At 46.0% G+C, this 72,089-nt stretch overlaps 1 pseudogene and 3 gene segments (V, D, J or C); all 4 read left to right on the top strand.

Moving 5' to 3' along the window:
- LOC129399824 (immunoglobulin heavy variable 4-59-like) overlaps positions 1-2,418 on the top strand; it is a 5,529-nt gene extending 3,111 nt beyond the window's left edge. The window contains 3 exon segments of the V gene segment in view: positions 700-769; positions 850-1,157; positions 2,383-2,418. Of these exon segments, the coding sequence occupies positions 703-769; positions 850-1,157; positions 2,383-2,418 (411 nt within the window).
- A 21,393-nt stretch (positions 2,419-23,811) lies between these two features.
- LOC129400123 (immunoglobulin heavy variable 4-38-2-like) lies at positions 23,812-26,458 on the top strand (the record flags this gene model as incomplete). The annotated part of the segment is given in 3 exon segments: positions 23,812-23,878; positions 23,959-24,268; positions 26,410-26,458. Coding segments are annotated over 3 exon segments (426 nt in total), but the record flags the coding sequence as incomplete, so codon positions are not given.
- A 24,320-nt stretch (positions 26,459-50,778) lies between these two features.
- On the top strand, positions 50,779-51,218 carry LOC129400024 (immunoglobulin heavy variable 1-3-like). The segment is given in 2 exon segments: positions 50,779-50,824; positions 50,902-51,218. Coding segments are annotated over 2 exon segments (363 nt in total).
- A 3,842-nt stretch (positions 51,219-55,060) lies between these two features.
- LOC101553581 (U6 snRNA-associated Sm-like protein LSm6) lies at positions 55,061-55,302 on the top strand (annotated as a pseudogene).
- Positions 55,303-72,089: the final 16,787 nt, after the last annotated feature.

Here is a 72,089-nt window from a genome sequence, read left to right as displayed (position 1 = left end):
CAGCAGGATCAAGTGCTGTTACCAGGCCAAGAACACCAGACTGGTCACCTGAAAGAAGCTCTTCTTGTTAAATATGAACCCATCATCAGTGAGCAGACACATTCTAACAACTACCCTGAATAAATAGTTAAGGTTAAATCTGCTCCAGGAGAAAGAATTTTCATCCAAGATAATTGTGAGAAGAAACGACTATAATATTTGATTGACTTTGGGTTGAACCAAGCTCTCTCAGAATTAACTTAAACAATAAACCTGGCTACCACCATATTTCTAACACAAATACTTGACAGACAGTTGGAAAACAGGAGGAACCACACAGGGACACGGAGGGGCAGGGTCCTGTCTACAGGGTAGAGGCCCTGAGGGGAGCTACGTTTGGTCATCAGGAACCTGAGACAAAGGGACTCTCCTCCCCAGATGCCGTTTCCCCTCAGCAATTCCTGTTTCCTGAGAGCTCCTCAGCATGTTTCCTGTGCTGGTGGAAGAGGCCCGGCTCTGACAGGGCCCCAGGAACAGGCCTGAGTGCTCTGAACACAGTCAGCACCTCCTCCCAGGGAGCCCACACACCAGCCTCCCCCAGGTCCCCGCCTTTCTCTACAGAGGCTCCCCCATGCAAATCTGCACTAGGGACCCAGGGTTAAAAGCACGTTCACACTCACCCCAACTCGGGCTCCCTCTCCCCCTGACACGGTGTCTGAGATCATGGACCTCGTGGGCAGGAACGTGCACCAGCACTGGTTCCTCCTCTTTCTGGTGGCAGCTCCCGGATGTGAGTATCCCCTGGACAGAGGCTCCAAGGTGGGCATGGGGCCTCTGAGCCCGTGACTCACTGTGGGACTCTGTCCCCAGGTGTTCTGTCCCAGGTACAGGTGCAGGATTCTGGACCAAGCCTGGTGACGCCCTCACAGACGCTGTCCCTCACCTGCTCGGTTTCTGGATTCTCTCTAATGAGCTATGATGTAAGCTGGGTCCGCCTGGCCCCTGGAAAGGGGCTGGAATGGATTGGTATTATATATGCTAGTGGAAACACAAAGTATAACCCGAGTCTTCAGTCTCGAGTCAGCATCACCAGGGACACCTCCAAGAACCAAGTTTACCTAAAACTGAGCAACTCAGTAACTGAGGACACAGCCTTGTATTACTGTGCAAGAGGCATAGTGAGGGCAAGTCCTTGTGAGCCCAGACACAAACCTGCTGAGGGAGACAGGGGAGCTGCAGGGGTGCGTGTGACCACCAGGGGGCGAGCTGTTACAGACACTCGGGGCAGGGGGAGAGGGGCTTTAAGGGCTCACTTTTTCCTTTTTTGTTGAAATATATAATGAATATTACATTATCCACATATATAAGTTTTAGTCATTACACTGTCTTCTAGTTCAAAATTGTTTATTCTCTGTCTCATTGTCTACTGGGGACTCATGTGTTGCTATGTAAGATGTTTGATTTTTCTTAATTTTTTGAAAGAACAATTATTTTATTTTATTTTTTATTTTTTATTAATTCACCGTGAGATACAGTAACAAAAATTTCATGTTTTCACTTCGATTTTACATTTATCCCACACCCATAGCTTCACCAGTGCACATTTCCCACCACCAAATTCCCCATTGTTACCCCCCTCTTTCTATACCTCCCCCTGCTTGTGAGGCAGACATTTGCAAGGTATCTTTCTCTGCTTTAGTTACCTTCGATGTTTTGAGACCAGTCCTACCTCCCCTGCTATCTGCCAAAAATGCAATTGCTATACAACGTGGTGAATTGATTGTTATGGATATAATATAATGTCGTATGGCCTCTCCTGCTTTAGGAATTCTAAGACTTTACTAATTAGGGTCTAAAGAAATTGCTGCCGCAGGTTGCTCGTGTCCGAGATTCCTGTGTGTATCTCTGGATCGTGGCCACGTGGGAGCTGGTGCTTCTTGCCGGCTTCTAGAAAATGGAGACTTCTGGAGCTCTTAGAGGGCAGGCGGTGAGTCAGCACCTGCCCCTGTCTGGAGCGGCCCAGTGGAGAATGCCTATTGCAAAGTCCTGGGACATCTCTGCTGTAAGTTGCTCGGGTCGGAGTTTTCTTTGCGTGTCCTGATTTTCCTTCTTAAAAAATACTTTCAAACAAATGAGAGATTTCCGTCTTTTATTTTTGTTATTTTAACTGAGGAAATAGTCTAAGAACTGATGCTTATGGGTCCCAAAGTCCCTGCGCTTCTCCCAGCACAAAATCCCCACAGACCCCCACACTTTGCTGTGTCTCCTGTGCTCGGCCTCTTCTTCCCAGTCATCTGAGCCCCCACCCGACTCCTCTCGGGAACCCCAGAGTTTGGTTAGGATGCAGGGGCCGTTATCATTGGATCCTGTCCATCCTGACGCTCTGTTCTCTGTCTGCCACAGGTGAATGAGATTATCCACATTTATCCTTCTCCCTGAATTTACTTCATTTAATCTGGTACTTTTCAATTCCATTCATGTTGCAGCGATCTGTGATATTGTGTTATCCTAGAACTGCGTAGTACACACTGTGAATATACACCACAACTTATCCATGAAACTGTGATTAAGCATTAGGATTATTCTTATGTCCTGGCCAGTATATCAAATGTTGCACTGAATTATATTTACTTATATCTCCTCAAATTGATGTTTTCAGATTTGGACAATGTTGCCAAAAGTGGAATCACTGGGTTATATGGAAATTCTATTTGCACTTTTTAATAGAAATTTACTAGTGCTTTGCATAGACATTAAATGAGACAACAATCCACAAGTTAGAAACATAGCAGGTAGTCTGTTATGAAGAATTAGGATACTTTTCATGTCCCTACCATTAATGTAAGCACTACAACAAGCATATAGTCGCATATTATTCTCAAATTAATGTTTTCAGGTTTGGGTGTAGTTATCTGGGCCAAAATACTTGGTCATATAGAAGCTATTTTAATTAAGAGATTCATTTAATCACCATTAATCACAAAGTTACAAAACTATTCATACTGTGGAAACTTTGTTTTCACTTTTTTTTTTTTTTAGAAATCACCTTACTATTTTTCATTATTAGAACCAAACATTGACATTCCAAACCAACCTTGAAACCACGTTCCTTGTTAGGGACATCCCAGTCCACACTCGTTTCCAGTCTCGATATCGGCGATTCTCGATGGGCTGAGAGGATCCACCACTGTCCTTCTGATTGACATTTCCCTGACAGTCAGTGCTGATAAGCACTTTCTATGGCTACAGTCCACGGGGTTGTCGCCTCTAGGGAAGTCTCTGTACATGTCCCCATAACATCTTATGATGGGGGATTTACAGTCAGGGATTTCCTGGTTTGAGCTTTGTGAGTGCCATAATTATCTTAGATATTAGGGTAATAACTATGATGTGTGATGGGTAAACATTTCCTCCCTTTTCATCTGTAATCCTTTTACTTTAGTGTAGTTTGCCTTACCATGTAAAATCTTTAGAACTGACTAGGTTTTTATTTGTTTGTTAATTTGATTTTACTTTTAGATGTGATTTCCAATCAGAGTCAAACTTTAACTATACCTCTCTAATCAGTATGGAGAGTTCTGCCTACATTTTCCTCAATGTTCATAAGGACTTTGGCCCAATCTCCAGGCCATTAAAGAACCTTCAGTAAAATTCTGTAGATGATGTAAATCATAGATTCAGTTGCTTTTTATTCTTTATTTGTGCCCTTTTCTTGCTCTGCTTGACCATTCAAGCAACAACTTGCCAACAATTACTGTGGTAATTCTAAGGATTTCTCTCTGGGCTCCAGTTTTCATTCCAGTGTTTGATCATTTATGTACATTCCATAACAAACACTTAGTTTACCAGTGAGGCCCTGACCAGAACCAGAACCCACGCTGCTCATTCCCACCTAGCTCAGGTCCAGACCATAACATTGAGATTACATCACATTCACTAAGTTCTAGAATCTCAGCACTGGTCAGATATTGTGAGCAGAGCACAAACCCATGTCCAGATCACCCAGAACATACACCCCTAGATCCCACAAAGAACCAGGATTAATGAAAAACAGAGAAATACTATGATTTCAATGTCTGGGGACCGAATCAGGTAAACACTCAGGAACATCCGAACATTGTATGCTCTCCGTGGAAGGCCTGAGAGTAACACTTCTCTCAGTGGTCACTGAGCCTAGAAAACACTGACAGAAGACTCAAAACTCTCAATAAAGGAATGAAGGAGTCAATGAAAATATCATTTGAGGACTGGAGGTATGATACAGTGGGCAGGGTGCTGGCCTTACACATGGCCGACCAGGGTTTAATTCTGGCATCCCATGTAGTCACCAAGCCCGTGGGTATAGAGCCAGATTTAAGCACTAAACTGGATGTGGCTCCAAAAGAAAAATAAACAAAAAAGAAAAACATCATTCCAACTAAAATAGAGGTACTGAAGAACAGACTTGAAGGGGAATGGAAGAAGGCAAAAATGGAATCGAGGGCTGGGGTTTTAGCACTGTGTGTGCATTTTTTTGCTGTGCCTCATGCTGTAGTGAGCACAACCACACAAACGTCTCTCAGATTAATGCTTTGCATACAAGTACCCAACGCTCATCTTTATCTGGAAGGTAAGGCTGAAGGTCTCGTACCCGGTGAGTCACCTAAGAAATTAGTGGGGGTTATGAGTCCAGTGCCAGTTCTGGTTTGCTTTTGTGCTGTGGAAGTTGGAACTGCACCCCAGATTGTGCTGTTGGCACAGAGAGGCAGAGGGGAGAGTAACACGCACTGTGAAGACACGAAAGGGAGTAACCCGACTCCAAACACCCCGTGATTCACGATCTTCACAATTCCACATCTGAGATTTCACAAACAATCTAGAATCTTAGCACCCAGTATGGAAGGTGACTGGTTCTGTGCGTGTGCTCAGCACGGGACAAGCATTGTGGATTTCCAACAACACACACTCTAAGTCGAGCAAGTCACTTGATTCGTTGATTTCTCTCTCCCCCCAGGCCTGCATGCTGCTCCTCCTGACACACGTTTTACATGTAGACAGAAGCTTGAGCTCTGCAGGAAAGGTGCTACTAGTTACCTGTTTCGCACTCTAAGGTGCCCGTCGGTTCCATTTCTACTTTGATGAAGGTCACCACTTGTAGGATGACATTACATTGTCCTCTCCCCCCTTGCCACGAGTAGCCTGTCCCGGTTTTTCCCAGAGTTTAGGCTCACCCATCAAGGTGTTCCTGAATCTCTTCCATTTCTTTGTTTAGCTATAATCACTTCTTTATGATCTCTTCCCCAAAACAGTTAATCCGTGGCTTTCCCTTAATCTGACTCTGCTAATTTGTAAGGTCAGACCTTCCTAGGACACTGAATATTATAACATTGCCTTTCTCCCCTCTTTATGTCTTTTGAATAATTTAATTTAAAGCTATGTCTTTTTTTGTATAGACACAAGGAGACAATATTATGTTTTTGTAACTCGGGACTTAATTGGCTTCGAATATTATTCCCTCCCGGGCATCAGCTTTCTCCACTTAAGCCTCAGTTGCCCTCAGTTCCTAGCACCCTAAAAGCAGGGTCCCGACGAGGGACGGGACTGATCCAGGGAAAGTGGTGAGTTGTGTGCTACCCTGGCATCAAGATGGGCCTGGCCAAAGTGCCTAATTCTTTTTTTTTTTGCTTTTTGGGTCACACCCAGCGATGCTCAGGGATTACTCCTGGCTTTGCACTCAGGAATTACTCCTGGCGATGCTTGGGGGACCATATGGGATGCCGGGGATCGAACCCGGGTAGGCCGCGTGCAAGGCAAACGCCCTACCCGCTGTGCTATCGCTCCGGCCCCAAAGTGCCTAATTCTTAACTATAAGTGAAGAGCTTGATCATAGACAAATACTGTCATGATCCAAAAGTAATGATGAGACTAGGACCCTGCTAGGCATAGGAAAGACTGATCTGGCCTGAGCACTGTAGTCTGAGATTGAGATGACCCCAGGAGAGTAATTCCATAAGCTTTAATGCATCTCTTATTGTGTCCATACAAAATGATTAATATTATGGGTTCTTATATGTTTGCTGGCTGAGGAAAGAGAAACACACTCATGGGACTCCGCCCTTGGGTGGATCCTCCTGCTGAAAGAGAATTAAGTCCTAGGAGAAGCATCCCCTAAGGGAAAGGAACCTCAACCCTATTGATGATAACCACACCTATGTGTACAACCAAACCCCCTCATGCTGGGAAGATTTAACTAGGCTGTAAGAGTGGGTTGGGGGGCGAGATCCAGAGATCCAGAGAGAGACCGAGAGCTGGGAGAGAAGCAGAGGGAGAGAATGAAATAAACTGATCGAGCAACCATTTTGGCCTTCTTCCTTCCGTTGCCTGCCCTTGACTGACAGCACACACAGCGGTTCCAGGACACCGAACGTGGGCGGTGAGACAGCTGCCCGGAGAGCCCGCAAGTGCACACGCCCCTTGGTGAGCCTTAGTTTTTTACAACCACTGGTCTCTGACTTCCCTTCCTCCCGACCCCCTAAATCCCCTCAGCCCAGGACAGCGGTGGCTCCTCTTGGGGTTCTGACTTGGTTGGTGCCAACACTCTTCCCAGAAGCGCTGGCTTCTGAGCTCAGGCTCTGCAGTTCTGGGGTCAGGGTGGAGATGAACAAGGTCAGCGTCACCCTGGGGAGCTTCTCTGCCCTTCTTCTCACTTTACAATGCCCAGGGGGATGTCACGTCAACTGTGAGGGCCACTGGGGACAGGGGGGACAGGAGTAGGGTCAGTCCTGTCAAGTACATACCCCAAGTCAGTTCCCCGTGCCAACACCAGGGTCTCACACCCCCAGCTGCTTAAGGTGACAGCGTTTTGGAGAGACATTGGCAACTGACTTATATCAGGAAGACCCAACTTCTCCCGGGCCAAGATCTCTTGACCGTGAGTGGGATGGGACAGATGGAGTCCCTGCCCTGCCCAAGGCCCAGTGCTTGACCCACCCGCACCTGGCTCTTTCCACTGCCAGAAAATGACTCATCATCAGGATTGATCTCAGTGAGGCCAGAGAATCATCTGCACTTGAGTGTCCCTGCTCAAAGCCTGAAGTCTGCCACCACCTATGCAACTGTGCAACACACCCAAACTTCACAGGGCTGCCAGCCCAGGAGAAACAGGGAATTGGATGGGAACATTGAGTGGAAGCCCATTGGGCTCATGAGTGAAACTCTACCACAGAAGGACTGAGTGCAGCTAAGAGGTCAGGAAATCCTCAGGCTGGGATTGTAGCAGCACTTAGGAGACAGGTATTGTCAATTGTAAAGTCAATTAATTAGTGCCGGCTCAGTGATGTTGCTTGTTGGGGTGGGACCTGGGGATGTTGGTGGAGGGAAGAGCACATTGGTTCTGGGATTGGTGTTGGCATGCTGAATACCTGAAACAACTCTATTGTGAAGAAAGGAGAGATAGTGAGAGACAACGACAGAGACAGACAGAGACACAGAGAGAGATACAGAGAGAGTAAGACAGAGAAGACAAGAGTTCCGTAAGTGACCGAGTAGGAACAGGTCAGTTCAGACTGAGCTCGTGCAGGGGTCTGCAGTGACAAGGGGTGTTGGTGTACAGCATCTCACAATCTCAGGCCTGGCTAGGCTTGGATGTAAAATTGTTTTTTTGTTACTCTTACTTTTACTTTCTATGCTTCCTATTATGTAACTGACTTTGAGGCTGTTTCCATTGAATTAAGTTAATTTGCATATTCTGTCTATGTGGCTGAATATCATTGGTTAGAACATTAAGCTAAGTAATAAAAGGGGCTGAACAGGCTGCTCTGGGGCACAGCACTACACCAGAGCCAGTTTTGTGATCCTCCAAAAAGTATTTCTTTTGCGTGCAAATCTTAATGCCTCAGACTGTTTAACCAAACCTTACTGCAACAAAAGGGTTTTGGGGAAAGGGTTTGTCAGACGCCCTTCAGTCATCTCCAAAAATCCACTCCTGCCGGGACACCTGTCCACTTAAATGTCATTGAATGTTACCCACTGGTGGAGGCACCTGATGGAGCAACGAACCGACTGTGGCACTGGTGTAGGGTGACAAGAGTGGGAACAGCAGGACCTTGAGCAGGGATGCCCAAGGTATGACAGAGATGAGAGATGCACAGGTATGGACAGCAGCAGATTGACTTCAGTGGAAACATTGAGACGTGGCAGCTGTAGATATTTATTTGAAAGTTAGGAAAACTACAGGTTCTATTAAAATTTTAAAAGAAGCATATGGAATAGTTTAAATGTAGTCTGTATCAAATGTCTGCCCCGTGAGAATGCACGGGAGACCCAAATCCAAAATGCAAATATCAGAGAGCCAAAGTGATTTTTAGCTTTGTTTTCTTGCCCTCCCCTAAAGGGGACATCCCCAGCATCCTGTATAGTCCTCCCGACCACTGTCAGGAGTAATTCTTTTTAAATAATTTAATTTCATTTTTATAAATTTGTTCACAATATTTGATTACATTTAATAATCACACACCAATTCCACCACCATTTCATCTTCCTAGTACCATATTTCCATCCTGAAGCCCAACCCCTGCCCTCAAATCAGAACTAAAATCATTTATTTTGTATTGCTAGTTCTGAATAAACCACAAAAATGAGACAAAAAACGGTTCCTTAGAGGAAAGTTTGTAAAGATTGTTGTGTTTCGCCCAGAAGCCATTAAGCCCTTCTATAAGAGATGAGTAACATGATGTTATAGGTTGAGCCTTATCTGCTTTTATACATTTATAGATATGTATATATGTATGTACATATAAATATATTTAACACTGAGATCAGTTGCCTTCTACTTTAAACCCCATCAGACGAGGTGTGCTACTTTTGGTATATTGGTGGGGTACAGTGTGACATGTCCAGGGACAGACTGGCTCTTGACTGAGTCCTGTCCAAGCATGTGGAGAGCGGCCATGAGCATGGTGGCGGTTGAGTTCTGGAGGGTCTTGGCTGCTGGGGATGGATCACTTGGGGCCGAATGGGCATCACGCATCCCCTTTTCGGGTTTCCCAGAATAAAATGGCCATTGCCAGGAGTAATTCTTGAGTGCAAAGCTATGAGTTACCACCAAGCTTCACCAAGTGTGGCCCCAAACAAACAAAACTACAAAAATAAAACTCAAACAGAAATTTTTATTAACCATATACTTTGCAAACAGTTATCAGATGTAACTATGTCATAATTTAATATGGAAAGAAATGACTACCTGGAAAGAAAGTTTTATTTTGGATATTATTTTAGAAAGAGACTGATATGAAACAAATTTAAGTATGATTATAATTATAGCACAGCAGGTTGGGTGTTTGTCTTGCACCCAGCCAACCCAGGTTTGATTCCTCTGCCCCTTTCAGAGAGCCTGGCATGCTACCGAGAGTATCTCGCCCGCGTGGCAGAGCCTGGCAACCTACCCGTGGTATATTCGATATGCCAAAAACAGTAACAAGTCTCACAATGGAGACGTTACTAGTGCCTGCTCCAGGAAATTGATAAGCAATGGGATGACAGTGATACGGTGATAAATGGTGGTTATATATATTTTTTTAAACTTTTTATTAAATCACCATGTGGAAAGTTACAAAGTTCACAGGTTTATATGTCAGTTATACAATATTCAAACACCCATCCCTTCACCAGTGCCCATATTCCACCACCAGAAACCCCAGTATACCCCCCGCCCCCACCCCCTACCCCCTACTGTATAACTAATTAATTTCACTTCATTTTTTCTTTACCTTGATTACATTCCATAATTCAACAGAAAACTCACTATAGTTGTTAGAGTTTCCAAGCAAGAGAGACAGACCTACTACATTTGATAATTAGTTTTTCATTGCTGGAAATGGAGAGATATGTAGCCCCACTGCTACAAGTACATAACTCTCTCTCTCTCTCTCTCTCTCTTTTTTTCCCTTTTTCCTTTTCCCTTTTTTTTTTTCCTTTTTCCCCCTCATCCTCCTTCCAGCGCCTCATAGTATGGTGTACGCCACGCCGAGTCGACCAGCATGGGGCTTTTGCTTAGTTCACAGTCCAGAGAGCTAGCTGCTACATTAAAAACCTTCAAAATTTCAACAAAAACTTACTGTTATTATTTGGAGTTTCCCCCCAAGTCAGACCTGTTCAAAAGGAACCATTTCACATTGCTGACAATTATAAATGCCGCGTCGCGCGGTTTTGGATTTCTGTATAAAGTCCAGGGAAAATTCTGCCAGATACTGGAACCCCAGTTCCTAAAGCTGTCTCTGGTTCCCGCTGGTTCCACATCCAGCGGCTCTGCAGAGACATGGGCACCCGGGCCGAAAACCCGGCCGGCCGGAGCGGAGCCCCGGCCCTGGCGGGGGCTGGCCCTGTATCCTGCGGCTGTTTCAAGTTCAAAGCACACTTTTTTTTTTCCCTCGCGCCAAAAGTTCATACCTTCTCAACGGACCCACAAAATGTCGGACACCACGCCATCTCCCGGAGGGGAGAGAGACCAAGAAGGAAGGTTATTTCCCCCATTAGCGATTTCAACACATAACTCACTATTGTTGTTAGAGTTTCAAAACAGACTCACTATTTTTGTTGGAATTTATCCCCTAAGAATACAGCTCTATTAATAGGGAAATATTTGATAATAAGTTTTCCATTGATGAGAATGAAGAGATAAAATGTCGGCCGCGCGGTTTACAATTTCTGTATTATAGTAATTAAGTCCGCGAAGATTTAAGTTTGAAAATGAATCATTCCTCTTCCTGGAACAGCAGTAGCCAAAGTTAGTTCACAGTCTCCATACATGGGTGCAAGCACTTGCTGGAACCCCAATTCCTAAAGCTGTCTCTGGTTCCCGCTCGTTCCACATCCACCGGCTCTGCAGGGGCATGGGCGCCCGGGCCGAAAACCCGGCCGGCCGGAGCCGAGCACGGGCCCAGACTGGGGCTGGCCCTGTATCCCGCGGCTGTTTCAAGTTCAAAGCACACATTTTTTTTTTCCGCGCCACAAGTTCATACCTTCTCAACGGACCCACAAAATGTCGGACACCACGCCTTCTCCCCAAGGGGAGAGAGACCAAGAAGGAAGGTTATTTCCTCCGTTAGCCGGCGTAGGGCAAAAGCTTAGTTCACAGTCTCAATACATGGGTGCAAGCACTTGCTGGAACCCCAATTCCTAAAGCTGTCTCTGGTTCCTGCTCGTTCCACATCCAAATGGTGGTTATATTTTTAAAAAATTTTAATATAAACAATGCAAACTATTTTCATTAGCAATCTGAGTGCAAATGATTGTGATTATTTTAACTTGACGAAGAAGATTCTTAAAATAAGTGAGGACCCTTCTATGACCTGTTTCAATGTGTTTCATTACCAAGTGCTCAATCCACCAGACAGGGTGTGTGAGTTCAGTGTCCCAATGGGACAAGGAATTCCAAGGTCAGGAAGTTTCCCCTTATAACAGACTGGGTCACCTAATGCAAATCCCTCTCAGGCTCTGGGGTCAAATGCTCTCTGGGCTGTGGAGCTCACAGCTGTCTCCTCACTCAGGGCTGAGTCTCTGGGGAAGGCAGAGCTGTGCTCGAGAAGATGATTCTGTGGGGTCTTCTCCTCTGCCTGGTGGCAGCCCCCTGGGTGAGGGTCCCAGATGTGACAGGGTCTAGGGGAGGGAGTGACTGCAGGGACTGACAGTGACTGATTCTCCTGGTCCCCAGGTGTCCTGTCCCAGGCGCAGCTGCAGGAGTCGGGCCCAGGACTGGTGGCCCCCTCCCAGCCCCTCTCCCTCACCTGCTCTGTCTCCGGATTCTCCAACAAAAACAGTGGTCACTGCTGTGCATGGATCTGCCAGCTCCCAGGGAAGGGCCTGCTCTGGTTGGGGCATATATGCTGGGTTGGAAACACCTACTACAGCCCGTCTCTCATGAGCCGCGTCTCCATCACCAGAGACACGAACAAGAACCAGTTCTCCCTGCAGCTGAGCTCAGTGACCCCCGAGAACACAGCTGTGTATTACTCTGCGAGACACAGTGAGGGGAAGTCAGGGTGAGCCCAGACACAAACCTGCTGAGACAGGCTGGGCTGCAGGGGTCTCCAGGACTACCAGAGGGCGCTCAGGACTGAAAGGGGCACAGGGACCAGGAGGGGGTCAGGCCCACAAAGGGAATCCTAACAGCACAGTAACTAACCCACACTGTACTCAGAGTGACCGCGGGGTCACACAGGGGTCCCTGTCCTGCCATCACTCACTCTCAGGAAAGGTCCATTCTCAAATCTCCCGCAAGCATCTCTGTGCCAACTTCCTCCAAGATCTCACACTTCCTGCAACCCCCTGTTTCTCTCCAGCCACATGGAGGTGAAGGTCTCTGACCCTCCCCCTAGTGACCCCACACTCTCCCCTCCAGTCTGCTCCCCGGAGACTCACACTCCTATGCTCAAGGACGCCCAGAGATGGGCTCAGTCAAGTCTCCTGTCAGGGGGTGTCTGCTCACCTGAAGAACCACCTGTGACCCCTGAGTCTCCTCTTCTTCCTCACTCTGCTGTGTCCCTCTGTGCAGGGCTAAGGGAAGAGCTGCATGAGGACTCAGGAGAAGCTCCAGTTCTCACCTCTCAGCTCACTCCTGGGCACTCGCCCTGCAGGGCCTTCAGAAAGTGTCCCTATTGCTCACTAATGTCTAAGATCAGGAAGATGCTGTGGGCATCACAACTGAACTGGATAAAAGTAAAACACTGATCCTGGTAGCTAGAATGCTCATTGATTGCCAATGAAAATATCGTCTGAAAAACATACATCAATGATGATTAATTATTCACTTCCTGTGCCCTGTGAATGCTGGGAAACAGGAAATCAGGTGATCGATTCCTTCTCATTCTGCACCCTGAGACCCAGGCCCCCCAAGTTATGTCCCCCAGACAGGGGGCAGATGAGCTGAGATTCCCAGGAGGCAGAAATAACGGTTCATTGCTCCTGCATCTAATTTTAGTCTATTTGGAAGCTGAATGGCTTGCATGGTCACACTTTATAGAGACAATCTATTTTCTTGAGAAAAAAAGATGTTCAGATAATATTCAAAGACACTGAATTGAAAGACAATACAAGAAGGAGTATTTCTGTTCACAGACATTTGTCATTCAAATTTTCACAAGATGTCAAATACCCAGCCTACATTCAAGGGTATTGATCCTTAATGGGACTTGGAAATTCTACCAGCTTATCAAATACTCATAGTAATCTCCTGAGGTTTACATTGATTTTCACAAGTTAAGTTTTTCTTTCTCAGCATTTCTATCTTTTACTGTGGCCCTTTGCACTCCCTTTGCAGGACTTCCCCATGCGGCCCTTTCTCTGTAAACCAGACTTACTCTAAGGTCTCTGTGAGCTGTGATGGGACTCAGGCATGAGTGACCTCCACATGGAGGCAGGAAGGATTCCTATCTACATGGGGCTGTCTCTGAACACACCTCCCTGGGGAAACTGGTGTGAATCGGGCTGGGCTCACTTCTCAGTGCTCACACTATTTGTTCCCATTGGTCTGAGAACACACTTCTCTATTCATACTGGGAATGTCGGAATCTGAAGGACCCCCCCAGATCACAGGTGGGGCTGCAGGGCGCTTCTGACCACTAGAGGGCACAGGAGAGTCACCTCCTAAATGAATCAGCGCTACCAGGGGGCAGAGAGGGTCACCATGTCCTAGAAGCCCACACGTGCCAATATTCTGTCACAACACAGAGACACTCAGCCCCCATCACCCCACCAACTCCCATCCATGCCCAGTTCCAGCGTCTTTCCTAGGACCCTTCCCCATCGCTCTCAGAGCAGCTCCACTTTCAGTGACACCCTCACACTTCCTACCCTTTCCCTGTGTTCTGTCCTCCCTGTCCCCAACACTCACCCACCAGGCCCCCAGGACTTCAATGCCTGGCAGGTGAGTATTAATCAGTACTTTCCTGTTTGTTATTAATTTTTATAGCTTTCTCTTTATATTCAAATGTAAAATACAGAACAGCGTTTCCTCATTTTTCACCCTCTTTCTAGAAAGCTCTGTAACCTAGTTTAAAGGTCCAAGACTGAGAGTAATCAAGATGCCTTTCAGCCTGAATAAAAACCCACAATATATCCCTAGAGGGGAAGGCTATTGAGAGTGAATGTCCATCATCACACACTACAAATATGAGGAACTGGCCCAAGACAGACCACAGGAATCTATTTAGCTTTCTTAAGACTTTTAATTTTTTTATTTATTTTTTTGACTGTACTAAGGGGAATTTTATTTTATTATTTTTAAATTTTTAAAATTTATTTTATTTTATTTTATTTTTATTTAATTTTTATTATATCACCATGTGGAAAGTTACAAAGTTTTCAGGTTTATGTCTCAGTTATACAATATTCAAACACCATCCCTTCACCAGTGCCCATATTCCACCACCAAAATCCCCAGTGTACCCCCCGCCTCCGCCCCCACCCCCAACTGTATAACTGATGAATTTCACTTCATTTTCTCTTTACCTTGATTACGTTCCATATTGCAAAACAAAACTCACTATTGTTGTTGAAGTTTCCCCCAAGAAAGACAGCCCTACTAAGGAAGCATTTGATAACTGGTTTTCCATTAAAAGATTGTATGTTTTCAGTTTTTAGAAAAGGTTCAGAGTTGTCCCAGTCCCGCATCCCGGAACCGTGTTAGTAGCTGCTCAGTGTCGCCAGGGCTTCATCTGAAGAAGGTGTACCAGCTGTACCTCCTCTGTCTGGATCCCCGGTGTTGCTGGCCCAGTTTTGGGTCTGGAGCATTTCTCAGGCCACATTGCTCACCAGACTGCCTGGCCTCTTCTCTGTTGAATCTTAAGACTCTTTTTACAGGAGCCCGCATTGTAGAATAACTTATCTATCTGTCCCTGTGCAAGGAATTTGGATACAGGCACACTGGGTCGCAAGAAGGGTGGTGGTCAGACCAGATAACCAGATGCATATCACAAGACCTATATCACAAGACCCAGTACTGCCCCCAGAACTGGGAAATTCCTGATCTCTAAAACCATAGGCTAAGGAGTGATGTTCTTTTAAATGGATTGGTTAAGAAAGTTTGTAATATTACATATCTTTTGGCTCTGAAATGAGTGGGCTCTGCTGTAATGGCCGGGGAAGGCCTATATAAGATCTCCTTTGAAGAAGCTCGGGGTCTTTTGCCCAACCTGCTGGACTTGCGTGTCCGTGTAGGCAGCTGGACCCTGGCTAGCCAGTCTTACAATAAACCCTGCTTGCTGTTTGCAGTCTCTGGAGTCTCTTTTTCCTTATAGGGAGATCTCGATCCGTGCCCTAACACAAACACTTACACAAACAGGAGGCACTGCAGAGAGCATGAGGGAGTGGGTGAGGCATGGGGGAAAGAATAACTTGGGTCAAGGGGAAACACTGGGGTGAGCAGTTCATCTACTGTTTCGGGTGTGATGATCACTGCACAGGTGTTCATATATGTCAGTGCTCATGAAACATTTATGATCTATAAATCAGTATTCTCTGTAGTGCATGGCCTTTGTGGTGTTTACTGCTAATCAAATACTGACATGGTAAGAAGGAGACATGGTGTAGGGCTGATGTGCAGAGTCACATGCCATGACCTCCATACACACTAGTCTCCAACATCCTCCAGGTTTACGCAAAATTCAGAATAAATGCAACTTGTTCTCATTACAGGAAAGAAATTCTTGACAGCTGCTAGCCCATAGATTGTTTGGTTTTCTTGTTAGTTATTTGTGAGTTTTTGTCTGGTTTGGGGAGTATACTTGGCTTTTTCAGGGATTACTCCTGACTTTGCACTCGGGAGTTACTCTTGAAATTGCTCGGGGAAGCCTACAGGATACTGGAGATCAAATCTGAGTCAGCAGTGTGCAAGGCAAGTGCCCGGCACTGTGCTATCTTTCAGCCCCTGTTGGTTAGGATGTGTTGTTGTGCCACTCTGGGTAAACTGCTGGCTCTGTGCTCAGGGGTTACTCCTGGTGGGGCATGGGAAACCATATGAAGTGCAAGGAATGAACCTTGATCACCCAATGCAAGGAAAGAAGCTTACCCCTCTGCTACCTCTACATCTCTTATTACTTGGGAACGATCCTGGTGAATAGGAACAAACCTTGGGATTCTGTGAGTGTTTTAAAGACAGACTGAAGAGAGAAGGGTCAGGGGACTCACATGCTCTAGAACCGAGAGCTCCTAATGCCCAACACAGTGAGAGTTATCACTTAGAACCAGGAATCATCAGAACGACATTGTTAGGTCAGCTGCCTAACTTAGACTATGGGAGCTAAGGTTTTACACATCTGAAAGCCTTTGATATAAGGACAAACATATTTCTAAAAAATATTTGTTAGTAAATAACTGTGAGGTACAGTTACAGACTTACAAATATTCATGCTTGTGTTTCAGTCATACGCATCCCTCTACCCGTGACCATTTTCCACAAAAATCGGTCCCAGCATTCCTCCCACCACCCCCACCCCATCCCCTCCACCCTACCCCACCTCTGTGGCAGGGCATTCCCTTTTGCTCTCTCTCTCTTTTTGGGTGTTGTGGCTTGCAATAGAGGTATTAAGTGGCCATCATGTTCAGTCTATAGTCTACTTTCGGCCCACATCTCCCATCCCAAGCGAGCCCTACTAGCACCCTTTACCTGGTGATTCCTTCTCTATCTGAGCTGCCTTTTACCCCAGCATAAGAAGCCGACTTCTGCCTGTGCAACAATCCTCCTGGTACTTATCTATACTATTCTTGGGTGTTAGTCTCCCATTCTGTTACTTTATATGACACAAATGAGCGCAATCTTTCTATGCCTGTCCCTCTCTTTCTCACTCATTCACTTAACATGATACTTTCCATGTTGATCCACCTATATGCAAATTTTGTTACTTCATCTTTTCTAACAGCTGCATAGTATTCCATTGTGTATATGTACCAAAGTTTCTTTAGTCAGTCATCTGTTCTGGGTATTAGGTTTTTTCCAGATTCTGGCTGTTGTAAACAGTGCTGCAATGAACATATTAGTGCAGATGTCATTTCTACTATACTTTTTGTATCTCCGGGACATATTCCCAAAAGTGGTATTTCTGGGTCAAATGGTGTCAAATGATCAAATTCCTAATTTTTTGAGAAGCGGCCATAATTTTTTCCAACAGGCTGAACCAGTTGGCATTGCCCCAGCAGTGAAAGAGAGTCCCTTTTCCCCCACATCTGTGCCAACACCGATTGCTTTTGTTCTTTTAGATGTGGGCCAGTCTCTGTGGTGTGAGATGATATCTCATTGTTGTTTGATCTGCAACTCCCTGATGATTAGTGATGAAGAGCATTTTTCATGTGTCTTTTGGTCATTCGGATATCTTCTTTGAGAAAGTTTCTGTTCATTTCATCACCCCATTTTCTGATGGGGTTGAATGTTTTCTTCTGGTGGAATTCAACCAGTGCCTTGTAAATCCTTGATATCAACCCCTTATCAGATGGGTATTGGATAAATATTTTTTCCCATTCTGTAGATTGTCTTTGTATTCTGGTCACTGTATCTTTTGAGGCACAGAGGCTTCACAGTTTAATGTAGTCCCATTTGTTTATCTCTGTTTCCACCTGCTTGGCCAATGGTGTGTCTCCTTTAAAGATATCTTTAGGGGCTGGCGCAATAGCACAGCAGGTAGGGCATTTGCCTTGCACGCGGCCAACCCAGGTTTGATTCCCAGCATCCCATATTGTCCCTTGAGCACTGGCAGGGGTACTTCCTGAGCGCAGAGCCAGGAGTGACCCCTGTGCATAGCCGGGTGAGACCCCAAAAGAAAAGAAAAAAAAATATAAAGATATCTTTAGCTTCAGTATTGTGGATGGTTTTGCCGATCTTGTCTTCAATGTACCTGATGTATTCTGGTCTGATGTTGAGGTCTTTAATCCATTTTGATCTGACTTTTGTGCATGATGTTAGGTAGAGGTCTGAGTCCATTTTTTTTGCATGTAGCTGTCCAGTGTTGCCAACACCACTTGTTAAAGAGGCTTTCCTTGCTAGACTTCACATTTCTTGCTCTCTTATCAAAGTTTAAATAATCATATATTTGAGGGTGTGTGTCAGGATATTCAACCCTATTCCATTGGTGTGCAGCTGAGCCTTTGTTCCAGTACCTTGGTGTTTTAATTATTACCACTTTGTTTGAGGTTGGGGAAGGTGATGCCTCCCATCTTCCTTTCCCCAAGGATTGCTTTAGCTGTTTGTGTGGGCTTATTGTTCCATATGAAATTTCAGGAGTATTTGCTCCGTTTCTTTAAAGAATGTCATGGGTAACCTTATAGGGATCACATTGAATTTGTACATGCTTTGGGGACTGTTGCCATTTTGACAATATTAATTCTCCTGATCCATGAGCAGAGGATATCTTTCCATTTCCTTGTGAAGAACAAACACCTTTAACCTCAGAGATGATTCCTCTGGGAGGAACAGCAGAGACAGAGCAGACACAGGATCCTACCTTAGGTTTCCCTTGTATCAAGTCTATGCTATCTGGCCATTCTGCCTGATAGCATAGCCTGATTGTGTTTCAACTGTTGGTTGATAACTTATTTATAACTGGGAGTGATTCAGTGGATTACTTTGTGTCAATAGTGGGACCAAAATGTGTTATGAGAATATTGTATAAAGTATTTAAGCGTTTCTGGGACAAATGATGCATGAGACAGAAGTATGACTGTAGATATGACATGATAATCATCAAAAATAAGGACAAAATATCACAAATGAAATTGGTTATTATATAATAGTTGCATGACATAATCTTTCCCGTGTCACAAGGCACCCCCAGAAACTAACACTTGCTCTGGAGTCCTACACTTACTCTTTAGGTTCAAACAGAACGTTTTATGTAGAAGGAGGATATGCAAATGAGCTTCTCCCCACTATGATGAAAACAGCGCATCCCAGCCTCAGTGCCAGGAGAGGAGTCAATCAGTTCAGGAGTTCCCAGGGGCTCCATCCTCACTCACAAAGAACCAACATGGCATGTGGGCTGGGCTGGCTTCTCCTGGTGGCTGTTTTAGGAGCTAACTCATGGGCTACAGAGACACAGAGCATGGGAGAGATGGGAGAGTCAGGTTCTCTGTGTGAAGAGAGTTTCCTGACCAGGGTGTCTTTGTGTTTGCAGGGTTCCAGTGTGAGGTGCAACTGGTGGAGTCAGGGGGAGACTTGGTATAGCCCGGGTGGTCCCTGCAACTCTCTTGTTCAGCCTCTGGATTCACGTTTAGTGACTACTGGATGAGCTGGATTCGCCAGGCTCCAGAGAAGGGCCTAGAGTGGGTCTCAGAAATTAATCAAAATAGTGGTACTAAAAACTATGCTGCCTCTGTGAAGGGTCGATTCAACATCTCCAGAGACAACAGCAAGAACACACTCTATCTGCAAATGAGCAGCCTGAGGGAGGAGGACACGGCCCTGTACTCCTGTGCGAGTGACACAGTGAGAGAAAGGCCCTATGGGCCCAGACACAAACAACCTGCAGGAGGAAGCGGGGTGAACTTCAGTGGCGCAAGCCCCCAGGAGGCTCTGAGGACTCTCCCCTGAGGAAACGTTGCTCATGACGTTTGATGAATCATGTTTCTGTGATGAATCATGTTTCTGTGGAGATCAGGACCTGTCCCTCAGCTCTCACATGACCCGATGGGCACCTTGTCCTATGGTTGTGGCTCTGAGTCCTCCATGCCCACGTTGGGCAGGAAGGAGTTTTCCACACTCTCTGCCTCCTGATGGAAGTTTCCAGTGATGGTACCATGACTTCCCTGGGCCATGACAGGCACTTGATTCTCTTATAGAAACTAAATTGACCTAGTAAAACTTTTTAGCATCCTTGTGTGAAGAGTCACTTCCCCAATGTGAATCATTGGCATCCACTCAGCTGTGTGCTGGGCTCCTTCCTTCTGCTCTCAGACACACTCTCCCCCACTGCCCTCTGCCCTCTGCCCCGCGCCCTGGTAACCCACACTTGGGATTCCTGCCATCTGGGATGGGTTGACCTTTGTCCCCTCATCTACTCTCCAGATAGATATTCAAATTTTTCCATTCCCTCTGCACCCCTCAGCCATTGTAGTGGACAAACCATTCCCTGTGGCATGTGCAGCTCTAACCCTTCCTCAAAGAGAGAAGTGGCAGATCCCATGGGAACCCCCACCCACCCTGAGGGAGTCTTGGGGCCACCACAGCAGCCTAGATTAGTCCTGACACAGGCTTGCAGTGACCACAGGGAACCATGGCACTAGTCACCTCTCCTCATGGAGTCTGACACTCTCTGGGTTCCTCACACTGTGTCTCCCACAGTCATGCAGGGCTGTGACCTAAGACCTCAAACTGCTCAGTGCTCCGTAGACTTTGCTCACAGGGGGCTTCATAGTGCCTTTCAGAGTCACAGGGAGTCACAACACTTAGAGAATCTCATATCCCCACCTCATATCCCCTCCTGGGAGTCTTTTTATCCATGTTCCTTGTCTTGACCTTCTCTGAGGCCCAAATTTTCTCAAGTCAGCCCCACTGTACCTAGTGGAACTTGAAGTTGAATCCGTGGAAGAGGCCCCAGTAGGGGAATTATTTGTTGTCGCATCCTGTCCTCAACTTCACTTGTGGACCCATCCCATTTCCCCTTGTTCATCCCATCTCCTTGGCTCCCCTTGACCACGGAAGCCCCCCTACCTGGCTATTGAGCTCAGAACACGCCCCTCTGAATCCATACACTGACGCTGGCCTCTTTTAGCATTCAGTGCATGAACGGCACGGCCCCTGACTTCTTCCTGACTCCGTGCCGTGACCTCTCCCTGGGTTCCCTGCACTGAGGAAGTACCCACTCCTGCTGTCAGAGTCAATCCGTGCGATATGTGGGTTCTTCCCCTTGAGCCCCACCATCCCGATAGCTTGTTGATTTTGATATCTTGTCTCAAATACTCCCATAATAACCCTGCAAAAAAAAAACCGGGATCATTCGATACTCACCAACATGACACTGATACAGTATCTGAAGGGCACTAAAAGGAAATCTCAGACAAAACACTAAAGAAATTATAATGATGGAACAAATGGACAAGCCCCAGAGACCCACTAGGTCACTGTGCTTCTACAGACATTTCTGTATCCAGCATTTACAATTCAGAGTTGAAGTCATGCTGGAGATTAGCAGAAAAAGAGAAACCTTGGAACGCTATTGGGCAGTTTAGAGAGAAACGATGAATGAAGTCTCAGCTACAATTTCACCCTGAAAGATGGATCTAAAGTGCTGGAAACAAGTTTCTGGAAATAATATTCTTGTGGAACTCGATCATTTGTAAGATGCTCTTTGGAGTTCTTTATTCTGATCCTCAGCCTCGAGCATGAAGAGAGTCTGTGCCTCTGTCGAGAGGGAATAGGGCCCCAGCATGTGAACTCAGGAGTGGGGGATAGGTCCTTGAGGTGAAGGAAGTTTCTGGACGTGGCGTCCAGTTTTCTGCAAAGACACGCCTGAGGCTCTGATTGTCCCTGATGCGGGGAATACCCACACAGGAGCCCAGCAGACTTGCAGAGTGGGCTCTGCTCCCCAGAGGACACTCACTGTCCACACGCCGGCCCCGCTGCAGACAGGACAGGAGGACACATGGGGTAGGTCAGCCCCTGACTTCAGCTGGCCAGGGTTGTCTCCACCACAGTGTCCCCTCCTGTGACCTGTCCTCAGGTGAGGTGGACCTCATCCCACAGGACCTCTGCCCTCCTCTAAATTCTCCCCCACTCTATGCTGACCCTGAGGCCCAGGGGCTGGACTCCTGCTCACTCTCCCTGCTGAGTCTCAATTCGTCTCTAACATCCATCTCTGGTGTCTGCCCCCATGGACCTACAGACATGTGACTCTCACGTGGGAGAGTGAGGCCTCACCCCTGCTCACCCACATGCCCTGCACAGGGACTCAGTCAGGGAAGCCACCCATGGTTGCTGAGCCCAGGAGCCCTTGACAGCCCACAAGTCGTGGTACAGGGAGAACCAAGGGGGTGTCCCATGTTGTCCATGGAGAGACACAGTCAAGGACAGGGGGTCTGGTCACTCACACACCCCCTCTGCATGCTGACTCCCCCCACCTGCATCGGTCTCTCTGAAGGGTATGACAGGAACCGTGCAGATCTCTCCTAGATGCTGTGGAAACCCTGTTCACTGAAGTGAGAAATCAGTGCTGGTGACCCGGAGAGCAGGTAAAGGACCCTGTACAGTGTGAGTCTGTGCACTGAGTCCAGATCCCGAGCTAATAGACTGTGAGCTGAGGCCCCTCCACTAGCTCTGTCCTGCGTTCCTGCAGGGTTGGGATCCCTCAGCGATCACCCCATGAAGAGGGTCCTGAGGCTCAAGGCGACTGGCTGGACTCTGAGCTGTCTGCAGAATTGAGCAGAATTTAGTGCCTTTGACCAGGTCACCCACAGCAGGAACCACGGCACAAAGGCAGAAGCATCTTCCTTGTCCCAACAATAATGAGTTGCTGGAGAGGGTCCCCAGGTCACAACTGTGAAGTGGAGGAAGAGCGAGACAGCAGCATGTAAGCCAGGAGAACGATCTACTGCTATCTCTGTCCACCTCTATGACCCTGGGAGAGAATTGCTCTTCGCAGAAAGGAAAAACGCTCCTAGACCTTGCCCGAGCTTTATGGGTGTGTGTCTTTCTCACAACGAAGAATTTAATAGGAGAAAAGCAGTGAAGCAAAATGGTTCTTATTTAGAAACCCCGAGGAAGAGGAGGGAGGGACAGTAGTGAGACAGAGAGATAGAGAAAAACAGAGACAGAAAGACACAGATAAAGAAAGAGAGACAGAGAGAATAAGAGTCAGAGAGAGAGAGGAAAAGAGAGAGTCACGTGCATGTTGAACACAGGCTTTTGGAGAGGCAGAGAGAACTGAGGGTCATATCTAAGGAAGGGAGACACGGGCAGCTTGTGTGTGGGCAGCATGGGCTGACTCCATGCCCACTCACTCCCCTGTCCCCCGCAACCTATATCCATATCTCCCAACTAGCCCCGCATGTGTCTTTCATCCAGAGAAGAGACTGTGGCTTGTCATTGTCAAGAAGGCGAGGCTGGGACTTTCATGGCTATTATTTGATACTCTTTGCCTGGCTTGTGTTCACTCTGGAGCTTCTCTCTGTAGGTTTCTGCTGGCACTTATCAAAGTCTTATTAGGCCTCGGGTGGGTTTTAAGCACTTTTGAATTATGTCCCAGGTATTCATTGCCAGGGGGTTCCTTCAATATTTGCCTGAATGTCTGTTTCAGCACCATCAGTAACAATGAAAAGATCCAACTTATAACTATCTTTAAATTTCAGAGTTTCACTCACAAGGTGAGTGAAAAAATACTGGGAAATTTGAATAATATTGGATTGGTCTTGCCCTTTGTGAATTTCACTTGGACAATGACACTGTGTCTTAGATCCCAGGATTTGCATGCACAGTGGGAGAACAGGAGCTACGACACAGGGATATGGAGAGGCAGGGGCTTGTATACAGGGTAGAGGCCCTGGGGGGGCTGAGTTTGGTCATCTGGGACTTGAGACATGGGGACTCCTCTCCCCAGCTGCCATTTCCCTCTCAACAACTCCTGTTTCCTGAGAGCTCCTCAGCATATTTCCTGTGCTGGAGGAAGAGGCCCAGCCCTGACAGGGACAGAGTCTGAGTGTTCTGAGCACAGTCAGCACCTCCTCCCAGGGAGCCCACACACCAGCCTCCCCAGGGGTCCCCTCCTTTCTTTACAGAGGATCCCCCATGCAAATCTGCACTAGGGACCCAGGGTTAAAACCACGTTCACACTCACCCCAACTTGGGCTCCCTCTCCCCCTGACACAGTGTCTGAGATCATGGACCTCATGGGCAGGAACGTGCATCAGCGCTGGTTCCTCCTCTTTCTGGTGGCAGCTCCCGCATGTGAGTATCCTCTGGACAGAGGTTTCAAGGTGGGCATGGGGCTTCTGAGCCCGTGAGTCACTGTGCGTCTCTGTCCCCAGGTGTCCTGTCCCAGGTACAGCTGCAGGAGTCGGGGCCAAGCCTGGTGACGCCCTCGCAGACGCTGTCCCTCACCTGCTCGGTCTCTGGATTCTCTCTAACCAGCAATCATGTGAACTGGGTCCGCCAGTCCCCTGGAAAGGGACTGGATTGGATTGGTCTTATAGATAGTGCTGGAAACATATACTATAACCCAAGTCTTCAGTCCCGAGTCAGCATCTCCAGGGACACCTCCAAGAACCAAGTTTACCTAAAACTGAGCAACTCAGCAACTGAGGACACAGCCGTGTATTATTGTGCAAGAGGCACAGTGAGGGCAAATCCCTGTGAGCCCAGACACAAACCTGCTAAGACAGGGTGAGCTGTAGGTTTTCGTGTGACCACCAGGGGGTGCTCTGCTCCTGGCCTACAGGGCTGTGCCTAGGTGCAGCATGAGAGGGGCTGTATATGGGTCGCTTTCTTTTCTTTATTCTTCATTATGTTCACTATGCTTTTTCCCTGTTTTGGGGGAATCATTTTCTTTGTTTTTTTTTTTAATTTTTTATTAGAGAATCACTGTGAGGTACAGTTACAAACTTATGAACTTTTTTTCTTTTTTATTATAATATGTGGGTGTTCGCCTTTCACGCGGCAGACCCGAGTTCGATTCCTCCGCCACTCTCGGAGAGCCCGGTAAGCTACGAGAGTATTGAGCCGGAGCGGCAGAGCCTGGCAAGCTACCCGTGCATATTGGATATGCCAAAAACAGTAAGAATAAGTCTCTCAATGAGAGACATTACTGGTGCCCGCTTGAACAAATCTTTGAGCAACGGGATGACAGTGACAGTGACAGTGATATTATAGTATGTAAGCCAGATTTTGTAAAGCAAGTACAAACTTTTTCGTTGTTATTTCCTCTTCTAGTACAAATTTAGTTATTCCTCTTCTAGTCCCACAGTGCACTAGAGACTGTTCTATTCCTTTAGGTAAGGTGTAATTGATTTTTATTTATACAAAGATCAACCCTTCTTTCACAAAAAGGAGGAGTTTCCCCCATTACCTTCACTGTTGTACTGAGGAAATACGATGGCAATAGTCTGAGTGTTAGAGCTTGTGAGTCACAAACTCCCTGCGCTTCTCCCAGTACCAAATCCCCACAGACCCCAACTCTCTGTTGTGGCCCCTGTGCTAGGCCTCTTCTTCCCAGTGACCTGAGCCCCCAATCAACTCCTCTCAGGACCCCAGAGTGTGGCTTGGATGCAGGGCCGTTATCATTGGATCCTGTCAATCCTGACGCTCTGTTCTCTGTGTACCACAGAAGGATGAGATTGTCTGTATTTGTCCTTCTCCCTCTGACAAACTTATTTTAATCTGATATTCTCTGGTTCCATTCATGGTGCAGAAAATGTTAATGTTTTGTCTTTTCATATAACTGCACAGTATCCCGTTATGTATATACACCATCACCTCAATTTTAGGTCAACCTCGTGAGACAATTAAATTTGAGGAAAAAGTATCTAAATTCCCTCATCACATAGTGGAAATCTTCCTCATCCAGTGAAGCTGCACTTCTGTTTTGGTTACCTTCCAAAGACATCTGTTCAACATCAGAAGTGCATTGTTCAATCCTCTTCACTTAGATAACTGAAACAGTTTTATAGGCTCAATATCATGAATAATAATAATAATAATAGTAATAATAATAATAATAATAATAAAAGTTAGGTCCTGTAGGGTGGAGGTAAGTGAGAATCCATGACTGAGATCTCCAGTCCTGCTTGGATTGGGGCTGGGCCTTCACTCCCCAGGTCCCTAGTTTTCCAGTAGCTTGACAGTTACACCCACAGAATGCCCCGGCACCATGCAATCTCATCAATGGCCAAGACACAGAGACTATAAACTAAAGCTCATGGAAGAGACTGCTGCAGAATCTCCAGACCTGCACCAGGCTGTCCTTGCCAGGCACCTTCGGAGGGGGGCGGGTTGAGTCTCCCCCCCTCCCAGCCCCGCCTCAAGCAGAGCCCTGCTGCTAGCCTAAAGCCTCTAGAACCCAACAGATGCCATGTTCAAAGCCACTCTCCACACACTGGGACGACCTCTTCCAAGAGTGTACGAGCCTCACTCAAGACGGGATTGTTGGGGCTGGACTGAGCTATCAGGGCAAGCCCACATAGACTGTACTACAAACAGGAACATTTTCTGCCTTCAAAAAATAACTTCAGTATATTGAAAGGGGCAGTTTTCCTTCTCTCACAGAAGCCTGGCTGGTCTTTGACATGCAGATCTCAGGTGTTAGCCAGGCCTGACCTTTGATATTGTAAATTGTAGGCTCTGGCCCAGCCTAGTCTTTGGGATGTAAATCCAAGTGCTTTTAGCCCAAGAAAGGTTTCAGTTTTGGTTTTGTATCTTCTTTCCTGAGACCAAGATTAATGGCCTGCAGATGCAAAGAAATAATGCATATTCTACTGCCTCAATGTTCTTCCTGTAACTTCTTTTGATGCCTTTGGTGACATCACTGTAGTCACTGTATTGCGCCATTTAGAGGTACCATGATCAATAAGAGATCATGGGGCTCTCTACCTTTGTCTAAGAGTCAGAGAGAACCAGTCCCTCCATGAAATACATTTCTTCCCCGTTCCTTGTCTCAGCACCTCCGACCGCATGAACGTTTATGCAACACGGGATTAATCTCACTGGAGAGTGGACCAGCCAGAAAACCCAGTGACTGCGATCTCCAAGCCCACTCAGATCGGGAATGGGCCTCCTCCCCCCAGCTCCCCAGTTTTTCAGTAGCTTGGCAGTCACACCCACAACCGCCCCCCGACGCCATGTAATCTCATCAACAGCCAAGACCCAGATACTATAAACTAAAGCTCCTGGAAGAGAACTGCACAGAATTTCCTGAACATTATATTCTATCCATAAGAAACAAGAGGGGGATGGGTGAGAACCCTCCCCACCCCAAAGGACCCAGCCCTGACCTCCACTAACCAATTGCTGCCAGGCTCCAGGCCGCTTTCTGGACACATTATAAGACACTTCCTGTAGGATTACATAGCTTCAGGTAGTTTAGGTTTATTGGGTTGCTCCCGTCACAGTACTCCCATTCCTCTGTTTATTTGTAGCTTCTTCCTTAGTGTTCTGTTGACTTGTAAATAATGTTTTTCTCTTCTCCTTGAGTCCTTTGCATAGTTTATTCAGAGCAAGTCCTTTTTGTATAGACAAAGAAAGACATTTAATTGGCCTTGAATATTATTAATTCCCGGGCATCTGCTTTCTTGACTGTAGCCTTGGTTGTCCTCAGTTCCTAGCCTTCTAAAAGGCAGGGTCCCAACGGGGGACAAGACGGACCCAGGGCAAGCAGTAAGTTATGTGCTACCCTGGCATCGAGATGGGCCTGGCCAAAGTGCCTCATTCTTAACTGTAAGTTAAGAGTCTGATCATAGACACGTGCTGTCATGATCTTAAATTAATGACGAGACTAGGACCGTGCTAGGGATAGGAAAGACTAATCTGGCCTGAGCATCGTAGTCTGAGATTGAGATGACCCCAGGAGAGCAATTCTAAAAATTTAATGCATCTCTTGCTATGCCCATACAAACGATTAATATTATGAATGCTTATGTGTTTGTTGGACAAGGAGAAGAGAAACAGAACCATGGGATTTCATCATTGATGGGTCCTGCTGAAAGAGAGAATAGGTGTTCTGCTATTGTTATTGAACCTTTTAAGGTTGAATTGTTACATTGTAGATTCCAGGCTCTGGCCCAGCCTTGTGTTTGGGATGTAGATTTCAGGTGCTGCCTAGTTTGTAATTGACGATGTAGATTTCATGTGGCAGCCCAGCCCAGTCTTTGGTATGTAAATCTGAGTGCTTTTGAGCGCAAGGAAGGCTTCGGTTTTGGTTTTGTATCTTGAGAGAGAGAGAGAGAGAGAGAGAGAGAGAGAGAGAGAGAAAGAGAGAGAGAGAAGGAGAGACTAGAGAAGAGGAGCCGAGTAGATCCTGAGAGAGGCTTGATCATAGACAAATGCTGTCATGATCCAAAAGTAATGATGAGACTAGGACCCTGCTAGGGACAGGAAAACTGTTCTGGCCTGAGCACTGTAGTCTGAGATTGAGATGGCCCCAGGAGAGCAATTCTATAAGCTTTAATGCATCTCTTATTGTGTCCATACAAAATGATTAATATTATGAATTCTTATATGTTTGCTGGCTGAGGAGAAGAGAAACACATTCATGGGACTCTGCCCTTGGGTGGATCCTCCTGCTGAAAGAGAATTAAGTCCTAGGAGAAGCATCCCCTGAGGGAAAGGAACCTTACCCTATTGCTGACCACACCTATGTGTATGCCCCAACTCCCTCATGCTGTGGAGATTTAACTAGGCTGTAAGAGTGGGTTGGGGGCCAGATCCACAGATCGAGAGAGAGAGACCGTTAGTTCCAGTGGAAGCAGGGAGAGAGAATGAAGTAGCAGAGACAGAGAATGAAGTAGGATGGGGGAGAAAGAAGAGGAGGAGAATCAGAGGAGAATGGAGAAAGAAGTTTGGAATAAACTGCGGTGAGACCAACCAGTTTGGCCTTCTTCCTTCTATCACCTGCCCTTGACCGATGGCACACACAGCGGTTCCGGGGTACCGAACGTGGGCGGTGAGACAGAGCCGCCCAGAGAGCCCGAGAGTGCGCGTGCCCCCCTCGGCGAGCTTTAGTTTTATACAGGTACAAACTACGCAAAGAAGTTCCAGGGCCGACTCACACTCACTGCAGACAAGTCCAAGGACACAGCCTACATGGAACTGAGAAGGCTGAGCACTGAGGACACAGCCATGTATTACTGTGCGAGAGACAGTGTGACAACCACATCCTGAGTGTGTCAGAAAACTGAAGAGGAGGCAGCTGTGCTGGGTGAGGAGTTTACAGGGACGCTGATCCTCCTGACTTCCTCCTCAGAGAGTCAGGGTCTGAGACACAGAATGGGGCTCACAGGGCAAGGCTTCATTTGAGGGAAAGGCTCAGGATGTCTCTGTCCTTCAGCAACAGCCAAGAGGTAGATGCGTCTCTAGAACACCTGGAGTCACTCATATATTCTTGTTGGATTGTATGCTGGTGCTTCACAGATGCTAGTGGAAGAACCACTTGGAAGTATGTACTGGGGGCTTTGCAGGTCCATTGACTGTTTCCTCTAGAACAGTCTTTAACCCCTGTTTCCTGTATGGCTGAAGTCCTTGTGTTTCACAGGAGCTAACACATGTAGTGTGTGCTGGGACCATTACAGGTTTGAGACCATAGCTCAAGCTCCAGGAAAATTCTTGATTATTCTACATTTGGAGACAAAAGAACGTTGTCCTTTGGGAAATTTAAATAGATGGAAATCAGTTCTGAGCTTCATTTCCAATTCGCAGTATCACAAATGTGGCACTCAGCAGGACACGGAGACACAGACACCAGCTGTGGTGGAGGAGTGACCCAGGTGCATCAGGGTCTGTGCCTGTCTACCCCTCGTTTCCTGACCTCCTTTCTGTGATTTGGTCTGAAAAGACACAGAGATTCCTGGGACTAATGTGTACAACTAGAAAACATCCCAGCATCTAAGTATGCACATATTCACCTGCTGTGGGCCAGCAGGAAATCCTTTTCTCTGAGTTGGAATCCAGGTGTTGGGAGACCCCTTCTGAGAGGCTGTGGGCCTGTCCCATGTGTGTATTTGCGTCTCCATATCCCTGAACTGTAATCCAGCTACTAGACAAGTGGAGAAGGTGACACTAGGATAGTGGCCACGGGCAGAAGTCCAGGATCACTGGGGGTTCTGTAATGAGAGCATGTCCCTGTCCTGTCCCTACCCTCGCTGTGACAGGCCTCTGTGAACATGATGCAGTAGAGTAAACCCTGCGTGCCTTTCACTCTGTCCCTGCGACCCCTGACCTTGGAGGCGTCCTGCACACGCTGAGGAGATGTTTCACTCAGAGAGTGCAGAGACACCAGGGAGATGTGTGCAGAGGGGCTGATCCCCGAGCAACAGCAGCAGCCGGTTCCTGAGCAAGGTTCAGGGGACCCTGTTGGCAATGCCAGAACTCAGCGCTTCTGGTTGAGGGGAGATAGCATCTTAATTCACCCGCCGTAAAATTCCTAGGAAAAAAGGCCATTTATTGAGCCAGATTTGGAAATATTTTGAAATGTGAAATGAATAACCAAACATTTCCACTTGGTATCTGTTGGCAGAGAAAAAAGATACCCAGGAAGAAATGCATGGACACTTACCGTTAACAATGACCCTAGTCTTAAGAACCTAGAGAAAAGAGTTTGACAAAACCCAGAAATTAAAAACTAGAGAATTGGTACTTGGAAAGATAATCACATCCCCCATTAGTGTCCATGGAGTTTCCATGCGACATGATAGAGGCCACGGGATGAGTGATCACATGTGTGTTTCCCCACAGTCTTCCCAGACATCTGGGGGCAACAGAAGATGTAGTATTAGTTTTATTTATTATGCTGCCCCAAATCCCAAATTTTCCCTCTAATATACCTCCAAATTACATTAGTAGTGATGAATGAACAATTTATGAATCAGGACTGAGCTCGGAGCCCACACAATGACACCCTTGATTCCCTCCCCAAGGGGAACATTGTCCACCCACAGCACCACTGATGCTTAGACAACCCTGTTGGAATTTTGTTACAAATATGGGCACAGATCTGCTCCAACAGAGGCCAGGGAAGATCAGGAAGGCAAAGACCCTAACTGAGGGCCAGCTTTGAGAACATGTGTGCCAACACAAATCTACAACAGGCAGAGGCACCTTCACAGGGGGTCAAGTCCAGAAATGAAGCTTCCATGATGGTCCCCGATGCATTTTTCTCATCTGTGCCCACGAACAGACATCTATGTGGGTCCCTGGGTATTAAACTGATGCTTCTCACAGTGCAGTGCCTCAGTATACCCTCATTTCTTTCTTTCTACATGGTGCCAATCTCTGATGTCACCCTGGAATTCCCAACTTCTCAAGGAACAGCCACTGGCCTCGTCATCTTAAATTCTTACTTATTCCTGAACACGGAATATGTTTCCCTGGGTGATATTTTGTCAATAACACAATGCTGGTCTGGAGCAACTTAATGACTGAGTTAAGTTTCCATAACACACACAGTGGAAATCCACCTCAGTAAGAGCAGGAGAGAGACAGGACCCCCAGCCATTGGCAGAGAGGAATGCTGAGCTATGACTTCCGTGAAAGGAATCACTCTCATACTGATGCCAGGGACATCAGCTAGGACAGATTTCTGCAAAGTTGGGAAAATATTCTGGAATAATTATTGTCCTGGTATACAGGTTTCATGTTGATAACAATGGACAATTCCACCTCAATTATTCCAATGACAATTTTGAGAATGACAAAGTGATGGTTCAAAGTTAAATTCTCCTTTCCGTGATATATCAAATAAACTTATTTGTCAAAGATTATACTTTTTGTATAATCAGCTAATGTATGGCCTTGATACCTACATTCAAGGTTTTTACAGGTTCAAAATCTTATGGGAGTTGACTGAGAAAATTTTACCATGCTAGTAGAAACATTAGCAAACACATGAATTTTTTTTAGTGGATGAATTATTTAGTTTTTACTTTCATATTAAAACATTTTAAACCTACTAACTATTCATGGATTCCTGATGTCCTTCTTGTGGGTGTCCAAATTCTGTGTTAGATGCAGTTTCCTCAGGGATAGCCGTTGTCCAGGACAGTGAGTGGGGACTGGGCAGAAACGGTTTCCCGTGGAGGCCTGACTTGCACAAACCTTAGACTGTGTCTGGGACTGACCTGGACTTGGTCCTGGCAGTGCATCATATTCGCATCCCGATTATTTTCCCTGGTCACAGTGACTGTGTGTCAGGGCTTGGACCAGCTGGGGTCAATGAGGGACAGTTTATGGTAGAGTGGGAGTTGTTCCCTGTTAGGGCGCATTGGAGGCAGATGGAGGCAGTGTGGGGAGTTAGTGCAGCCCTACATGTCCCACAGAGTCCCCAGGAGGGGTCGCTCCAACTCAGGACTACACAAGGGTTCAGCCCCAGGAGCAGTGAGAGAGATGATTTCCGGGTGCTCAGAGCAGAGGTGAGCTGTGGGACCCACAGAGGAATGAAGGTGGAGACAGTGACCTGGTGGCAACCCTTCAAGGAGCTTCCAGAAATCCAGATATCCCAAGGCAATTGGTCATGGAAATAACGGAAGGAGACTGAGCAGCAGGGGGCACTCAGGTCCCCCAAACAGGCTGCAGCCCAGCAGCAGGCACAGCGGGGTAAGTGGGTGTTACCTCAGGCCCTGGGTTTCCCTGATTCAACTAAAACAAATGAAATGAGTCTTATCCCAGGGAAAGACTTTGTGCATGGCAGGCTGAGCTGTTTATAAATACCTGATATTATTGGGAAAATTAAACAACAACAACAACAAACAAAATCACTGTATCATGCCATCCCGATGTTCGTCAATTTACTCGAGTGGGCACCAGGAATATCTCTATTACACTTATTCCTGAGATTCTACCAGCCTCTCCTTACTACTCTTTCTCAATGATTGGAGGTTGTTTCAGGATCAGAGGAATGAGACCTATTGTTACTGTTTTTGGCATATTGAATATACCATGGGAAGCTTACCAGGCTCTGCCTGTGTGGGCAGGATACTCTCAGTAGCTTGCTGGGCTCTCCGAGAAGTGTGTATATATCTGTCACTGTATTTGGGATATGAATATGCCACTAAGAGCTTGCCAGGCTCTCCCATTCGGGCAATAAACTCTTGGTAGATTGTCAGGTTCTCCAAGAGGGAGAATTAGGCTATCAGGTGGCAGCACTGCAAAGCACTTCCCGGAGCTTGTTTTTATAGTCTCTGGTTGTTGGCTATTGATGGGATTACACGCGCCAGGGTGGGGTTGGGGGCAGTTTCTGGGTATGACTGTCTAGCAACTGAAAAATGGGGAATCTGGGTGGAAGGGGCCCAGTCTGATCCGAGCAGCTTTGGAGATCTAGGCCCTGGGTCCAGCACACATGGGTTCCTCTGCCAGTTACTTCATGCATGAGGCTTATCCAAACATGTGGAGAGTGGCCCTGAGCATGGTTGTGGCTGGGTTGCAGAGGTCTTCAACAGTGATACAACAAACAAGATAATGACAATAATTCAAAGACAATTTCTAATATATGCTTGGGACTCTATAACCTTAGAGTTTGGTGATCAGATTAATTTATTTATTAAAATGATTTCCAATGTGGGGAATTCTAACGCTCAAACACGGGTCATGGAGGTATCCAACCTCTACTTAAACCCTAGGTCGGGACTCATGGTTTCTGTGCTCATCAGAGGTGGGTCACCTGAAGGGAGTGGTCTGTAGGGACTGTCCCTCTGGGTAGGAGCTCTGTCTACACAGAGTTCAGGGACAGGGCAGGGGTCAGGCTCACAAATAAGCACCATCATGGACTTGGACACTCCTCACACAGTGAACACTGGACCCTGAGTCATCCGCCTGATCTCTCTCAGATTGGGACAGGCCTTCAGCTCTAAGTGATTCCTCCTCATGAATATCAAAATCAACCAAGATATACAGAGTTAATACGGACAAATGTGTTCTCTGAGAACAGGTTACAAAAAGTATATCCCTCCTACATAACCCCAGAGAACCCTCCCACACAAACCTCTACTTGAGCCCTCACCTAGGATGGGGCCTATGTAATTGTCTCCCACTGAAAATGGCTCTCAGTGAAGGTCTCCTCTCCTTGGATGAGAACACCAGGGCCAGTCAGGGGAAGTCCATGCCCGTTTCCTCTCACAGGTGGGCAGCCCCAGGTACAGCAGGTGCCCAGTGGGCTGAGGGATGATTCTGCGACATCTGAGCAGGTCTCTGAGGCATCCTGGTCCCCCTTCGCCAGCGTCTCTATGTGCGGTGTGGACTCAGCCCAGACACGGTTTTGGGGGTATGGGACAGACCCTCCCTAATGACGGGGTCCTCGGTCAGCACAGGAGTGGCCGGGGAGCGTCCCGCTGACTGTGGACACGTCTCAGCACAGCTCACATGGCGCTGAGCGTCTGGTGTCTCGGGACTGGCTGTGAGTCACGGGACAGGGACTCCTACATGCGCTGGACACCCGAGGGAGAGGCCGGGACAGTGGCCGCCGGATGCCACCGAGGACAGTCCTGTTGTGTCGGAGGGACGTGGGGTAGGGGTGACCATTAAGGAGAAGGATCCGGAGTGACAGGGGCCCGCGGGGAGCACCTTGGGATGAGCCTGATCCAGAGGCGGATCCGGGTCCTGCAGCAGACAAGCGGGAAAAGGCTACGGGCAGCGCTGCCCACGCGGCGTCAGCGTGGACACAGGGAGCCCCGGGATATGCCTGAGCAGACACCGGGTCCGGCTGACCCGTCCAGAGCTGCCCCTGACTCAGGCTTTCTGGGGCCACTGGGTCCAGAGAGGGATGGTCTGGAGGAGTGGAGAGGCGTTTGTGGGTGGGGCTGCTCTGATCTTTGCCCCCTGACCCTGAAACAGCTCCTGAGAGATGGCAGCGGGGAGTGGAGGTTCCAGAACCGTTTAGCACTCCTGCAAGAGGTACCTTCTGCTCCCTCCCTTCTACCCTCCCTCTCCTATGTCTATCTCCCTCCCCCTCTTTCATCTCTCCCTCTCTCTCTTTCTCTCCCTCTCACTCTCTCCATCTCTCTCCCTCCGTCTCTCTCACTCGTTCTCTCCCTCCTCTCTCCCCCTCTGCCTCTCCCCATCTCTCCCTCTCTAACCCTTTCTCTTTCTTTATCTCCCCCGTCTCCCTCTCTCTCTCGCTTTCCCTCTGTCTTTCCCTCCCTCTTTATCGCTCGCTGTCTCTCCCTCTCTCTCCATCTCTCCCTCACTCTCTCTCTCTCCATCTCTCTCGTCCCTTTTTCCTTCCCTTGCTCCTCTCCCTTGGCCACTGGAACTTCTCTGAGGGACCAGGGTGTGGATGCTGAGCACGGGGGCTCAGCTGAGCACCATCTACCCCCTGTGTTTTCTTCCTTTCCTGCGCCCCTTGGGATATAGATTTTCTATGTTTCCTCTGCTCCCTTCTGCCTGCAGGAGTTGTTCTGCTTTGCTGTGGCTTTCTGGAAGGCATCAGAGCAGGGCCTTGGCCAGCACCTCTTATAACTGTCTGCCCTCCTGGATCAGGCCCCTTGTTCTCAGAACAAGGAGATAGTGTCTATGGTTTCTGCAAATGTCTCCCTGCTCTACTTTCTGTCACCCTCTCTCTACTGGCCTCGCCCCAGATGGATGGGCTGAGCAGAATGGGAACTCTCACTTCAGACAGGAAGAGGGGTGTGAGGTGCAGGAGATGTGGCACAGAGTTAAAACCCCTCGACTTCTGTGCGCCCACAGAGTGACCTGAGCATTGTGTGGTGACATCCCCCTGCTCCCCAACCAGCTCCCTATTGTGACGGTGGGTGAGGGCAGATAAGTGAGGTGCAGACCCAGGATCTCATCACTCCTCTTCTGACTGTCCCAGCATGGGCTGGCTCTGTCCTTCGTCAGCCTGGCCAGCCCTAATTCCCCATTTAGGCTCAGAGGCAGGGCCAATACTGGGGCATGGGTGGATATTCTCCATGGCTGTGTCCACCCTGCCAGGGGGCAGGAGGCTTGACTGCCTCTTCTGAGTAGACACACAGGTGTGAACCAGTCAAAATTCTGGGGTATCCCAGGCCTGATCAATAATTGGGAGAGTCTGGGCCCTAGCAGGGAGCTGAGCAAGGGGCTACATGAGGTGGGGAGAGAGTGGTGCGGGTGCACGAGCCCCTTTCCAGGCAGCCCCTCAGCTTCTTTCCTGTGTTCTCTGTCTTGAGGTCCCAGTAATGTACATAATTCTCCCTCTTCCTCTGCTGTCATGTCAGTTTCTTAAATAAATATTTGTGGAAGCACTGCACAAATTTAATGCGGTCCTTATCGGGTACCAATGACATTTTTCAAATAAATAGACAAGACACTCCTGAAATTCATATGGTACAATAAACCCCCACGAATAGCCAAAGTAATCCTTGGGAAAAAGAAGATGAGTGGCGTCACCTTCCCCAACTTCAAACTCTACTACAAAGCCGTAGTAATTAAAACAGCATGGCATTGGAATAAAAACAAACTTGCAGACCTATAGAACAGAGTTGAATATTCTGTCACAGATCCCCAAATATATGGACACTTAATCTTTGGCTAAGGAGCAAGAAATGTGAAGAAATGAGAAGGCAGATGGAATAGAGAAGGGATCACTAAGAAAATGATGGCTGGAGGAACCAGTTGGGATGGTAGATGTATGGTGAAAGTAGACAACAGATCAAATATGATGACCTCTCTGTATCTATGTTGAAAGCCATAATGGCCAAAGGTAGAGAGAGATTATGGGGAATATTTTCTGCTATGGAGTCAGGGTGAGGGTGGGAAAAAAGGAATATGCAGGGGATATTGATGGTGGGGAATGTGCACTGGTGGAGGGATGGGTGATGATCATTGTGAGATTGTAACCCAAACATAAAGGCTTGTAACTATTTCATGGTGATTCAATAAAATTTTTTTTCATCTGGACTTTATCGATCTAATAAAATTACATTAAGAATTGAAATGAATTACACATTATTGTGCTCATGTTTCCCCCATACAAAGTTCGAGAACCCATCCCTTCACCAGTGCCCATCCTCTACCACCAGTAAACCCAGCATCTCTCCCACCCTCCCCAGTCCCGTATCCCCCCCACCCCACACTGCCACTATGGCAGGGTATTCCCTTTTGTTCTCTCTCTCTCTGATTAGGTGTTGTGGTTTGCAATAAAGGTGTTGAGTGGCCATTGTGTTCAGTCTCTAGTCTACATTCAGCACGCATCACCCTTCCCCCGCATGACTTCCGACCACATTTCACTTGGTGTTCCCTTCTCTGAGTTGCCCAATTCAATAAAATTATTAAAATAATAATAATAAATATTTGGGAAACACCAATACTTAAGAAATACATGCATTATTTGGTCACATCGCCCAATGCTTTCAGATAATCTACATACATCCACAATGTGGACAGATTAGAATAACAGTCATTTACGCTCTGATTGGTCGTATATTATAAAATGGTAAAACGAACTATAACCCAAGTCCTCAGTCCCGAGTCAGCATATCCTGGGACACATCCAAGAACCAAGTTGACCTAAAAGTGAGCAACTCAGTAACTGAGGACACAGCCGTGTATTATTGTGCAAGAGACACACGGTGAGGGCAAGTCCCTGTGAGCCCAGCCACAAACCTGTTGAGGGAGAGAGGGGAACTACACGGGTACGTGTAACCACCAGGGGGCACTTTGCTCCCGGCCTACAGAGCTGTGCCCAGGTGCAGCATGAAAGGGGCTGTATATGGATCACTTTCTTTTCTTTATTCATTTTGTTCCCTACGCTTTTTCCCTATTTGGGGGGCGTCATTTTCTTTTTTATTATAATATGTAAGTCAGATTTTGTAAAGCAAGTACAAAAGTTTTATTTGTTATTCCTCTTCTAGTACAAATTTATTTATTCCTCTTCTAGTCCCACAGTGCACTAGAAGCTGTTCTATTCCTTTGGATAAGGTGTGGTTGATTTTTCTTTATACAAAGATAATTCCTTCTTTCACAAAAAGGAGGGGTTTCCCCTGTTACCTTCTTTATTGTCACTGGGGAAACATGATGAAAATAGTGTAAGTATTGATGTTTGTAGGTCACAAACTCCCTTTGCTTCTCCCAGCACCAAATCCCCACAGACCCCCACACTCTACTGTGGCCCCTATGCTCGACCTCTTCTTCCCAGTGATCTGAGCCCCCACCTATCTCCTCTCGGGAACCCCAGAGTGTGTTTAGTAAGCAGGGGCCATTATCATTGGATCCTGTCCATCCTGAAGCTCTATTCTCTGTGTACCACAGGTGAATGAGATTGTCTGTATTTGTCCTCCCTCCAGCAAAGTTCTCTTAAGCTGATATTCTCTAGTTCCATTCATGGTGTGGAAATGTTAATATTTTGTCTTTTCATATAACTGCACAGTATCCCATTGTGTATATACACCACCGCTTCTTATCCATGAAACTCTCATTAAGCATTAGGATTGTTCCCATGCCCTGACATCTATAGTAAATGCTGCGATGAACATATGTTGACATATATTTTCTCAAATGACTGTTTTCATGCTTGGGTTAAGGTACCAGAAAATAGATTCACTAGTAACTTGGAAGTTCTATTTTTTAAAGAGAAATCTCATATAGTGTTTTCCACAGATTGATTCCCACAAACAGAAAGTGTTTCCTTTTACACAATGTCCCAACACTGGTCATTTCCAGTATTTTTGATGTAAGCCACTCTGACTGGGGAGAGATGGTCTTCATTGTCCTTTATATTGACATTTCATTTATAGTAAATGTTGAATAAACACCTTTTCATATGCCTATAACCCTAGGAATGTTGCTTTAAATAAATATCTGTTTTTTTTTCCCCAAGCCACATTTTGATGGCTGATTTGTTCTGATATTGATCTTGGTGAGTGCTATGTATATCTTAGATATTAGGTTTAAGATAGATATTAGATTTTCTCCCATTCACTACGGTACCTCAATTTTAATGTTGTTTAAATTGCCATGATATAAATGACTTCACATCATGGAGTGATAGCACAGTGAGTAGGGCATTTGCCTTGTACGTGGCCGACCCAAGTTTGATTCTTCCTTCCTCTCGGATAGCCCGGAAGGCTACCGAGAGTATTCCACCTGCATGGCACAGCCTGACAAACTACCCATGACATATTTGATATGCCAAAAACAGTAACAAGTCTCAGAATGGAGACGTTACTGGTGCCCGCTCAAGCAAACCGATAAACAACAGGATGACAATGCTACAGTGCTACAGTGCTTACATTGCCATTCACTTGTATCACTTGTAGTCCCATTGATCTTCGATTTGCTCGAGCAGGTGCCAGTAACGTCTCCATTTGTCCCTATCGCGAGCTAGTGTAGCCCAATGATACCTGCTCACTCCAGGAACAGGAAGAGCCTCAAATCATTCATTTAGAGATTTGACGAAGAAATCTGACCATCTAGTTGGTGGGCAGCCACAAGGTCTTCTGACATCCCGTGATATCCAGTCGGTAACAGCTCTAGTCCAGCAGTCGTCTCTGAATCACATGACATGACCGGCCCATCTGATTTTTGATGCCTTGGCAAACGAGACAGCATCCCTGATTTTGGACCGCCGATGGAGGCCATAACTCCGGATTCCTTCTCTCACTTGAATGAGACATGATATTCCCAGCATAGCTCTTTCAATTCCTCTTTGGGATACCCTAATAGCATTCTCATCCTGTTTGCGTAGGGCCCAGGTCTCTGAGGCATATGTTAGTGCAGGAAGTATGGTGGAATCGAAAAGAAAACAACTTGTAGACGACAACTTGTAGACGACAGAAAGCAGGCAGATTGGGTGATAGATGTCATGGACGTCTCCCTTCTTGTACAATAGAATGGTCCTACTGGTTTTCCACTGGGACGGAACCTTGCATTCGGACAGGTAGCGTGTGAAGAGTCGGGCCAGTGTATTGATGAGTACTGGCGACAGATTCTTCAGGTGTTCGGGTCTGATCTTGTCTGGACCAGGTGCTGTTTGCGTCTTTACCAGCGAAATGGCATGTCGGATTTCAGAAGGGAGAACGTTTCGACATATCCATCCTGTGGAATTTGGTATGTGGGCAAGTGGACATGGCTATCAAAGAGATCCGAGTAGAAGTCATGAATAATTTTCTCCATTGCCTTTCTGGAGGATGTGATAGATCCATCGGGATGTTGGAGGGCAGTCATCTTGGTCTTGTAGTTGGCGAAGGACAGGCAAGCGTTGCGAATACTTTTCCTGGCTTCTGCTGCACTGGCCAACACTGCTACTCTTCTCTCTATGAGGTCTTCCTTTATCGCATCTCTGCACAGCTTTGTGAGCTCGGACATTAGCTTGTGGTTGCCTGAGGCTCGTTCCAAACCATGTTGACAAATGAGCTCAAGAGTTTCTGAAGACAGGCGTCTGTTTGTGGCTTTCTCACTCTCGGCATTCTTCAAACAGACATGGAGGTTCTGAACCAGTCGATCGTATTCCTTGTCGATGTTGTCAAAGACGGCATCTTCCAACGTTGCTGCAATAGTGCCAAAGAGCTCCCAGTTGGTGGTCATTCTGGGAGTTGTCTTCTTAGATTTAAATTTTGCAGACTTTTCTCCCTGCTCTGTGAAGTAGAATTTCGCATGAAGGAGACTGTGGTCCAATCCCGTTTGGAATTTTGGACAACAGCGACATTGGTCAGGCAAAACCTTCGACTGAATATGATGTGGTCAAATTCATTGTGGAACTATCCACCGGGAGACTCGGTGAGATTGAAGTTTAGTTATGGAAATTGAAGTTTCCAAAGTCCTTATCACATGGCTAACTTCACAATCATTTCCCATTATTAGGTGGCCTTGATACATTTAATCTACAAGTAAAACAATGTGAACCTCTATTTTTTCATCTTACTAAGAAAATGCAGGGTTTATATAGCTCTGTTTCAAAGAGGACATTATATCACTTGTCATCCCGGTGATCCTTGATTTGCTCGAGCAGGCGCCAGTAATGTCTCCATTTGTCCCTGTCATGTGGTAGTGTAACCCAATGATATCTGCTCGCTCCAGGAACAGAAAGAGCCTCATATCGTTCATTCAGGGTTTTGACGAAGAAGTCTGACCATCTCGTTGGTGGGCGGCCATGCGGTCTTTTGACGTCCCGTGGAATCCAGGTGGCAATAGTTCTAATCCAGCGGTCGTCTCTGAATCGCATTATGTGTCTAGCCCATCTGATTTTCTATGCCTTGGCAAATGAGACAACATCCCTGATTAGTGACCATCAGGGATTCTTGGCAAACAAGACAACATCCCTGATTTGTGACCATCTTAATTCTTTCTCTCACTTGACTGAAACATGATTCTCCTAGCATAACTCTTTTGATGCCTCTTTAGGATACCCAAATAACGTTCTCATCCTGTTTGCATAGGGCCCAGGTCTCTGAGGCATATGTTAGTGCAGGAAGTATGGTGGAGTCAAAAAGATATGCCTGGAGCTGAAGTTTCTTTGTCCTCTTAACCACTTCTTTGACTCTCTTGAAGGCAATACACACTGCTCTCTTCCTCCTGTGCGGTTCTGGCGCCAAGTTCTTCCTCATGTTGAGTTCTCAACCAAGGTACACATAGCTGCTGCACTCAGAGATGTCCATTCCATTGAGAACAAATGGAATGTCATGAACGAGTTCTTTTTTCATGAACATTGTTTTGCTGAGATTCAGCTACAGTCAAACTTTTCCACACTCACAGTCGAAGTCGGCCAGCATTTGTGCCGCTTGGCTAATGTCTGGTGTTACAAAAACGATGTCAGAACTGAAGTGGAGGTTGTGTAGTTGCCTACCATCTATCTTCACTCCCATTCCTTTCCATTCCAGTCATTGCATGATGTTCTCGAGGGTGGCACTGAAGAGTTTTGGTGAAATGGTATCACCCTGCAGAACCCCTCTCTTTACATCAATGATAACTTCCTTATAGAATGGTGAGATCCTGGTGGTGAATTCGTAATACACCTTGCAGAGGATCTTGATGTACTGACTTTGAATGCCCTGTATAGATAGGGCTTCAATGACTGCTTCAGTCTCAACAGAATCGAAGGCCTTCTTTAAATCGATGAATCGTTAGACAGAGCAGCATCTTGAACTCTCACGATACTTTGATGAGTTTGATCATGTGGTCATGTGGATATGGTCGATCATGCTGAATCCTTTTCAGAACCCGGCTTGCTAGCATGGTTGTCCTTTGTCTAGTGTTTTGCCTATTTTATTCAGGATGACTCTAGTAAACAACTTGTGGACAATGAATAACAGGCAGATTGGGCGGTAATTGCCGATGTCATGGATGTCTCCCTTCTTGTACAACAGAACGGTCCTGCTGGTTTTCCATTGGGACAGAACCTTGCATTCAGGCAGGTAGCGTTTGAAGAGCCGAGCCAGTGTACTGGTTGATGAGTACTGGTGGCAGATTCTTCAGGTGTTCGGGTCGAACCTTGTCTGGACTGAGTGCTGTACGAGTCTTTACCGACGAAATGGCTTGTCGGATTATGGAAGGGAGTACGTTGGAAATGACATATTCATCCTGCTAAATTTGGTATGTGGGCAGGTGGATGTGGCTATTGAAGAGATCCAAGTAGAAATCATCAATAATCCTCTCCATTGCTTTTCTGGAAGATGTGATAGATCCATCAGAACATCAGAGGGCAGTCATCTTGGTCTTGTAGTTGGCAAAGGACAGGTGAACGTTTTGAATACTTTTCCCCGCTTCTGCTACATCAACCAACACTGCTGCTCTTCTCTCTTTGAGGTTTTCCTTTATCGATTCTCTGCACAGCTTTGCCAGCTCGGATGTTAGCATGTGGTTGCTTGAGGCATGTGCCAAATTACATTGGCAAATAAGCTCAAGAGTTTCCAAAGAAAAGCATTTGTTTATGGCTTTCCCACTCGGCATTTTTTGTGGAATCATGGAGGTGCTGAACCAGTCCATTGTATTCCTTGTCGATGTTGTCAATGATGGCATCTTCCCACGTTGCCGCAATAGTGCTAAAGAGCCCCCAGTTGGTGGTCATTCTAGGAGTTCTATTCTTAAACTTAAACAAATATTCATTGTAAATCACAATACTACTCAGTGGATGAGAGAAAGAAATTAGAGCAAGATATCATTATACTCACATACTCATAGTGTCACCTGTTGATATTTGAAAGTTGGCTTAGTTCTAGTATGCATTGCAAAATGTAGAAAAACACTATGAACTAGAAAGCAATTAAATGTAGATATGAATTTATTTGAAATACTTTATTCAAACCACAACTTGTAGAACAACAATGTAATATAAAATTGGGAGAAAGAGGAAAGCGCATTAATAAAACCATAATTTTATGGTAGGAATCAATTCAAAATATCAATAATCATTTTATTTTTAATTACATTTTAAATATCATTTTCAAAATTGTAACAGTCAAAATTATTTTAAAAGTAAATTTAATCACAATTACAAGTAAATCCGAATTTGTTATAAGAATGCTTAGGTGCTCATATATAGGTAATCTTGCAATGTTACTTTGCAAATGTTCTTGAGAATAGGACTTAAATTCTGAATGCATATGGGCATGCTGAAAGGCCACTTCCTGGTTAAAGATAATGTGAAAAGCAGATACTTGGAAATGCTTCCTGTGAACTAGGTTCTCAGAGATCCTTAATGGTACATTCAGATGAGTCATCTTGATATTCTTGAGCAAATGGTACCATTAAAGAATGCAGGTTGTTGCTATTGTGTGTGTGTATGTATGTTTTCTCTCCTATGGTTTCCTCAGAACCTCAACAGGACTTTGACAGCCCAATGTAACTATTTTGTCATCAAAAGGGAAAAATGCTGCAGGAGTGACAGTTCTGTCAATATGAGCTTTGAGGGCCCCATAGATATTACACAGCATGTCACAGAATGAACCAAAGCTTTTGTGTTTGAGAGGAAATTTCCAGGAAACCTCCCCCAGATTATTTTTATGAGACATTCTGTGAATGAAGAGCATTACACTCAATATGTCCCAGAGATGAACAAGAGTGAGAGTCCTGAAGGAAAGAAAATCTTACTCAAATTTTCATTTAAGTTAATATTAATACGAACTTAATTTTATTAATATTAATATTCATTTAAGTCACAGTTTCTTCTTCTAAATTCAGTAAAGAACCTTTCTTGCTGTATTTAATAGCGATAAAAAATGCATGATCGGAAAACATAATGGTGGTGGGATTGGTGTTTGAATACTAAGTGTAATAAAATACTGTGAACAATTTAACAAAAAGAAAATTAAATTTAAAACATGCACCATCATAAAACCTACAGTATTTTTGCTATTTCCAAATAATTTTGGTATTTAACATATTTCTGTAACAAAGTGAAAATGTGTGTCAACAAGGTGACAGCCATGAGGATCGAGTGCATCTCAGTATTGTTTAGAAAATTCACCAACTAAAACCATGAAAATCCCCACGTGGGCATTTGGGTCGGGGTCAGACTACAGCTGCCTCCTCTCCTCTCACACAGATGCCCCTCACAGGACCCTCTCATGCTCTCTCCTCCCCACCCCCCCGCACCAGCCCTGTCCTGTCCCCAGGACCCTGACCCAGGCTCTCCGACAGCCTGTGACTATGGGTTTGGTATAAACTCACTTTCCAAGACTTTGAATCATTTTAGGAAACACTGTAACTTCCAAATTGATGAATATTGATTGATTCTGATGACAGAAGCTGGCGTCACTGCAGACCTTCCCTCTACTCCTGTCCCCGTCCCTGCGGGAAGCTGTGCGTGTCGAAGAGACCTTCTCCCCGGCGGTGGTGGGGTCCCAGTCCCTCGAAGGCCCCCGGACCCGGGACCGTGTGTGTGTGCAGGACTCACCCACCGTCTGTCCGTCTGCCGGACCCTGACGGACGGGGCAGCAGGGACCTTTCCTCTCAGACTCACGGGGTCAGCCCGTCCCCTCCTGGGGGTCCCTGAGTCTCTCGGGCGCTGACCACCCTCCGAGTGGACACGGGAAGGGGTGCTGGGCTCGGGCGGCGCTGCCCACGCAGCCCCGCAGCCCCAGCATGGACACAGGGAGCCCTGGGATAGGCCTGAGTGGACACCGGCTCCCGCTGACCCATCCAGAGGCCGAACCCGACTCGGGCTGTCTGAGGGCGCCAGGACAATAGAAGGTCGGTTGGAAGGAGCGGAAGGGATGTGTAGGGGCGGGGCTTCCCCGACCTATGCCCCCTGACCCAGAAACAATTCCTGACGGCCAGTATCTGGGAGTGGTGGTTCCAGAACATTCCAGGGCTCCTGTGCCAGGTACCGGCTGCTTTCCCTCTTCTACCCTCCCTCTCCTACGTTCCTCTCTCCTTCCCTCTCGCTCTCTCCCTCTCCCTCTCTCTCCCTATCTTTTCCTCTCTCTCTCCCTCTCCCTCCCTGTCTCTCCCTCAGCCTCCCTCCCCTGTACTTGTGTCCTTCCCTCACTCCTCTCCCTTGACCACTGGAGTTTCCCTGAGGGACTGAGGTGTGGACGCTGGGCACTGGGGCTTAGCTGAGGCGCCGTCTCCCTGTGCTTTCCTCCTTTTTTCTGCCCCTCAGGAGGCCCCGGTCACCCTATGTTTTCTCTGAGCCCCTCAGCCTGTAGGAAGAGTTCTGCTTTGCTCTGGCTTTGGGAAGCACCAGAACAGGGCCTGGACCAGGATCTCTTGTCACTGGTCACCCTTCTGGTCCAGGCCTCTTGTTCTCAGAACAAGAGAAAGTGTCATCCCTGCAAATGTCTTCCTGCCTCACTTTCTGTCGCCTTGTTGCACTGCCCTCTCCCCAGTTAGATGCACCGAGTAATGGGTACTCCAACTTCAGATAGGAAGAGGGGACTGAGGTGCAGGGGATGTGGCACAGCATTCAAACCCCTCAGCTTCTGTGTGGACAGAGTACCCTGGGTACTGTTTCGGGACTCATCCCGCTGCTCCCCAGTCAGCTCCCTGTGGGGGCGACTGAATGAGGTGCAGATACAGGATCTCATCATGTCTCTTCTGTCTGGCTCTGTGAGTACAGGCGCTGTCCTTCACCAGGCTGGCCAGTTCTGAGGTCCCATTGTGGCTCAGAGCTAGGGCCCATATTGAGAGCTTGTGTGGATCATCTCCGTGACTGTGTCTGCCATGCCAGGGGACAGGAAGCTTGAGTGATACTTCTGAGTTGACACATGGGTATGAACACGGTCAACATTCTGGGGTATCCCAGGCCTGGTAAATTATCAGGAGATTTTGGGTACTACAGGGAGCTGATCCATTGAGACAGGTAGGGTCTGGGTCAGGGTGCAAGAGACCCTTTCCATCAGACCCCTCAGTATCCTTCCTGAGTTTTCTGCCATGTGGTCTCAGCAATATCCAGAACTCTTCCTCTTCTTTTACCTGTCATGTCTGCTTCTGAATAACAAATATTTGTGGAACACCAATTGATAAGAAAGACATGCATTGTGTGTGTCTTGATGCTTTCAGATGAACTACTTACATTTACAATGTGGACAAATTAGAATAAACAAATTCATCTACCTTCTGGAAAACCAGGCTCACATGACAAAGAAATGGAATTAATAAAAAGTTCAGTAGATGAAGTTAAAAATTCAATTGGTGCCCTCAACAGTAGAGTAACAACAGCAGAAAATAGTCTCAGGGACCTTAAGGACGAGATGCAGAAAACATTCAGGAAACAAGAAAAATTGGTAAAAGGCCTCAAAATAACTAATTATTGTGCAAGACACACAGTGAGGGCAAGTCCCTGTGAACCCAGACCCAAACCAGCTGAGGGAGACAGGGGAGCTGCAGGGGTGCATGTGACCACCAGGGGACGATCTACTACTGGCATTTCCTACAGGTGGAGAGAGGCTTTAAGGGCTCACTTTTTCCTCTTTAGTTTAAATATATAATGAATATTACATTATCCACATATATACGTTTTAGTCATTGCACTCTCTTCTAGCTCAAAATTGTTCATTCTTTGTCTCATTGTCTACTGGACATTCATGTGTTATGTAAGATTTGTTTGATTTTTCTTATTTTTTTAAAGAACAGTTTTCTTAATTTTATTTTATTTTTAAATTTTTATTTTTTTATTAATTCACCGTGAGATACAGTAACAAAATTTCATGTTTTCATTTCGATCATATGGTTATCTAACACCTGTCCCTTCACCAGTGCACATTTCCCACCACCAAATTCCACTTATTTCTCCCCTCTTTTCCATACCTCTCCCTGCTTGTGTGGCAGACAATTTGCAAGGTATCTTTTCTCTACTTTAGTTACCTTCGATATTTCGAGACCAGCCCTACCTCCCCTTATATCTGCCGAAAATGCAATTGCTAGACAATGTGTTTTGTATTGCTTGTTATGGATATAATGTCATGCGGCCACTCTCACTTTAGGAATTCTAAGATTTTTTAAAAATAGGGTCTGAAGAAATTGCTGCTGCAGGTTGCTCGTGTCCAAGATTCCTCTGTGTGACTCTGGATTGTGGCCACGTCGGAGCTGGTGCTTTTTGCCGGCTTCTTGAAAATGGCGATGGCTGGAGCTCTTAGAGGGCACAAGATGGGACGGCACCTGCCCCCATCTGAAGAGGCCCAGTGGAGAAGGCCTATTGCAAAGTCTCAGGCCATCCCTGCTGCAAGTTGCTTGGGTCCGAGATTTCTGTGTGTGTCCTGAGTTTCCTTCTTAAAAAAATACTTTTAAACAAATGAGTATTTTCCATATTTCATTTTTGTTATTATAACTGAGTAATTAGTCTGAGAACAGACAGTTGTGGGTCCCAAAATCCCTGCACTTCTCCCAGCACCAAATCCCCACAAATCCCCACACTCTGCTGTGGCCCCTGTGCTCGGCCTCTTCTTCCCAGTGATCTGAACCCCCACCGGACTCCTCTCAGGAACCCCAGAGTGTGGTTAGCATGCAGTGACCATTATCGTTGGATGTTGTCCATCCTGACGCTCTGTTCTCTGTGTACCACAGGTGAATGAGATTATCTAAATTTGCCCCTCACCCTCTGACAACTTTCACTTAATCTGATATTCTCAGTTCCATCCATGGTGCAAAAAACACGGATATTTTGTGTTTTCTTATAACTGCACAGTATCCCGTTCTGAATATACACCACAACTCCTTATCCATAAAATTAGCATTAAGCATTAGGATTGTTTCCATGCTTTAGCAACTATTCTAAGTACTGCAATGAAGATATGTTTACATATATTTTTTCAAATGACTGTTTTCATACTAGGGTGAAGCTATCAAAAATAGAATCACTTGTTTTTGGAGATTCTATTTTCACTTTTTAGAGAAATCTTATAGTGTTTTCCATAGATAAATTCACACAAACATAGAGACAGTGTTTCCTTTAGCAACCTTCCAATCCTCCTTGTTCGCAGTATTTTTGATATAAGCCATTCTCACTGGGGAGAGATAGTCTCATTGTCCTTTATATTAACATTTCCCTTACAGTAACTGTTGATAAACACCTTTTCATATGCCTAAAGCCCATAGAAATGTTGCTTTTGGAAAGAATCTGTTTATTTCCCACACGATTTCATGATGGGTGATTTGTTCTGATGTTGAGCTTGGTGAGTGCTATGGATATGTTAGATACTAGGTTGGATCTGATGTTCGGTGGGCACACATTTTCTCCCAGTCAATAGGGTACCTTAATTTTAATATGATATACATTTTCATTAAAATCTTGTAATTGATTTAGTCCTATTTATTTAGTTTATCTTACCTCTGACAATGAAGTGAAATTGTAGATGAGCCCTCTAAGATCAGTGTCATGGAGAGAGTCCGAGTTTTTTCTCTTTGTATATTAAGGATTCTGCTGTCAAAGCTGGACTATAAGCCCACTTTTAATTAAATTCTGCTTCTGGTGTGAGGTATGGACTCAATCCATCTTCTACTGTTGTTTTTGGGTGTGGTGTTGTTTTCCCATTACACCATTTGTAGAGGAGATTTTCCTTGCTTCACTCTGTAGGATGGAATCCTTTCCCAAAGATTCACCATGAAAGATCCAAGGATTTATTCTGGGCCCTTAATTCTACGCAGTTGGATGAAGAGTTTATATTCCTGAAACTCACGGTTAATTTCTATAGCTTCATGATATTATTTAAAGTCTGTTCACCAGGGGCTGTCACAGGTCTCAGTGAGGCTACCTCAGCACCATAACCCACAGTTATTCCTGCTAACTGACCTCTGGCCCTCCCAGTCCCACTGAGAAAACACCACAGGCTTTGTGGCTGCCAGAAGTTACTAGAGTCACAGCCCTAGTTGAATAGAGTGAGGAACTTCACCCAATCATTCCAGACCACCAGGCACTTACACGCTGAGCTCCCATGGAGCACCGGCAGCAATAAAAACATAATTCTATTGTTTTAATGAATGTGGGCTGAATCCAGGCAAGAACATCAGAACATCCAATGCTGTGTGGGTTTGCAGAGAGCAAGAATCATCTCAGTGCTCTCTGACCTGAAGTAAACACTGACAGGGAGACTCAGGAGTCTCGGTGAGAGAAGGAAGGAAACAATGATCAACATCCTTCAAACAGAGCAGAAGGAGAGAAATAACGGACTCCATGGCTGAGTGAGGAAACACAGACAGAACTGAAAGCTGCAATTGTGTGTTGTGCATGCATTTTGCCTACTGTACTTGGTGCTGCCATGAACACGACTATGATCATATCCACTAGTTAATGCTTTTGGTTTTCCAGGAGACACAGAAAGTACCCGAGGCTCATCTTAGTCTGAAGGGGAAATGCTGAGCCCTGGTGACTCTCTGAGAAGGCAGTGGGGAGTGAGTCCAGAGTTGACTTTGTTTTACCCTCTGCTTGTGAAAAGGGAACCATATCCTAGGACATTGCAGTATGCACAGAGGCTGTGTGATCATTCTGAACAAGAACTGAATGTTGAAAGTAGGAAAAGGGATATACACTGTAAGCTTTCAGTGTCTGTATTGAAATCAATAGATCTGAGAGAGAGAGAGAGACAGAAGGCAGACAGACAGACAGAGAGACAGACAGAGAACCCATATAGGATTCTAGGGATCAACAAATGAGAAGGATGAATTACGTGATGATGACACGATTCTGTACTTGGGCTGTCTGTGTTCCCTATCACAATCATGTGCCCTCCTTCTCTCTCTTTCTTTCTCTCTCTATCTTTCTCCCTTTTGACTTGTACGCGGCCGACCTGACCTACCAGAGTACTATTCCTCCGTCCCTCTTGGAGAGCCCTGCAAGCGACCGAGCCTGGCAAGCTACTGAGAGTAGCCAGCACGCATGGCAGAGCCTGGCAATCTACCTATGGCGTATTCAATATGCAAAAAAAAAAAAAACAGTAACAAGTCTCACAATGGAGACATTACCGGTGCCTGCTTGAGCAAATTGAAGAACAAAAGGGCGACAGTGCTGCAGTGCTACATATAACACCAAGAGCTTAATGTCCCTGAGAGGTCCAAGGGACTCCTGCAGGGTGAGGGCTGGGCTGCAGGGGCTGCCAAGTCCCAGGAAAACAGAGTTGCAGGCAAGAAGGGGTGCAGAGACAGGAGAAATGAGGGCAGAGATGCAGAAATCTCCTCAGAACGAGATATTCATCTTCAATAAACTAAATTTTCCTTTCTCAAGGAACTAAAATTAATAAAAGAATAGGACACAGATGGTTAAATTGTGCATACTTAACCATTTTGGAAGGAATATTTATTATATTGATAAGGCAGTAGAAACTATGTAGGTGGTGTTTCTGGACTTCTATCTCCAATTGAAACCGCTGGAGCACTAGGATGGCTTTGTAGTCTCATGGTCATATTCCTTGGGGAGTTACAGGATTCCAAAAATAACCTCAGAGCCCAGGCGTGTCAGGATGTGCTCAAGCCATACAGATGTGGGGGACCCTGAGAGGAAGTTTCTGAAGGGCTTGGCCCTCCGGGGGGAGATATGTGTGTACAGAGTCCTGGGACAGGGCAGGATCTCATTTCCTCAAGCTAAGATCAGAACGAGGATCTCCTCATTTCCCTTGAGGATGGACCAAGTGGCTTCCACCAGCCCCTTCTCAGGTTGGACTAGGCCTTTAGCTATGAATTCTACCTCCTCATGAATATGCAGATAACATGAGGGACACTGAGTTAAATACAGATGTGTCTGTGTCCTGACAACCACACATAGCAGGCACACCCAGACCTTAAGAAGCCCTGAGTGCACAGTTCTCACCATGGACTGGACTTGGAGAATTCTCTTCCTGGTGACAGTGGCTGCAGGTAAGCGTCCCCATGCCTTGGGCTGAGGGAACGGAGCAGTCAAGTGGAGTCCACCCACTCCTGTCTGCTGTCCACAGGTGTGAACTCCCAGGTACAGCTGGTGCAGTCAGGGGCTGAGGTGGGAAAACCTGGGACATCAGTGAAGATCTCCTGTAAGGTTTCCGGATACACCTTCACAGACTACGTGATGCACTGGATGCGACAGGACCTGGAACAAGAGCTTGAGTGGTTAGGAGAAGTATACCCTAAAACTGGTGATACAAACTACTCACCAAAGTTCCAGGGCAGAATCACATTCACTGCAGACAAGTCCAAGAATACAGCCTACCTGGAACTGAGCAGGCTGAGCACTGAGGACAGGGCCGTGTATTATTGTGTGAGAGACACAGTGTGACAACCACATCCTGAGTGTGTCAGAAAACTGAGGGAGAGGCATCTGTGTTGGCTGAGGGATGACAGGGACGCTGATCTTCCTGACATCCTCCTCAGAGAGTCAGGGTTTGAGACACAATATGGGAATCACAGGGCCAGGCTTCATTTTAAGGAAAGGCTCAGGATGTCTCTCTGTCCTTCATCAACAGCCAAAAGGCCAGGCTTCTCTCCAGAATACCTGATGTCACTCATATTTTCTTCTAGAATTTGGTGTAGAGCCTCACAGATGATACAGGAAGAACCACATGTAAGTTTGGGCTGGGGTCATTGCAGGTTCCTTAACTGTATTTCTACCCATGGCAGACTCCCAATGTTTTACATTTTGTTTGAAATTCTGTCTCTGTAAGAAATCCTTTTCTCTGAGAAGAAATCATGGTGTTGGCCAGACTCCCTTCCTGAGATTCTGTGGAGCCCTGCCCCTCTATACATCTTCATATCTCTATATACCTGAGCTGGAATCCTGCCATTGGACAAAGGAGAGTGGAGGAGATGATCCAAAAATGAAAAGGACCATGGTCACATTTCTACTATCACATGGTGGTAGGGAAATGGTTGGTGTCAGTTGTCTGTGAAACACTGATGTTGGGGTATCTCATCACAGCTCAGGGGAAGTCGTTACTCAATCACAGACACACGGTCTGGGATGTGCCCAGGAGGGCTGGCAGTAGCATGGACAAGCAGACAGGATCTAGAGCGAGGCCTCAGGTGCTGCTCCTTCCATCCCAGGGTCATGCATCCAAGCTAGTTTACCTGGGATCTGATCTCAGCAATTAACCAATGCTCCTGGGAAATATATGGTATTGAGTAAGAAATTTTGTGCATGCCTTGAAATATGGGACTAAATAATCAAAATTTATCACTTTATCTCAATGGATATCGAGGACACGTATCCATGCACAAATGCATACTCTAGAGAATTCTCACACAGCATAACTACATGATGAGCTAACAGTAATGCAGACCACAGTATTACTGGGAATAGTTGTGCTTCCATAATTGGACTATGACCTCTACTTTTTATGCAGAAATCAAGATTCATAACTGCACTTTGAAAAATGTTACCAAATTTATAAAAATGGTCAATTTACAGAAAGTGAACAAGATTCTTCCCAATGGCATTAAAATTCTCATATCTGGTGTGAGAATATTTTCAATCCCTCCTTTACGAGAACATTGAACATACAAGGATCAGGACAAACCTTCAATTCCTGAAGGCACAATAAGCAATTATGGGCTAAAGTTCCGACCAAGGACAATGCAGAGCCCAAAAGCAGAAGGCCATGAAGGCCATGAAGGCCAGCCTGGATGGCCAATGTGGTAGAGCAAAAGGGCACAGACAGATTCCTAGGACAGGGCAATCCAGAAATCAAATCTTGAGGATTGTTCTCAATGCACCCTTCCTGCTTTTGCACAAAGCAGGCACCTAAATGGGGCTCCTTGGTGACTGAACTGCTACCTACAGTTCTGGAGTGGTAAGACTGTTCTCAGTCTCCCCACTGTCCTCTGTGTGTAGTCACAGCTCCAAGTGACACTGGAAATGCCACGTTCTCAAATCACCAAGCACTCACCTATAGCTACACACTTCCAACTGAATCCAGAAAGTCTGGGGCATTGCTCTGAAGACATGTTACTCATAAATTTCACACGTATGAGGAGCACCTGGAAAGAGTCCTAATCCTGTCTACCCTCTGTGGGCCTTACCATGCTTCCTGAGCTGAAAATCACTCAAATTCCTGCAATGTATAAAAAACTAGAAGATAACTAGTGAATCAGTTATTGCTGAGTGAATCAGTCAGCAGGAAAGGGAGAGATACAGATGATCTGTCTCATAATATGGGGCTTAAAGGATACACAGCAAGGTAGCAACAAGGGCTAAGAGCAGCCAATAGGAGAACTGATCCACACAGTTGAGTATTTGGGGGCAAGGAGCTTAACCCTGACTTAAATCTCTGAATCCTCACAGCATCCTCTTTCATTAACTCCAAGACTTGAACCGTTTCATTCTCCCAGGTCCCTCACCAAGTGCCAGGGGCACAGAATGGTTGTACCAGCTGCACACAGACAGGGCACTGGGGCAGGAATTGCTCCTTGGTGAGCAGAAGTGTGGGGGAGTCTCCTAGCTTGACCCAGGTCTAACCATCCACCTGTGTCCTGGGACAGACAGGAACCGAAGTTCCCCTCACTCAGTCCCTGAGGAGACTTTCAGTTTCCTGTTCTGGGGAGGCCCAAGGCACACAGGCTCTTGTGTTCAACATATCTATGGGGTAACTTTGGTCACATTCAAAATGATGGGAAGAAAGAAAATGTATTCACTGACCTGGGGGCATGTTTTCTGCCCTTTCTAGTTTCGAAGAAAAATCCTCTGCTCTCAAAGGTGTTGAGTTCAAAAATCCCAGATAGTTTGATCCATGCCCTGTCTTCCCTGATGAGGTTTCAGCATGAAGTGAGGAGCATCTCCTTGGGACTGGGAAAATGTCCCCCTTGCAGAGGCCATTGATCAAATGCTTGGACCCCCGTCTTCTTCCATGTAGTTATTTCATCACTACAGGGACTCTGGGAACAAGGAGATGGTCCCTCTGTCTTCGGCAGTAGATGATCAAAGATTTATGACTGCAACATGGACAAGAGTTAGCCACTCATATGGGTCATATACCCTGCATCATATGACAGAGATTATTAAGAGAGCAAAGCCGTAGAGGCTGAGGGAGAATGTGTGTACACTAAGGAGCAGGTGGGAGAGAAAAACAGGGCATTTTTATGACTGGAAGAAGCTGCTAGAGCACTGGCCTTGACCCTCTAAGTCAGAAGCAATGTTGAAATATTGCTGACACCAAAGTTGTCTGTTTCCCAAGTCTCGAGCCATTGGACACCACTAAATCAAGGCCAATTCATCTACGTTATTCTTAGAAATGTAAGAGAAGTTGAGCCTGCGGAACTCTCTACAGGTAAAATGTCCTCTAGAGGTAAATGGACTGTGCCAGGAAGAACCACACACATCCGGAATCAGGGTTGCCCATGTGCAACGTAAGTGCCTTACCACTATATTATCCCTTAGTCTCTGATGACTTGGTGTATTGTTTGTGACATTCTTGGTACACTTTTTGTTTGTGCTCAGGGATCACTCCTGATGGGGGCATGGGAAACCAAATGAAGTGCAATAAATCAACCTGATGAACCACATGCAGCCTCTACCTACTCATCTGCACCTGGGATTTATGCTCTCTGGTATGGGTTGACTTTTATCCCCTCATCCACTCTCCAGATATACATTCAAGGTTTCCCATTCCCTCAGCATATTTCGGCCATTGTCATGTAGAAACCAGGTCCTGTGACACGTGCAGCTCAGACCCCTCCTCAGTGAGACAAGAGGCAGATCTCATGGGAACCCCAAACTCACTCTCAGTGAAACTTGGTGCCGCCATAGCAGCCCTGGATGAGTGCTGATAGGGCTTCCAGCATCCACAGGGAGATGCCCTGAGCCATGGGACCAGCTGCCTCTACTCAGGGAGTCTGAATATCCCAGGGTTCCTCACACTATCTCCCACAGTCACACATGGCTTTTGTCAAGACCAGCTCTGGGTGTACAGTCCTGAAGCAAGGATGCTGTGAGGGTTAAGAGAAGAGGGGGAGTGCGGGTCCTGGGAGCCAGTTGTGAGGAAGAATCTTGCTCAATGGGATTTAGCCCCTGAGTGCAACTGACCCTAAGGTCCCATGAATGGAGTCAATGTGGCTTCTCCCACAAACCAGATCATACTCCAGACTTAACTCTGGCACATCTGCAGATTTCTGATCAGGACCGGTAAGATGAGTGTATGGAAGCAAACCGCCAGTGACTACCTAAAACATACCATTGGACGATTGTAGTCAAATAAAAGTTCTGGAGTGGTCGCCTACTGTGGGGTCCTGGGTTGCCTTTATGGTTAGATGGATATCTCCTTGGAGCAGACGGAGAGTATGTGAACGGCCATCTAAAGAATAAGTCTGTGGATGCTTTCATACGTGGGAAAGACATGTCATACATAAGCACACAGAAGAGAAGAATGTGAGGAGACTGGGCCGATTTTTCCTCCTTGGATCACTTTTTATGAAATTATTTGATTTTGTGATATAACTTTTCTCAGTTTTTCTACTAGTTAATTTATTCCTGATGTGAACAAGATAAATGTATAAGATTTGATTGTAATGGAGTTCTTTCATACGGAGTCTCAGTCATACCAATTTATCTCTGTGTGTGCAAAGTAGACAGAATGCAAAAGGGATTTAAAAAACTTGAATCAAAAAAAGAGAGAGAGGGAAAAGAAATAAAACAAATAAATCATGGGGTCAGGTAGGTAAGCACCTCCTGGCCTAAGATCCCCGACTGTCGTCCACTTTCAGTATTTATTGTCTAGAAGCAGTAATCACCAAAACGGGAAAAATATACTTGGGTCATGTGCCTAAAAATCTTAATTGAATTTGTACAATGCTTTGGGGAGAATTGTCATTTTGACAATGTGATCCCTATAGGGATACCCTTGTCATTCTTCAAAGAAATGGAGTGGGTGCTCCTGAAATTCATATGGAACAATAAGCCCCCACGAATAGCTAAAGCAATCCTTGGGAAAAAGAAAATGGGAGGAATCAACCTCCCCAACTTCCAACTCTACTACAAAGCGGTAGTCATTAAAACAGCTTGGTGCTGGAACAAAGGCAGAGCAGCAGACCAATGGAACAGGGTTGAATACTCTGACACGTCCCCCCAAGTATATGAACATCTAATCTTTGATAAGGGAGCAAGAAATGTGAAGTGGAGCAAGGAAAGCATGTTTAACAAATTGTGCTGGCAAAACTGGACAGCTACATGCAAAAAAATGGGCTTAGACCTCCACCTATCACCGTGTACGAAAGTCAGATCAAAATGGATTAAAGACCTCAACATCAGACCACAAACCATAAGGTACATTGAAGACAAGGTCGGCAAAACCCTCCACAACATTGAAGTCAAAGGTATCTTCAAAGCTGACACGCCACTGGCCAAGCAGGTCAAAACAGAGATAAATAAATGGGACTATCTCAAACTAAGAAGCTTCTGCACCTCAAGAGAAACAGTGACCAAAGTAAAAAGACAATCTACAGAATGGGAAAGGATATTTATGCAGTACCCAACCGATAAGGGGTTCATATCAAGGATATACAATGCACTGATTGAACTCCACAAGAAGAAAACTGCCAACCCAATCAAAAAATGGGGTGATGAAATGAACAGAAAATTTCCCAAAGAAGAAATCCGAATGGCTCAGAGGCACATGAGAAAATGTTCAACATCACTAATCATCAGGGAGATGCAGATCAAAACAACAATGAGATATCATCTCACACCACAGAGACTGGCCCACATCTCCAAAAACAAAAACAACCGGTGTTGGCGTGGATGTGGGGAGAAAGGGACTCTTCTTCACTGCTGGTGGGAATGCCAACTGGTTCAGCCCTTTTGTAAAACAATATGGACAATTCTCAAAAAATTAGAAATTTAGCTTCCATTTGACCCAGCAATACCACTCTTGGGAATATATCCCAGAGATGCAAAAAGGTATAGTAGAGATGGCATCTGCACTTCTCTGTTCATTGCAGCATTGTTTACAATAGCCAGAATCTGGAAAAAACCAGGGTGCCCCAAAACAGATGACTGGTTAAAGAAACTCTGGTACATATACACAATGGAATACTATGTAGCTGTCAGAAAACACGAAGTCATGAAATTTGCATATAAATGGATCAACATGGAAAGTATCATGTTGAGTGAAATGAGTCAGAAAGAGAGACATAGAAAGATTGCACTCATATGTGGAATATAATATAATTGAGAAGTGCAAATTTGCAGTGATGCAACTTCTGGCAGATATTTCTCTGGACTTAGTTACTAAAATACTAAAATACAAAAACCCAAAACCTGAGGCCACTAGATGCGGTCACTCGACCTCATACCTCTCCATTCTCAGCAATGGAAAACAAATTGCCAAATGCTTCCTTTTCAGCAGGTCTGACTTTAGGGGGGGGAGACTCTCCAAACTATAATAGTGAGTTTTGTTGAAATATTGAATGCAATCAAAGTGAAAGTAAAGTGAAATTTATCAGTTACACAGGCGGGGGGGGGGCTAGGGGTGGTGGGGGTGCTAGGGGTGTGGGGGGACGGGGTGGAGCTATACTGTGATTCTTGGTGGTGGAATATGTGCACTGGTGAAGGGATGGGTGTTCGAGCATTGTATAAATGAGACTTAAACCTGAAAACTTTGTAACTTTCCACATGGTGACTCAATAAAAAATTTTTTTAAAAAAGCAAAAAAAAAACCTTAATTGATCTGGGAATAGACTTTATTTTACCTGAGAATATTATTTACCAGATCAAAGGTTTGTCAAGGGCTTTCTCCATTGAAATTCTCAAAGAAGAAGGAGTGCGATAGAACTTATACAGAACACACAAAGTGCGTGTTCAGCCTCTGGGGTCAGCACTCTGGATTGAAAGGTCCCATGAACTACCCATTCAGTCCATCTCCTTTTTTTGTTTATTTATTTACTTTTAAAAAATTTATTTATTTTTAATTAGTGAATCACCGTGAGGGTACAGTTCCAGATTTATACATTTTTGTGCTCATATTTCTCACATACAAGGTTCGAGAACCCATCCCTTCACCAGTGCCCATTCTCCACCACCAGTAAACCCAGCATCCCTCGTATCTTCCCCAATCCCATCTTCCCCCACCCTTTTGTTCTCTATCTCTAATTAGGTGTTGTGGTTTGCAATAAAGGTGTTGAGTGGCCACTGTGTTCAGTCTCTAGTCTACATTCAGCCCGCATCACCCTTCCCCCGCATGGCAGCCGACCACATTATACTTGGTGATCCCTTCTCTGAATTGCCCTCTCGCCAGAATGTGAGGCCAGCCTCCAAGCCATGGAGTCAACCTCCTGGTACTTATTTCTACTATTATTGGGTGTTAGTCTCCAACTCTGTTATTCTATATTCCACAGATGAGTGCAATCTTTCTATGTCTGTCTCTCTCTTTCAGACTTATTTCACTTAGCATGATACTTTCCATGCCGATCCACATATATGCAGAATTCATGACCTCCTCTTTTCTAACAGCTGCATAGTATTCCATTGTATAGATGTACCAAAGTTTCTTCAACCAGTCATCTGTTCTAGGGCACTTGGGTTTTTTCCAGATCCTGGCTATTGTAAACAGTGGTGCGATGAACATATAAGTGCAGATGTCATTTCAACTCTACTTTTTTGCTTCTATGGGATATATTCCCAGCAGTGGTATTGCTGGGTCAAATGGAAGCTCAACCTCTAGTTTTTTGAGAATCGTCCATATTATTTTCCAAAAGGGCTGAACCAGTCGGCATTCCCACCAGCAGTGTAGAAAGGTCCCTTTCTCCCCACATCCTCTCCAACAGTGGTTGATTTTGTTCTTTTGGATGTGTGCTAGTCTCTGTGGTGTGAGGTGGTATCTCATGGTTGTTTTGATCTGCATCTCCCTGATGATTAGTGATGTAGAGCACTTTTTCATGTGCCTTTTGGCCATTCGTATCCATTCCTTGGGAAAGTTTCTGTTCATTTCTTCGCCCCATTTTCTGATAGGGTTGGATGTTTCCTTCTTGTAGAGTTCAACCAGTGCTTTATACACCATTGATATCAACCCCTTATCAGATGGGTATTGTGTAAATAGCCTTTCCCATTCTGGAGATAGTCTTTGTATTCTGGTCACTGTATCTTTTGTGGTACAGAAGCTTTTTAGTTTAATGTAGTCCCATTTTTGATCTCTGTTTCCACTTGGTTGGCCAGTTGCATGTCATCTTTCTCTCAGTCCATCTCCTTTATCCATATCCCCAGCAGGCCATGAGCTCAGACCTCAGGCTGCTCAGTGCTCTGGAGACTGTGCTCAGAGGGGGCTTCATGGTGCCTTTCAGGGTAACAGGGAGTCACAGACACTGGGAGAATCTCACACCCCAACTTGTGGGTCTCTGTACACTATTCTTTGCCGTTTCCAGGGCCCTATAGCACCACAATAGATTCTAGGGTCTTAGGACTTTCTCAGAGCCTGAATTTTCTCAGCTAAACCCCAAATTGGACCAGCTAAAACTTGGAGTTGAAGCAGCAGAGGGGCAGGGTGGGGATTGTCTGTGGTCATGGCCTGGCCTCAGCCTCCCACGTGGACCTCATCTATAAAATACTCTGATTTAGGAATTTACAGATACATCAATGTGAGTACTGTGATCCTAGTACTTTTGTAGGAGAAGGTGGGGTCACGAGATCAGAGCTTTCACACAATTATTTTCAATAATCGTGAGGCAGGGACTTTCATAATTGAAGACCTAGCAGACCTTGAGAGCTAAGATACACCTCAGGGATCATGCCCCTTGGAACTAAGTGACCCTCTAACTTCCCAGTTCTTCCCCATCACACTTTAAACTGTGCAAGCCATGTGCCAGCTTATAACCATCATGGGCACCTATTCCTCTGCAGAATTTTCCACAAACCCCAAGCAATCCTCAGACTAACCTAGTGATGTACAAATTCTCCTTGATTCTGAGAATTTCCCTGGATGGAGCATCACACCCATAGGTTCCATCTCAATGTAGGAAGATCCCACAGGCTTCTCCTGGGCTTCTGACCAACACCTATTGGAGGGGTTTTCATGACTTCATCTTTAGTAAGATTACTGGGATTGACTTGGTCACAGAATTTAGAAAATGATTTTTGTTTGAGAAATGCTAATTCTCTAAAAATTCTCAATGTTGAACTGAAGATGAGCAGAAGGAAAAGATGCACAGGGCAGGTGAGAGGAAGGCCGCAGAGTCAGTCTCTCTCTGGCACCCCGCTCTCGTGAACTTCACCAACCCATGATCTGCTTAAACTCCTTATACTAAGTTTAATAGAGACCATTGCAGATACGACTCTTAATGCATTTGTCATTGTCGACTGACCTCTCTCTCCACTGAACTTTATCAAGAACATAAAATTTGAGGATTAGAATCTAAATTCCTCCCTGCCATCACATGGTGACCCCACTGAGCAGCTCTCCTGTTCTAGTGACCTTCCACAGTACTCGTTAGACATTCAAGTGCACTATTTCGTCTTTTTAATCAATAGAGATATAATGCTTCAATGTCAGTGACAAAGACTGAAACTGTGTTTCTTACTGTGAATCTCACTCTCATCCAAGGACAAAGTTATTACACACGGATAAAATTCGGGAAACTGTGAGACTGTGAATGTGGCAGCTCCAAGGATTCCCTGCAGGGGATGCTCACACCCACTCAAGAGCTTAGGCCTAGGAGCAGGAACAAAGCACCAGGTGGGTTTCTCACCCAGGGTCCAGGTTTCCTGTCGGAACAGCGGTAGCAGAAAAGCTCTGATGAGAGGTCAGCAGAATTGTGCTCCAGTGCAAGATTCTGTCTATTGCCCGAGTCACTGTGAGAACTGAACCAACTCAGGGCAGCCAAGACAATATACATGACAGTTTTGGGTGTCAGGACCCTCACCCGCTGGACAGTGGACAGCTGCATGTGCTTGTGAGTGGACCCAAATTGGCCCTTCTGTCCACCACAGACCCTGCAGCATACAGGACTCCAGGAACACACTGGGCCTGTCAGCCCCCCACCCCTCCCACTTCTGCTGCCCAGGGCTGTCTCCACCACACTTGCCCTCCTGTGGCCTGTCCTCAGGTGAGGTGGATCCTAACTCACATGGCCCCTGCACTCCTCTAAATTCTCCCCACTCTGTGCTGAGCCTGAGACCCAGGAGCTGAAGTCTTGCTCACTGTCCTTGCTGAGTCTCAATTCGTCTCTAACATCCATCACTGGTGTCTACCACCATGTACCTTCAGACATGTGACTCTCACGTGGGCTGGTGAGGCCTCATCCCTGCTCACCCACATGCCCTGCACACAAGGACTCAGGGTCAGGGAGGCCACCCACGGCTGCTGAGCCAGGAGCCCTCAGCAACCCACAACTCATGGTACAGGGAGAACCGAAGGGGCCACCCCATGGTGTCCACGGAGAAACACAGTCAGGGATGGGGGCTGGTCACACACCCTGTCTGCATGCTGACTCCCCCATCTGCATCCGGTCTCTCTCAGGGGTAGGACAGGAACCGTGCCGGTCTCTCCAGGGTGCTGTGGAAACCCTGTTCACTGAAGTGAGAAATCAGTGCTGGTGGCCTGGAAAGCAGGTAAAGGACCCTGTACAGCAGAGTCTGTGCATTGAGTCGAGATCCAGAGCTAATAGCCTGAGAGCTGAGGACCCTCCACTAGCTCTGCTCTGAATTCCTGCAGGGTCGGGATCCCTCAGCGATTACCCTATGAAGAGGATCCTGAGGCTCAAGGAGACCGGCTGGACTCTGAGCTGTCTGCGGAAATGAGCAGAATTAAGTGCCTTTGACCAGGCCACCCACAGCAGGAACCATGGCAAAGAGGGAGAAGCATTTTCCTTGTCCCAATAATCAGTGTCTAGAGGAGATCCCCCAATCACAACTGTGAAGTGGAGGAGGAGCGAGACAGAAGCATCGCAGCCAGGAGGAAGATCCACCGCATTGCTGTGCACCTCTGTAAAATGGGAGAGAATTGGTCTTCACAGGAAGGAAAAACACTTCTAGACCTTCTCCAAGCTGGGTGTGTGTCTGTTTCACAATGAAGAATTTTAGTAGGAGAAAAGCAATTAAATAAAATGTCTTTTATTTAGGAAATCTGAGGAAAGAGAGGGAGAGACAGGAGAAACAGGGAGACAGACAGAGACAGAGAGATTAAAGAGAGAGATACAGAGAGACAGAGTCAGAGAGAGAGTGTGTCACAGGCCTGAGAGTATTAGGCTTCTGGAGAGGCAGAGAGAGCTGAGGGTCACATCTCAGGAGGGGAGACGTGGGCGGCTTGTGTGCGGGCAGAATGGGCTGGCTCCATGCCCGCCTTCTTCCCTGTCCCGTGTAGTCTATATCCACATCTCGCTACCTGCCCCACGTGGAACTTTCACCCAGGGATGAGACCGTTGCTTGTCATTGTCAAGAAGGTGAGGCTGAGACTTTAATGGTTATACTTTGATACTCTTTGCCTGGCTCGTGTTCACTCTGGGACTTCTCTCTGTAGGGTTTCTGCTGGCGCTTATCAAAGTCTTATCAGGCCTCAGGTGAATTTTAAGCTCTTTTGAATTATGTCCCAAGAATTCATTGACAGGGGGTTCATTCAATACTTGCCTGAGTGTCTGCATCAGTACCATCAGTGACAATGAAAAGATCCACCATTAAAACTATCTTCAAATTTCAGTGTTTCACTCACAAGGTAAGTGAGTGAACAAATACTGAGAATTTTAAATGATGTTGGATTGTTCCTGCCCTGTGCGAATTTCACTTGGACAATGACACTGTGTGCTAAATCTCAGGATTTCCATTCACAGTGGGAGAACGGGAGCCCCACACAGGAACACAGAGGGGCACGGGCCTGTCTACAGGGTAGAAGCCCTGGGGGGGCTGGGATTGGTCATCAGGGACCTGAGACATAGGGACTCTCCTCCCCAGCTGCCATTTCCCCCTCAGCAATTCCTGTTCCCTGAGAGAGCCTCAGCACGTTTCCTGTGCTGGAGGAAGAGGCCTAGCTCTGAGAGGGCCCCAGGGACAGGCTTGAGTGCTCTGAGCCACAGACAGCACTTCCTCCCATGGAGCCCACACACCAGACTCTCCTGGGTCCCTTCCTTTCTCTACAGAGTCTCCCCTATGCAAATAAGCACTCAGAACCCAGGGTTAAAACCACGTCTATACTCACCCCAACTCGGGCTCCCTCTACCCCTGACACGGTGTCTGAGAAAATGGATCTCGTGGGCAGGAATGTGCATCAGCGCTGGTTCCTCCTCCTTCTGGTGGCAGCTCCCAGGTGTGAATATCCCCTGGACAGAGAATCCAAGGTGGGCATGGGGCCCTGAGCCCGTGACTCACTGTGGATCTCTGTCCCCAGGTGTTCTGTCCCAGGTACATCTGCAGGAGTCGGGACCAGGCCTGGTGATGCCTTCGCAGACACTGTCCCTCACCTGCTCGGTCTCGGGATTCTCTCTAGCCACCTCTGCTTTGGACTGGGTCCGCCAGTCCTCTGGAAAAGGGGCTGGAATGGATTGGTGGTATAGATACTGTTGGGAACACAGCCTATAACCCAAGTCTTCAGTCCTGAGTCAGCATCTCCGGGGACACCTCCAAGAACCAAGTTTACCTAAAACTGAGCAACTCAGTAACTGAGGACACAGCCGTGTATTATTGTGCAAGACACACAGTGAAGGCAAGTCCCTGTGAGCCCAGACACAAACCTGCTGAGGGAGACAGGGGAGCTGCAGGGGTGCATGTGACCACCAGACAGCGCTCTGCTCCTGGCCTTCAGGGCTGTGCCCAGGGGCAGCGTGAGAGGGGCTGTGTATGGGTCGCTTTCTTTTCTTTCTTCTTCATTTTGTTTACAATTCTTTTTCCCTATTTTGGGGGATCATTTTCTTTTTATTATAATATGTTAGACAGATTTAATAAAGTAAGTATAAAAATTTTACTTATTTCCTCTTCTGGTACAAATTTATTTATTCCTCTTCTAGTCTCAGAGTCCCCGAGAGACTGCTCTATTCCTTCAAGTAAGGTTTGGTTACTTTTCGCTCATATAAACATAGATAAAATTATATCTGTCATCTCAGTACAACTGAGTGGACCCTGATAATGTTCTCTAACAACTTCCCGATTGACAGATTCAGAAAAATCATGTCACATTCGATTTATTAGAGGAGGTTTTACAAACTTTCACAATCACTGTATCACTGTCATCACTGCATCCCATTATTCATCGATTTACTCTAGCGGTGACCAGTAACGTCTGAATTCTTCTCAGCCCTGAGGTTTTAGCAGCCTCTCCTTACTCTTCTTTCCCATCGATTGTAGGCTCTCTCAGGGTGAGGGGAATGAGACCTATCGTTACTGTTTTTGGCATATCGAATATGCCACAGGTAGCTTGCCAGGCTCTGCCCATCGGGGCGGGATAGTCTCGGTAGCTTGCCAAAATTTTGAGTAGACAGAATAGTTAAAAAGAATATAAACCAGCAGAGCTATACATTCACTTAATCATTATGGCAAATAAGCATATATGCCGACCTGGGTTAAAAGCCCAGCATTCCATATGGTCCCCCGAGCACCGCCAGGGGTAATTCCTGAGTGCAGAGCCAGGAGTAACACCTGTGCATCGCCAGGTGTGACCCAAAAAGAAAAAAAGTACTGTGCTTGCATGTTCCTTTTATAAACTTTAAGTACAGTTCTGGTGTAGGTGTTTCTTGAGAGCATATATGTCTACCTACTTGGGCTTATTCTTGTTAGTCTGTATCTTTAATGCATTAAAAAGTCATTTGTATTTCTGAGTATAGCCTACACATATAGAAGAAGCAAAAATCTATACAAATCATTTCTGAAAATAGGGAGACGTAAATCATTGGGTCAAATGAATTGTTCAATACAAAATAACCAAATACTCAGAAATCATAATTTTTGTAAGTTTTCATGAATACTTACTGCCCTGGGTAACACATTCCAGAACTTGGGCCTGCCTTCTCTTGTAAATTGAAAGCACAGAAGTTTCTTAATCTAAAGAGAAAATGCAAATCAAACCCTTACTGTGCTGATGAAAACCAGCCCAGGGACCGACTCTGGGACAGAAGTCAGCCCAGGAATTCCCAGCTGGCCCTGGGCTCAGCATGGAGTTTGGGCTGAGCTGGGATCTCCTTGCTGCAGTCCCAGGAGCTAATGGATCAGGACAATAACCTTGAGTGAAGGTGAGTGAGAGGAACAGAAGAATGATGAGTTTCCTGACCAGGATGCCCTTGTCTTTGCAGGCGTCCAGTACGAGTTGGAGTCGTGTAGTCTGTGTAGATGTGAGGCAGCTTGAGAGTTTCTGGAACTCAGTGTTTTGACTGCACTGGCCAAAGCAACAGAACCAAAAATGAACAACTGTGACTCAAATGACAATTTTTCTTCATGGCAAAAGAAACAAGGACTAAAACTCAAAAGCACCCTCCATAAAGGGTAGACATACTTATACTCCACACATCTGAAACAGAGTTAAAGTCCAAAATGTACAACAGATCCACAAAAAACAATGACAAAAAGTCAAAATTTCATAAAAATATGTAAGCAATATTCTTCTTGTCTCTGAAGACAGGTGAATGTTCAGTTACATTAAAAATGTGTTCATCTTTAGTGATAGCAGGGAAATCCAAATAAAAAAGACAGTTATATATCTCATACTAGTTAGAAGGGAACAGAGTAAAGTATCAGAAAAAAACTATTCATGACCACATGTAATAACAAAGGAAGTTTAATATACTGCGCTCATGAATGCTCTTTTAGTAACGATGGGTAAAAGAATCCAGATTTCTAAAAAAAATGAAGACGAAAATTTCCCTACAACCCAGCAATTCCACTTCTCTCACAGAAGTCAAAAAATATTCATTCACTAGGACATACGCAACACTTAGTGCAATAGCTCAAATATGTACTTCCCGGGTGTGCAATGACAGATGAGTAGATAAGGAAGGTGAGGCACATGGACACAATGTAACACTTTGCGACTGAAGGACATGATGACATCGTGCAAGTCATTTCAACTTTGATGGAGCCAGAGGATTCTCACATTAAGTGAAGGGAGACATAAGGTCTTGTACCAAGTGACCTCACTCACACATGGCATGTAAATTGAGATGACTTGGGGTGCAAGGTATTAAAGGAGATAGAAATAAAAATATTTCAAAAAGAAATTATTGTGGAAAGTCAAAGGCAAGAAAGGAAAGGACAGGAGAAGCAGTAAGAAGAGATGGATGTGAGGTGACAGGAGCAGGGGAAGGTCCCTGGGCACATCAGTTATGTAGCAGGATGATTTAAGTAGACAGCTAAACCACAGGGTCATCAAGGCTACAAGCCTGGGACACAAAACACAAACTATCACTGTTAAGGAGGCAGGGGGAAAGGTGGGAAGAAATCAGAGAATATTAGTAGAGGAAGTTGACACTGGTGGTGGGATTGGTGATAGAACATTATATGTCTGAAACTATTAATTGCACATATGTAAATCACAGTGTCTAAATAAAAAATGTTTTGGAAAAAATATATGCATATAACTATGAAAGTGGAAGCTGAAGTAGATGCATGGGGCAAGTTTTATAGGAGGGACACTGAGTCTCCATGCTCTAGCTGAGTATGGTGCTTCCCACAATCTCTGAACACCATTCACTTGAGTTTTCATGGAGATTTTACTCCATAAGTGAGATTCATTATTTATTGGCCTTGGAGATTAAATGCAATTTCCAATCTCCTGTTCAGATGATTGAAGTCGAGTTATTGAAATTGAAGTTTCCAAACTTCTTTTCACGTGGCTAACTTGACAATTAGTCATTTCTAATAATTAGGTGGCCTTTATGCCTTCAAAATAATCTACAAGCGAAACAAGGTGAACCTCTATAAAATTCCATATTACTAAGGACATCTAAATAGTTTTCGTAGCTCTGTGTCAAAAACGAGGACACTGTGTGTGTGAGTTTGTATACATAGACATAAAGTCATTGTAAATCACAATATTCCTCAAGAGATGAAAGAAAGAAATTAGAGTAAGATATCATTATACTCACATACTCATTGTGAGTATGTCACGTGTTGATACTTGAAAGTAGGCTTAGTGGCAGTATATTTGTACATATATATGTATACATATATATACATATATATGTATATCACTGTATCATTGTCATATTGTTCATCGATTTACTCAAGCAAGCGCCAATGACATGTCCATTCCTTTCTGTCACGTGCTAGTGTACTTGGAAGGCATATTGGGAGCACTTTCAGGGTCAGGGGAATGAGCACCATCATTGTTACTGTTTTTGGCATATAGTATGCCAAGTGTAGCTTGCCAGGCTCTGCCTTGTAGGTGGGATACTCTCGTAGCTTGCCGGGCTCTCCAACAGTGATCGAGGTTTGGGAGGCAGTCTCTAATCACCATTACAGGTGCTCCCAGTCAGGCATGTACATATATTTCCCTCTATGATTTGTTGCCTACTGTCTAAACCCCATCAAATATGAAGTGGCAATTATGGAAAATGACTAGGAAGTGTCCTATGATGAGTCATGGCCGTGCAGTCCAGGAATATGTTTACGCATATGTAAGGCTAGGCCTAAGCATGTGGAAAGCGGCCCGGAGTGTGGCAGTGTTTGGGTTGTGGAGGTTGGCTGCCGGGGCTGGGTCCATTGGGGTGGGGAGGGCTTTCACCCACCCCCTTCCGGGGCACCCCGAGTGAAAACAGCCTGGTGCAAAGTCCGGTGGCATGGTTATGGGCCTCATTTTATGCTCCCTTCAGGGAGAAGCAGCCGTGAGTTCTGGACAGTGACTGATGAGATTATATGGTGCTGGCAGGAGGTGGCTTATGGTCATATTCTCTGGGTTTCCGGAGAATGGGGGAAGCAGGCAGAGGATCTCTGCTCCTGGGTCCTGTGTAAGGTCACAAAATTCCACATTACCTGGGTTCTATGGGACTTTATTCATGCGTGAGGCTAAGCCCAATCGTGTGGAAAGGGCCTGGAGCATGGTGGCTGTTGGGTTGTGGAGGTTGGCTGCCAGGGCTCAGTCCCTTGGGGCGGGGAAGATCCTCACCCGCCCCCCTCAGGGGTACCCCAAGTCAAAACAGCCTGGCGCAGAGTGCAGTGGCATAGTTATGGGTGTGGAAGTCGATGTGGAGGTCTCGTTCTGTTCAGCAGGGAGAACCCTTCGTAGGGCGCAGCCAAAAGAACAGACGCAGAGCCCGGAGGAGGGAGAAAAGGCATTAATTCTATGGCAGTTACAGTATTTATACCTCCCTGTTGGGAGGAGGTGGTGCCAGGACCCCCAACAGAAATGCAGGATGTGGCACGGGATTTAGCTAGTAATAAACAAATGCTGATAGGATAAGATCAGTAAGATTAGGAGTGGCAACCTTTGCTAGGTGTGGCATGGGGTTAGCTAGTGATTAAACAAATAGTGACAGGATAAGATCAGTAAGGTAAAATAGCTCCCTACATCTCCCCCTGTTTTGTTTTAAATTAAATGTGGTCAGGGGAGGCATTGTCCGGTATCCCTTGTGACATAAAGACTCCATTTTTGCAGGGAGAGGAAGGAAAGGATGATCGGGTCTATGCAGGGGGCTCCTCATAGGCCCCATCAATCCTTGGTTTTGGAGTAACCTCTAAGCTATACCGGAATACCTCGCAGGGAGCCGGGCCGGGGTATCAGCCCTCCCTTGCAGTGCTTTGCCTGGCAACCTGATCCACAAGAATAAATCCTTGGGAGCCCGGCAAAGAACTGGGGGAAGATGAGGTTCTACAAATCAAGCCAAAGATCCTTAAACACTCGAAAATCTCATTTGTTACTCTAAGATATTAATCCAGCCCTGGACCCAAAGTAGCACTTGCTGTGGAGTGTCCAATTGTTGCTCAACATCATGGTTGACAGTAGCCTGCATTGTCCCAAGGTGGTAAGAGTCATTTTGTCATGTTTAGACGAAGTTGTGTGTCTGGACCAAGGCTTGAAGAACTATTCCTGCAACAGCATCAGTGGTGGTTACAGCAATGAGTCCAGGATAGCTGCGATCAGGGGCCCAAGGAATTGTCAGGAGTGCCGGAGCAGTTGTGTCAGGTCTTCAGTCAGGAGCCCTTTATCGGGGAAGCGTTGCCATTCTCTGGTCAGGTTCACTGGTAACCATATGCGATCTGGCCCTTAATAAAATTATACTGTGGGGAGAATCTTGGATTGAGAGGGAAGAATTGAGACAGGAAAATAATGCACAATCACCAGAAAAGAAAAATCTTTTGTGAGTGATCAGAGGTAGTATGAATTTGGGACTTGGTATGAATCCAAGTCTGAAAGTGAAGAGGGAGACATGGAGGCACTCCAATGCAGACAGGATCAAGTGAGTATCCTAGAGAAAAAATTAAAAGGTGTTTCTTCTTTATTCGGCAGCTGAGGCATCTGTGGATCCCATGGAGGGGGTAAAAGAAAAGAATTGTTAGCCCAGATACTGGGTCCTGGCATGGTCCAATCTACAACCTGTAAAAGTGGAGGGTGAGGAATGTAAGTCCAATAGATATGTTTAGCTTACTGGAATTCAAGAGGATTTCAACTGTTAATAACTATTAATGTTCTTCCAATATGAAATCTAGATTGAAAATTTCGATTTCTTTGTAGGCGCCACATTCTGATTAGAAATCTTTGTTTAGACCTGATCTAGCAAGCTCCAAAGATACATAGATCTTTTAAATTGCTGGGCTCCATATCACTCTGACCTCCCTTAATTTTGTTTGCTCAGATCTAAGAATTACTGACTTTAAACTAGCTCTAATACTCGAGTGTTTCACAGACAGAGAGACAGACAGTCAGACAATAAACATCACACATGTGCACAAATATATAATTGATCGATCAATCTGACCCTTAAAGAATGGCAGGAAAAAACTGATAGACTGAGAAAGGAAAGAGCAGTCCCCAGGGCAAAGTGAGCCCTGTTGGCCGATTGGGAACATTGCTCCCTGTTTCTCTGCCTGAGCAGCCAGTTTCCTGCTTGTTGAAAAAACGGGTCAAGAAAGCACTTTTGTTGATATAAGCTGGCAAAACCTTCTCAAAGTTGTTAAAAACTAAGCAGAACTAAGAAAGATAATGAGACAATTGCACACACACTAGGAGCACACGCACAAATCTTACTCCTGCACACACTTGGACCGGTCCTTCTTTCACGCGGGTGCACACCCCACTCACCACATTCACACTGAGACTCCCGATCCTGCCCTACGGGCATCATCTTCGGTCTTGAAGTAACGCTGGTTCCTGCTCCAGCCAGGCCAAGTCTGAATAACTGTTCTGTGAGCGAGACCACTAGTTGGTCACTCCCGACGCGGCTGACTGAGCAGAAGCAAGTTCCTGGGCAGTGGCAGAAGGGACACTGTCCTCAGAGGATTCATTTATTCTCTGGGTTGAAGTCGGTTCAGCCAGAGCAGGTGTGTCGACCTGCCTTATCAGTCGTTTGGGGAGCCAGCGGGCTACACTATCAGCAGCATCAAATATGCAGGCTGATCCTCGGCCCCATATAAGGACTGGATCAGGGCCCTTCCATAGACCACACAGAGGGTCTTTCCACCTTACTTTTGCATAAGTGTGGCTGGTGGAAGTATGCCAGAAACGGTCTGCTGCGCTGTGACCTTCTTTGTCCAGTATAAGAAAGTTCATGACAAACAAAGCGTGAGATAGTAACGTCTTAGGGGAAAATGAGGCTGGGTACAGTTCCTTTTCTGTCCGGAGCTTTTGAATATATGTTTTAAGAGTGAGATGGGCTCGCTCCACTATCCCCTGCCCTTGAGGGTTATAGGGGATCCCTGTATGATGGGAAATCTGCAGCTTCTTACAAAAATGCTCAAACTTTTTTTCCAGTGTATCCTGGACCATTGTCTGTTTTTATTAGCTGTGGTTTGCCCAGTACAGAAAAGCAGTGCAAGACATGAGCAATGACATTTTTGAGGCCTCTCCAGTCTGGGCTGAGGCGCAAATAAACCCACTAAAGGTATCAATAGTCACATGCACATATTTAAGCTGCCCAAAGGAAGGAATATGAGTGACATCCATTTGCCAGATGGCATTAGGGACTAGTCCTCGGGGATTGACCCCTAAGTGAGGCACGGGTAGAAGGGATACACAGGAAGGGCACTGGCGCACAATCTGCCATGCCTGCTCACACATGATTTTAAACATAAGGCGAAGAGTTTGAGCATTCAGATGGTGAAGGGCATGTGCAGTTGTGGCCTCCTGCAGCGGATCTGCTTGTAGAGTTAGCGCTGTGAAAGATCGGGTGGCCAAATCTGCCAAGTGATTACCTGCCGCCAGTGGCCCAGGGAGGTTAGTGTGGGCACGAAGAGGACCTATGAAAAATGGAGCTCACCGGGAGCGAATATACTGTTGGATTTGCAAAAACAATGACGTTGCGGGGGAGGAGGGTTTTATGTAACTAATAGTCTCCAGTAATGGTATAGAGAAGGCCACATAGGCACTATCCGTGTATAAATTGAAAGGAAGAAGGGAAACATTTTTAAAAACCATTAGAACAGCTGTGAGTTCAACCAGCTGAGCAGAGGACTCCTTTGTGGAAAAAGAAACAGTCTCACCCTCACAGGCATAGGCCGCCTGGCCATTAGAGGATCCATCAGTGAAAATCACTTTAGCCCCAGGGATAGGGCTGGTCTTAGTGACAACAGGAAAAACCCATTGATGTAAAGCCATAAATTGTATCAACTTATTGGGGGGATAATGATTATCTAAAATTCCTGAAAAGAAAGCGCAGGCGATGCGCCAATCATCAGTATTTTGAAGAAGCCAATCTATCTGTTCCTTATTGTAGGGTTGAATAACAGAAGCCGGTTCAAGACCAAAGTGTCTGCGAGAGAAACCCCTTCCTTCAATAATTAAGGATGCCACTAAGAGATAGTAGGGTACAAGAACTTTCTTTGGTGTGGCAGGAAGGTGAATCCAAGAAACAGGGTTTTCCTGCCAAATTAAGCCCGTGGGAGAATGAGGAGTAGCGAAGATAAGGAGGTGAAAAGGGCGCTGATAATCTAGAGAGCAAACAAAGTGACCTTCAATCGCTTTTTCTATGAGAACTAGGGATTCTCGGGCTGCTGGTGTCAGACTCCGAGGGGAAGAAGGGTCAGCATCACCGCGCAAAAGGTCATACAGGGGCATGAGGTCTCCTTTGGTAAGTTTCAGATAGGGACTGAGCCATGTAATATGCC

This window comes from Sorex araneus, chromosome X (assembly GCF_027595985.1).
Source record: "Sorex araneus isolate mSorAra2 chromosome X, mSorAra2.pri, whole genome shotgun sequence".
NCBI classification, from domain to species: domain Eukaryota; kingdom Metazoa; phylum Chordata; class Mammalia; order Eulipotyphla; family Soricidae; genus Sorex; species Sorex araneus.
This window is presented reverse-complemented; position numbering and strand designations above follow the sequence as displayed.